The sequence below is a fragment of the Columba livia genome, chromosome 5 (genome assembly GCF_036013475.1).
Source record: "Columba livia isolate bColLiv1 breed racing homer chromosome 5, bColLiv1.pat.W.v2, whole genome shotgun sequence".
Classification (NCBI taxonomy): Eukaryota; Metazoa; Chordata; class Aves; order Columbiformes; family Columbidae; genus Columba; species Columba livia.
This window is the reverse complement of record NC_088606.1, coordinates 19,898,197-19,970,285: the sequence shown is the minus strand read 5'-3', so window position 1 is coordinate 19,970,285 and position 72,089 is coordinate 19,898,197.

Sequence of the window (72,089 nt, the reverse complement as noted above, 5' to 3'; positions counted from 1 at the left end):
CTAACTATGGCACTTCATTAGAAATGTCTTTACATAATCTACCACAAGAAAGGATGTGTAGGTGTTCCAAAGTTAACTGTGAATGCCAGCAGCTAAATTATAGGCAGAGTAATAAGAGCAATATGGACACGAAAAGATGGACGAGAGAACACACTAATCTTGATCCCACTCTCTGACCAAGTAATTTAAGTTACACTGAGTAAATCTGTTAGGCATCAAAGGTTCAAGTGCAAGTGATGATGCACAGCTCCATGTATTCATCAACACAGGTGCAACAACCCCCAGAGCTACCAGTGCCTTGTTGGAATTAGTTCATAAAGGAACAGCTGGAACCAAGCAAGACAGAGACAACTTTAGTGAGCAGAAGAAAGTCTTTGGAAAGTCACTCACAGTACAGTCTCTTTCGGTTAAAATCATGTCTATAATTAGCCACTCTGAATTCCTGCTGACAATAAGCTCTCCTTGTTCTGTGTGTAGTAGCAATACATTTCAAGCCCATACTGCTAGAAAAAGACAGACCACGGGCTATTCATAAGTTCACCACCTTCTGGTTGGCTTATCAAAACATAAAGCAGATATCTAAAACCCATCTCTTTTGCACTACAGATGGCATTTAGAGCTTTAGGCCATGCTTTCACTCTAAAACAGCAAAAATAAGACAAACATGCAGTAAATGTCAGCTACACTTCTTAACACACAGTTGAAACACACTTAACATACTAAATACTACCAGATAATATGTTTGATATAAAACAACAAATTCCATTCAAGATACTACCAATGCAGAGATATAAAATATTCTTACCTAGAGCTGTCTGAATCTAAATTATGCTACTGAATCCATTTTTCAAGCAGCTGTGACAGCAAATGAACTATGATTTATTATAGCTCTTTAACATAATCTCTAGAATCTAACGTGACTGAAATGGGTTCTGTGGCATAACTTGTACTACATTTAGAAGACACTGGATGTTTAAAATAAAGTTTACAGCATGGATAAACTATTATTTCTGGTTCTACTCACTCCACACTTAAAATATAAAGCTTAGTTGGTATTCTATTTAGTGTGTTTCTTTTGCCCTTCCTGCTAATAAGCTTTCTGCAACAGTGGGTATCATGTACACAGAACTAATACAGAGTGCATGACAGATCTCACCTACAAAACAAATCTGCAGTGCAAACAAAAGTAAAAAGTCCTTCTCTATTCATTCTATAAAGGAGAAAGTATTCACTAGCTGAATAAATACTGGAAAGGTATTTGCATTAACAAAAAATGGAAATATTTATCCCTGTATTTTCTCGTTGTACTATTAAACACCCTCAGAATTCCTGGTCTCATTGTGGTGTACTTAAAAAAGGACCAGTGCAAATCTGTTGATCTGCACCCCACCATGAATGCAAGGCTAATTTCCAGGAGGAGAGAAAGGACTATTTTGAGAAACATTTTCATCTGACAGAAGATAAAAACAGGATAGGGAGGAGGAAAAGGGATGAAGGGACTTCATTACACTGAGAACAGGATGCCACTTCCATTGGAACATATGTGACTGAAATCCTATTATCCACAAGTACGCAGTTCGAAGGAAAATACATACAATGTTTGGAGGCAATATTTCATGCACACCAGTAAAAGCAGACAAAAATAATTTAAAAATTTAAAGAATGCAGAAAACATGAGAAGCACTTGTCTCTCTAGCAAGCAGGGGGAATCTGTTCATGAAAACAAAATAGTAAGCAACATCATTCATACTGTAAAGGAAACAGAGATCTTGAAGTACCTTTGCAGATAAGGTTGAATATCATCTAGCCTGACCTCTGCTCAAGCACAGAGCAGAGTTAATTGCTCTTTGAACTGAACACTACTCTTTTTTTCTTTTTTTTTTTTTTTTTAATTATGGAAATTCATGTTTTCAACAGGTAACTAACCTACCCATCCTCCACATTATTTCCAGACTGAATTTGTCCAAGTTCTAGCCCTAGTACTTATGATTTAAGCTGTTATGAAGAACTTTGATATTGATTTTCTCTTTGTTATGTAACTAACTCTGTCACTACTGCTGCCACAGTATCATATTACTCTTAATGACAGCCCTAAACTTGAGTAAATGAATAGGTGAGAGAACAGACAGTTACCAAACCCTATTAAAAGTCACATACCTTCCACCACATCGATAACTAGAGAAGCACAGTCAGGGAGGGACGTTTTAAGCGCTGTAAGAGCTTGTGGATAATTTAGATACCTTTCCCCCTCTAAAGTGACTATCATCGTATCTAAACTCAGCAGTTGTCAGTACTATGCAACAGAAATTAATCTCAAATATGTGACTAACACTTCATATTTCCCAGCCTGGCCAAAAAAGAGCACTATGCATCTCTGACTATAAGTCAGTCTAGAGCTTAGGCATATACTACAGAAGTTATCATCTGATTCTGTTTTATCACATCAGCAGGAGAGAGATCATACACATAGTACATAGATATTTGAACAGTAGAGAGCAGCCAAAGGTCTGGTGGAAATAAGCCCAAAACTTCCTTCTGAAGGAATTAACGATTAAGAAAATGGGACAACAGGGGGTGGGTGAGAGAGGGTCAGAGAGATGAATAAAAAAAATGAGGAAGAGAAATCATTTCCACCAGAAATATTTCCAAGAATGTAGTTATACTTGGGATATTAAAAGGAAGCAGATTTTATTAGATCCACTTTTCCACAAATCCAGCATGTAGAATTACAGTTGCACAAGAACTACACGATCAGGCTTGCTACAATCACCTAATAGCTTCTCAGCTTGACCATAAGGAATGTGAGGAATTATTTTAATTTTCTTTTCACTTCTACTCACCTGTTTCCATAAACTTTGTAATAACTGTTCCCAGTTATTTAGGATATTCAAAGACAGATTTGTGTAAGAATACATTGGTAAACAGCAAATGCCATTTCCTAATGGTATTGTAACATTTTCCAGTACCTAGCAACCAAGTGTTCTTCCTTGAGACTTTGAAAGGTTAATATTATATGTTATGTTTGGCTTAACAGGAAATGCTGAAAAAATTAAGATATCTTATCTAAAGAAGGGTTTCTAGTGGTTGACACTTGCCAGGAAGAGTCCCAAACAAGCTGCGTGGTAGTCGAAGATATGCCTGAAACCTGACTACATGGAGGAGACAGGTAACAATATTATACTAGATGTCTTAATATCATACTAAGGCACTAGCAGTAACCTGCTAGGAAGAAAGAAATAACCATGCTCAGAGTCATATAGAGAGAGTCTATAAAACAACAGTAATAACAACAACAATACTGATACCAAAAACGCTGTTCTCTTAGAAATAAATCTTGCATTTTATCTTGGACCATGAATACATTGAGCAAAATTTCTACAAACTCACAGCTTACTGTCATAATAGACTGGAACATCAATAGACCGTAAAGGCAGGTGGTCAACAAGATGATAACTATTTTACCTCCCTTTGGTTCTCAGATATTATTCGTAGTAGAGGTCTCAGCAAAAAGATTAGCACAATTAAAAACTGAAAAAAAAAAAAAAATTACAGTTGCACATTTTTCTACCCCAGATGCAAAGATTACTGTCATACAATTCTTTAGCTCAAAGAAAGTGTGACTGATGAGGAGGAAGGTGAATTTTACAGCTCAGTATGAGACATACTGAACAACATATGAAGAAATGATGTTGTACTACTAATAAGAGATTTAAATGGGTTATGTACAATGTCTAGAGAACTGTTGAGTTGTTACTCAATATCTGCAATAGTGCATGAAAAGATGAAAAAGTATCAAGTGACTGGAAAAAAGGGCTTAATCGTCAAACTGCCAGAGCGCGCAGTTCTGCCAGATTGTAATAAGCAAATTATTGGGACTTGCTGACTTAAAAATGTCTAGTTTTGTAGCTCTTACTTAATGCCCTTAATTACTGTTGGAAAGGAAAGCATATTACATCATCTAGTTCCTTCCCCCTTTTCTCCAAATACAAATATTTATTGAACACGTCTGCCTTTTTTGTGTTTGCATGATCAGTTCAACTGTTGCCATCCAGCAACATACTGATAAAATTGTCAGGATTTATCTTTTTCTTCATATATTTAATCCTCTTATTTTTCTTAATTCTGCTGACTATAAATTTCACCTTCTCTTATCGGTTCTCTGCAATTTCCAGGTTTTTATTTACATTATTAAATTCCTTTTTGATCCATTTGTTATACACATTTATTATTCATAACAGTGTTCGAATCCCCTCAGAGTCACTTTCTAATCAGTGTGACTCACTCTGCAGTGGCTTTTTGGGCATTTAATAAAGTGAACATTTCCCATGTTCAGTTGCATTTGTTTTCTGATTTGTTGCAACTGACCCTGCTAGGGCACGAAGACAGAGGAATTTCATATCTGGTCCATTTGTACACAAATAAAATCAAATCAAGTTCTTTTGCACTAAAGCTACCCAAGGATTCTAAGAGTGTGATCAATTCTATTATATGTCAAGAAGAAAGCCTCAAGCTTTTCATATATCTTTGAGTTAAGAAAGAGTTTTATTCTGTTATGTCATGATGCAACACTGGTTTGAGAAAATCATAATCTGCAATTTAATGAATTCAAACATTTGAGGGTTGACAGGATGGTCCATCTGCACTAATTGAGATGAAATTCAATCACCATAATTTAGGTGAGATATCACAGAGTACTTTGGGACACATGGAAGAGAAAACCAGACTATAGAAAGTAAGCAAGCAGCCAAGCTTTTCATTGTCCACATTCTTCCTGATCCCTAGGTACAGTTTCAAGTCCAGTGAAGCAGGGGCATTTTAATGTTAAATCCAATTAGACATGGCCATTTACAGAAACCAAAGTTTTATGTACCCCACAGGGGGACAGCTTTACTAAGCTGCCTCCTGTAACTTCTCACAGGAACACTACAGCACTGTCCTCTGGGCCGGTGTTTTAATAACACTGCCTTGCTGAGTCTTGCAGGATTATTGGTCTAATAGATTACAGTTATGACCAAGCCCTGAGACATACCTACCTCTGACAGACATTGTAGGTCTAACTTAGCCACATCTTTTTCCTCATTTCATGCACTTCCCCCAGATAATATGCTCCTCTCCATTGCTACACTAAATCAAGCTTTTGTTACTGTTACTATTGCTTCTTTCACGTACCTGTATCACACAACATTTGGAGATACCTTAGTGTCATGTTCAGAAAACAAGGGAAAATTCTGACCATCTAAAAACCTTGTATTAAAAAACTGATACTGATTGCAGCATAAAGATAGATCCTATAGAAAAGGTGTAAATCTTCCCAGATATGCAGAATGGTGACAGAGGAAGAATATTACCTTATTTCGGGTTATATGTATGTAAGCACACACACACTCACAGGCACACCTCCTGACCAGTTCTGCTGATACTCTTCTACAGTAGAGATATTTAAATTAGTAGTTTTGACTGTAGAGTAGCTAGGCTGATTTGGTTTAACTGTTTTTATTTTAGTAGAGAAGTCATCCAAAATTAGTGCAACATGTAAAAGATTTCACAGCCTGATTTAAAAATACTTCTGCACTGAATTACTAAATACATTACCGATTATAGCACTGATAGGAGATATGGCTGGAAAATGTTAGGTGTACTATTAGTAAACTTTTAACTGCAAACCTAACAAAAACTCAAAGAAGTTCAAACCTGAAACAAGGCTTTACTATTTCAAAACATCCTTTTAGATATCATTCCAGGGGCTGCACCAATTTCTATACCACACTTTCAGGAAAGTATCTTGACAGCATAGAGCCAGGGAAGGACAGGAGCAACTGAGAGATTTCATTTTCCTATGGAACATTAAATGACACAAAATGACACCTTATAACTAAACTTACCTACATAAAGCTATACCTTATGCAATTGCCTTCAGCTCTGGATAGAAGAATAATTTACGTTTGTTTGTCTTCAGTATGACCAGAATACTATTTTCTTTCTTTAGTAGGATACCTAAAAAAAAAATCTTTCACTTATTTCAGAAGTTTTCGTTTCCCGTCTCAAAACTCCTTATATCACAGAGCCACACAACGTCGTACTATTTTTTTGTGTGGTGTTTTTTTTGTTTTGTTTTGCTTTATTTTTCCTTAGCATTTCTCAAGATCTATTTTACCACATACCTATATATGTATCATGTAAATATTAATTTAAAAACTTGACATAAATTTTCTTTGATATTATTCACATAAATAATTATATTAATTCTTAACACAGAATTCAACTTGTTCCCTGCATGGTGTTTGTAATTGAGTATCAGTGCTTCAGGCAACACAAACAGAGATGGAGACAGTAATAAGACTTACTACACATCCGTTAGCAGACATTTCATTGTCTACTACAACTCATGACTTCATAATAGCATATCTGCACTTTCCCTTGTAAAATTTCAGCCACAGATTTAAAATTTTCAGACTTATATTTCTCCTTCCTTGAATGTTGTGTCTTTTCAAACACTTGTGTTTTACCTCATTCACATACCCAAATTGTATGCAATGAGAGTTAAAAATGAAAAAAAAAATCCCAGTGCTTCCAATATTTTGATGTAACAAGTAATGACAAAACATTAATTCCCAAAAGCACAATTACTACATCACTCATCTTTAAAAAGAAGGCTTGTAAGCACTTCCAAAATATCTAGATCCATGATAATTCTTCCAAGTATTCTTAAAGATCTGATCATACACCCATAAACTTAACCATAGCTGCTTCTACCACCATGTATCAGCACCAGTTTCTCATTTTGACCAGGTCATTATCCAGCATTTGAGGAGAAGGAAGATGTTCCAAACTTTGTATGTAAATATAATTGTCAAAGTTTAATACTTGAAACTAATACATTCAGTGTTTGGTGAAATTATACTCTTAAATCCTAAAATAATAAATACTGTCAAAATCTAAATATACCAATAAGATTTAAAATCCCACAGACTTCAAAGCTGTTATAAAACCACCACATTTTTCTGTAAGCAACAAAATTCGTTACGTGTTGTTTCCAAAACTCTTGTGGCTGATAGATTCTGGTGTTCAAGAAAACATAAATTCCAAATGAAGCCGTGCCCAACACAGGGCATACAACGATAGACTGCTTGGCATCTCATAATACCTCCTTCTCCACTGGCAAATTTTTAGTGTCTTCCTCCTCTACCTGGCTGTCTGTTTTACAAGCCTTGTATGCACACATAATTCTTTTTCTGAGACACCTACTTCTGCCAGCTTCTGTTGAAACTATTCAGTGGGTTCAAAAATGTTTGAAAGTGTAACATTAGTAACTCAAGAGAAATATATGTGCCTGTTCATATTAACATACGCAGAAAATTTAATCACTTAAGGTCGTATATCCATGGAAAAATGACCTAAAAAAAAGCAGCAAAGAGTTAAACAATTCAAAACTCCTACATACTAGGGGAAAATCGAGTTTACTGAAAGTCCAAGCTTTATGCTCTTTGAGATACTTGTTATAAAAAATAAAATATAGACTTCCATGTTTTGTACAGTTTCTTGAGCTAACTCAGTTACTGGTAGCAGCATAATTACGGAAGTATGGAGTTCACAGTTCACCATCCATTAAATTACCCTTCTTCCTACAGCTGAATTAGCTCATTTAAATCTAACTCAGATGACCTCAGTATCAGTATGAACTGAGACAACTCTTTAGCTGTTGATGAAGAAACAGGGTAAATTAGCCAAAGTAGCCCAGGATTTTGGTCACTCAAAGTCTGCATGTTTTTCTAAATAAACAGTACAAAATCCTCCTGCAATGACCTCTACTTCTCAGAAGTTTCTAAAAGGTTACAGAAAAAATACTTCCAAAGATGGCCAGTAGCTGTGACTTACTCCGCAGCATCAGATGTAGAAGTATGACTGTGAGGCACCCACAGCTTCTCTGGGCAGCCTGTTCCAGTACCTCACCACCATCATGGGGAAGAATTTCTTCCTAATATCTAATCCAAATCTACCCTCTCTCAGTATAAAGCCATTACCCCTTGTACTGTCATTACATGCCCTTGTAGAAAGTCCCTTTCCAGCTTTCTTGTAGAGCCACCTTTAGATACTGAAAGGCTGCTATAAACTCTCCCCAGTGCCTTCTCTCCTTCAGGCTAAACAACCCAAATGCCCCCAGCCTGTCCTCATAGGAGAGGTGCTCCAGCCCCCTGATCATCTTCATGGCCCTTGTCTGGACTCACTCCAACAGGTCCATGTCCTTCTCATGGTTATTGAAACACATGCCATAACACCTGCTCACCTAGCCCACAACCATCTATTTGTATTTCTGGCAAATCTACCCTGCCCAATTTTACCCATCCAGATGACATAGACTATAAACACAGGATATGCTGAGTTCCTACATGAGGGCAATAAGGTTAGCCAGTGTGAATTAGTACATTATTTTCACAAAATGCTGTAGAAGACACTACCATTAGCTACAAATGTTTATGGTTTCTGTTTAGGACTCATTCCGAAGTTTGAAGAACATTAACATTGAAGACATCAAGAAAGAGTTTATCAAACCATATGCACTGACAATCACCAATGCATCACATTTGAAAGGAAAATGTTCTTCTTCCCCAACACATTCAGCCAAAGCATATGTTCTAGGACATTTTTGACAAAATATCTAGAGTTCTGATGTAGAAACGCTAGTAATTATTTTCACTGTCACTCTGAGTTCCGAAATAACTTCTCTAGAGATAAAATATTAATGAAATATTCCCAAGCCTGCTTCTTCCATCAACATATATTAAACAAGTTAATTAAAATAAACACATAGTACTGAAATAAGTCACACTGTGAATTCATAATGAACAACACAGGAGTAATCTAATAAATGTTTATTATTTAAACCACTTAGTAAAGATAATGATGTAACAATCAAAGCTCTGCATACTCAGGTTCTAGGACTAACAGCTTGCAGGAGCTAATATTATGGTCTGGAGCTATCAACAGGTTAACAAGGAGATGACTGCTCTCCACCTCTCCTTTGAAAATGGAACAATAAAAATGTGGCATTTGAAACGGGATAAACAATGGATAGCACTAAGGATACTCGTCATATTCTATTTATAGAAAGTCACCACTACATTTCTCTATAGTAACCTGACATATTTCAGAATTGTTATGTAGTTACAATGTCTAAAAGAAAGAAATCAGACAATTTTCATTTCTACAGCTTTGTTTCTTTGCATTTCATCTGGAATAGTAATACAGTTGTTAGCTTTGTTTCTTTGCATTTCATCTGGAATAGTAATACAGTTGTTAGCTTTGTTTCTTTGCATTTCATCTGGAATAGTAATATAGTTGTTATTACTGTCCTGGAAGAGGAGACAGCAACAGAACCCAGCGAGGATATCAGACAAGATAGAGAAAAAGGAAATCCAGCAGTTTCAGAAGATAGGAATTGACAGCTCTGAGGCTACAGAGTTTTGAAAGAGATTGAAACAGTACTGCAGTGGAGAAAAGGTCTAGCATGACACTTCATAGTTAGGGTTCGGATTCAAGGGGGGAGATGGGGAGGGGGGTTGTTTCAATATTATGTATAATTATTTTTCTATGTATATGCACATAGCATGAAGTTTCACTTAAACATGGTTACACAATTATTTATAGCTACCTTAAACCTCTTCAGAGCAAAGCATATTAAATAGGCAGACATATTAGAGCTAAACAGACTCAAAATTTTGAATGTACAATTTGATGCAGGCAAAAGAGAACTGCTTTTCAGTCATGTACCATCCAAAACCTGAAGCACCCTAAACCCCTCTTCCTGAATAAAAACAACACACTTTTTATAGTTTTATCATTAATAGTCCTAAATTAAGCTCCTAAGACTCCATAAATCAGAGGAGAAACATCTTGTCTCTTCTTTCAAAGATGTTGCGGTTAAGGTCCATTAAAGTCACCAAGATTCACTAGAAAAAGAGATTTGCCAGACCAAGAGTCACCAGAAAAAGCAGAAGGTAGCATTATTGACACTGCTGGAAAATGGAAAGGTGCCACTGCCAGCAGTACAGCCATCAAAAGGATTGTAATCTTCATGCAGATTCTCATAAAGATTCTGATATATGTTCCATTTTAGTAGGTGTATTACAATCTTCTCTTCAAAAACGTGTCTGATAATATTCTGTTCATTGAACCATTTTCTCCACAGTGGTTCCTGTACTCCAGTGCTTGAAAGTATAAATGGAGATTACATACCACTCACATGAAAACAACATTTACATTTAATTGAAATAATTTCTTTGTTCCAATAGGAAAATATTAAGGATATGAATTGTTCCAACTAATTATGGCTGTCTGGATGTTAAGTATCTTCCTGTGCACTTTCAAGTTTGGTATCACTTCATCATCTAGCAACTTAATCCTGTTTCCATGGCAAAAAACAAAAGGTCGGTTGCAAGGTAGATTGGTCATGCTTAACTTCATTTAAAATATCTGAAAAATGCTACAGAAAATACTAACGGGGATTTAGCGAAGCTATGGAAATAGAAAGCAAACATGAAATAAAAATGTTGGTCAACTGACAAACCGCACACCTTCATTTAACAAAAACTGGAAAAAAAAAGAAAAGTCAGCACTGAGTTCACAGTGTTTTATGAAGCTTTTTTCTGTGTGTGTTTCTCAGTACTTCCTGAGGGGGATACAGAATGTGCTCTGTTGCTGTCATCGGTCATTATTTTGTTACCCATGACAATAACTAACATATTCTGAAAATATCTGGAGTGGCACAAATGACAGGCTATGTACTGCTGACTAACCAGAGTGCTTCCATTCATAAATTACACCAAATAAAATTTTGTTGTAATTTCAAAGTCTCTACTCCAACCTGATTCAAGAGAATCTTGTTAAGCTCAATAAAACATTTAAACAACTAAGTATTCCTATGTGACCCATCACAGACAGAAACTTATCTAGAGACAGGGAAAGGAAAAGTAGAGTTTTCTGCTCAACAGCAAAAGAGCATCAGAGTCAGCTAGTGGAAGTCTGCATGTAACCAAAACATTAGACTTCCAAAAACTGCAGATGCTGAGAATTAATGGACTAGCCCAAGACAGAAGTCAATATTACTCTGTTGGCTAACATAAAACAAGCAATACGTGACAGAGAGTTATCATCAAATAGTTTTGGTTGGAAGGGACCGTCAAAGGTCATCTAGTCCAATTCACCTGCAATGAGCATGAAAGTCTTTTACTAGATCAGGTTGCTCAGAGCCCCGTCCAGCCTGGCCTTCAACATTTCCAGGGATGGGGCATCTACCAGCCCCCAGGCAACCTGTTCCAGCACTTTACCATCCTCATTGTAAAAAATTTCTTCTTCCCGTCTAGTCTGAATCTCCCCTCTTATAGTTTAATATCATTACCACTTGTCCTGTCGTAACATGCCCTTCTAAAAACCCTGTCCCCATCTTTCTTATAGCCCTCTTTCAAGTATTGAAAGACCACAACAAGGTCTCCCTGGAGCTTCTCTTCTCCAGGCTGAACAACCCCAACTCTCTCAGCCTGTCCTCAGAGCGGAGCTGTTCCACCCCTCTGATCATCTCAGCAGCCCTCCTCTGCACCCTCTCCAACAGGTCCCTGTCTTTCCTGTGCTGAGGGCTCCAGCGCTGGATGCAGCACTCCAGGTCAGGTCTCACCAGAGCAGAGCAAAGGGGCAGAGTGACCTCCCTTGACCTGCTGGCCATGCTCCTTTTGATGCAGCCCAAGATATGATTTGCTTTCTGGACTGCAAGTGCACATTGCTGGCTCACATCCAACCTTTCATCCACCAGCACCCCTAAGTCCTTCTCCGCAGGGCTGCTCTCAATCCCTTCATCCTCCAGCCTGTATTGATATCAGGGGTTGCCCTGATTCAGGTGCAGGACCTTGCACTTGGTTTTGTTGAACCTCATGAGGTAAGGAGTTCAAAACTTAAAAGTTCAGGTTAGGTCAAGCTATATAATCCAGTAGTCTCTTCCAAAACCATTCAGATTCACAAGCTTTACTGAACATTTGGGAACTGGTTTTATCTGAAAACTGTAATGCTTCATACATCTATATACTTAATTTTCATTAGCAAAGGAAGTACAAGCCTCTCTGAGCACATCATAAAAATGACAGAATTTTGCCCTTTGGTGGTATCTGAGGTAGCTGTTCCCCTGATCTACCAGGTGTCCTCAAAACAAAACAAAACAAAAAAAATTACAGTCTCTGTCTTCCAGTCTTGCAGTTAGAGTCATCTGTTGTTGGGCTTTCTGTTTCCCTTCCCACTCCGAACTGCTTATCTATGACTGCTCCTTTTTTGTTTAACATCCCTTCTCTGCAAGGATTTACAGTATGCTTCATCTCTTAGCTCAGTATCTGCTGTTTTCCCCAGATCTTCAACCACTAATGAACAAGACTACTAACAGGAAGCTCATCCTACTAACCTCTCTAAGCTCCAGCACTAAAGCCCTGTCTTAAGACATGCTACTATTTCTTGCTACACCAACATACCCATCATCACCTTTCTCCAAATAGCTCTTCTACAGCCAGCTGTGAAAGGAAGCATCTACTAAGCCCACAACTTCTCTGATTTTTCTGCTCCCTAAAATCTACACACCAAATCAACCTCTCCACCACAGATTTATTTACTCCTCACATCTGCTGCAGCTGGCAGCAATAATGGGATACAGCTGACCTTGTAGTTAGTATAAGGGCAGACTGCCTTTCAACCCTATCCAGAGTTCTGGATGTTTGATTTCTGTGGCTTCCTCTGCTGGTTCTCAGAGCACTAACAGTGGCATGAAATCTGCTAGATCATTTTGTTAGTCTGTTTAACTATCACTATGTTTTTGAAAAATTTGTAAAATTCCTTGGTAGTCCAGCTAGTGTGGAAGTCTGAATAATCAGTTTATCACAGTCTCACACATGCTGCTTTTGACCTTTTACTGCCTTGATTGTTCCTGCTTGTGTTTCAGATTGAAAGAAGGACTCTTTTTTTTCCCAGCTTTATCTGTTTGTATAATAATAGACATAACCTATGTCCACAGACCTTGCCCTTTTCTGAATAAACAAATGCTAAGGGGTTCAACTTCACAAAAATCTTAGTGAGAGCTTTAAAGGAGTGAACAATATACACATTAGCAAGTACTTTTTAAATGCTAAAATTGTACTAAAATGAAGATAACTAATTAACAGAAGGTGAATAAGGGGAGTTTTTAGAGTTCCATAAACAGAGTGATATTCCCCCTACTACATCTGAAAACAAACAAGAGAAAATGCAAAAAGGAATTAATTTAGCCTTCATTGTTCAAACAATATCTTTGATTATACACTGAATTGTGCTTACAGCCTGGAAAGACATATATCGTAAGTTAACTGAACTACAAGCAAATTTCACAAAGGTATTTTTTGAGATGTAGTAGGCAAATCAATATAAAATCCTGCATATGTATTAATCATTCCATGGCACACTCTGGATGTGTAAGATACCGCCTAGTAGTTAGCATATATTCTACATTTTTCAGGCACATACAGTCATGTCCCACTACATATTACACAATGTTACACAGCATGAGCTCAGTAAGGTATCGTGATTCTCCATGAATAAATGGCAAAATAAATGCTACTAATAGCCTTTATTTCATTCTATAAATGATAGTATTAACATCCCCTTGTATCACCACATTGTCTTTTAACAGCTGCACTGCAGGAAATCCAAGCCCTAGTACCATACATATATGTACATATCACTGCTACCAGTATGTCCAATTAATTGTCGATTATCTTAAACATTACCTTGTAATCAGTTTAGAGGAATAATAATTAAAAAATTGAGATGTTGTCACATTCTTTCTGAAGTGGTTGAAGTTATGCATATGTAATATAATACTGAAGCATAATTAAAAGTGTCTTTAAAGTTAATATGTTGAAAAATAATTGCTCATCTGAAAGAAAGCTGGATATTAAGAAGAGTGAAATGAGAGGTAAAATATCCTTCTGATCAGGAATAACAATTCATCTCTGAAAAGCAAAGGAAATACACATCTGAAAAGTAAAGTTCTTTCTTTCACATAATCTTAGAGTTGGGATTAAGTGACTTTGATTTGTTAGCCAAACACAAAGGCAATCCTGCACATGACTGCAGCAGAAAAACTACCGAAAGAATATACCAAACTGCCATCAACATTCTCAGGACAAGAACCAAATCAACAGTTTCAAATATATATCTCTGCTATATATATGTATATGCATACATGTTTGTATAAAATGTGTGTGCATATACAACTATTAATTCTAGAAATGGATGAACACAACTTCAGGCATTGCATGTCTGTTTGGAAGATCAGATCTTATTTGTATATAATCTATACTTTGAAAGCTATTGCTAGTCTACTCTGCTGTCCTGAATAATGTTTTCTGTCACCAGGAGTCTTCAATTTTCAACCCTGAACAGAATAAGATACAGTATTATCTCAGATCTAACAAGTAACCGTTCAGGTTAAGTACTGACATCCTAATGATAACCCTGGTATGGGCAGGGGATGTCAGGACCCAAAAGTATGACAGTAATCTGAGAAATACCGTTATTAAAGACAATACTCTGCAGAAAATATCAACAGAAAAAAAAACAAACAAATCTAGAAGCACAACAATTTAAAGCCCATTCCACAATAAATTGACTCTGGTTCCACTAAAAGAGACTACTTCACCATTTGACTATATGTAACAAATTAGCTGTATCAAGTCACACATCAATTAATATATTTAGAGAGCAACATCATATTATCTTAGCTAACTGATATCTGATCACATTGCCATATTTTTCCTTTGTGCTAAAACATGTTGGGATACATCAAAAATACCTACATTTTCAAGGGTCTGTAATTTTTACTTAATTACATAACAGCTAGCTTTGCTGTCTATACCTACTGTGAACAGTCAGTTACTGTTTCTCATAGCAACCAAGTTGTATTTAATAATGTACCAGAATGACTTATTAGACCTAAATTAAAAAGCTATATTTGATACAAGGAGTAGCACATAATAATAACAGTGGGTGATTAAATTAGTCAGCTTGGTACAAAAAAGACTTGAATCACAGGATCTGACATATCAGAGGAAAAAAAAATTATTTCACCTAGTGCATCTACCTACAGATACATAATTTATCTCAGGATACATTTCAAAGTTTTTGTCTAGCCTAATTTTAAATGTCTTCAATAATAATACTTTCATTGATTTCTACAAAGGTTAGAAAATCTTTTTAAGAGAAAGTTTACTTGAAATGATGTTTCAGTGAACTAACCTAAGAAGTTCTTTGTGTTCCCATTGGTAATATTTAGGAACTAATAGAGAGTAAAGTTCTCATTGTATCGATCCCAAGTTTTGTCCTGTTTTTCATATATACAAATATTGGTTAAGATAAAACATATAAATGACACATAGATTTTGGCTCCAAATGACTAATGAGGATGTTGAAATTGCCAGCAGATGAGTATCTGTCTTAGAAACAAGCTCCACTCCTTTAGTTTGTTTCTCCCCAAAGAGGCCATAATCCAAAGACCTTAACTTGTGATTAAAAAAATGATATACAATAAACACAACAGTCCAGGTAGTGTTATTTTAAAGAAAAAAAAAAAAAAATAGACTTTTAAACAAGGGAGCTGTGAGGAAAAAAAAGAGGTCAGAACCAGTCTCACAGGCACAGTCAAAAAATCTCTAGCCAAAAGCTCTCATTAGAAAAGAGATAAATCTTAGGTCTGAAAACTGACTTTGCCAAATGTTGTTGTTTTAGTCAGACTCTTTTATCTACAGTTCAAGAGATCTCTTTTGACAAAGATCTAAATCCTTGAAAGAACATAAGTAGCTGAAATTACAAAGATGCCTAAGTCATTAAAATATGCAAACTTCGTAAACATCACTTAACACCTTAAAGGTGTTCTTTGGAATACAAGCTTTGCTGGAATGTTCCCTGGATTCCCTTCCATTTTCAGACCTCATCTCATGCTAAATCCCAAAAGTTTCCATGTTCCCTGACTGGCCTGACTTGATAGCTTCCTAAAATACTATCTGGCGCACAGTACAGTTTAGACATCTAATTCAGGGTTCTGGATGTCACTCTGAGAACCAGATGAACTTAAGCATAACCAAGCATCACAAATTACATTTCTTTGTGCATTAATTCCTTTACTACAGCTAATGCTGAAGTCTCACCCTAGCTGATGGCCAAAGGACAAGGAGATAGGCTCTCTTACTCCACATCGACAAGACGACTGGTAATTACATTCTCATGGCCAGGAATCCTGCCCTCAGATAGAATTACTCAAGACATTTGTGGAGAGCGGCTAATAACAATAAAGTGACTGACAAACACATTTGGTCCACCCGGATCTTTAACAGATGATAAAGTGCAGTGCAGAAAGAAAACATAAAAATTGTATAACCCAGGTTCAGTCTGCAAAGATAAAAATTATAAAAAGATTCGTCCTCTCCCTCAGCAAAAACTTTCTGCTTGTACTTGAGAAAATCTAAACTGAAAGACAATAAATCTGAAACAAAATCAATATAACCTTATAGTGTGATTTATAATGAGACACTTTTCAAAGGAAACTGGCACTTTAAAAGCCAGGCTGTTCTCTCTGATGAAAGATTTTCACCATGGAAATGGCTGGCTAAGAACTGGCAGGTTTACAGGGTAGGCAGCAACTGTACATTAGGTCAAAGCAAAACTTAATCCAAAATTACTTTCTCAGATGGTTATATAGCCTATTTGAAACAGGTTTTTTGGGCTTACTTATCAAGGGAATTCTTGTCCATAAAACGGAACTAGAGATCTTACCTTAAGCAAATACTTATCTTACTACCTGTCTAAAGAGTTTCTTGAACACAAATGTCATTGTAGTGTAAATATTAACAACAGGATATTCCATTTGATTATTTGATTGTTCAAACAAATGGAGAAAAAAAAATCATTGTATTTAAGTAGGGTAATTCTTGCAAAAATCTTTGTGAGATTGTAGTAAATTATGCAGAGGGTTAAGATTCCATTACGATTTTTGGTTTTCAGACTTTTTTTTCTCCTAAGGATAAAAATATCCCAAATATCTGCTATAATTAACAGGTGGCTCTTTATAGCAAAAACACTGAAACAGAAGTGGCAACAGCTGGGAAGGAGGATATCAAAATCAAGAATATTAAGATGAAGCATCATTTGTTTTTATAAAGAGATGTTTATTTTGTGATAATTGATGCAATTAATAGCAGCATATGCTAAAGTGTCCATAGAATCAGTAATTAATGTAACACTAATTTCAATGTTTTTTAAAATGCATTTGCAATGTTACACACATTCAGAACTGCCATCAAACACAAATCAACTTAGTTAATACATCAGCAGCCTCAATCATATTTTTCTATTACATAAACGTTACCAGTACCTCAGCTAAGGTCTGATTTTAATAGTAATAACAAATGCAAGTGCTTTGTGCTTCTAATTGAACAGTTTAAGCATACAAAATGTTGATCACAGGGACTGAGTAGTGATTATTTAACTTAAGAACAGCTCTGAACTGACATCATTAATGTTCATCTACCTTAATTTATGCTTGTAACAATATAGCTGTTTTCAGCAAAATTTAAATTAAAGAAAACTAGATTTAAATATGAAAGTAAAAATCATTGCGTGAAAAATTATACTGTACTGAGATATAAACGGCATGTCCCCGCTGAAATAATTGGAGCCTTTAAAGTTTAACTCTACAGCTCTCAGGTAGTAGAGTGAGAATAATTAAACCTGTAACCATCTAAAAGTAATTAAGACTTCGACCTTCTACAATGCATCTATTAAATGGTCTCAGTGGTCTTTCCAAACATTAGTGAATGAACTGAAACACACTGTGAGGTAGAGTAGGTTAATAAGGATTTGTTCCCATCATACAGATGAGAAAACTCAGGCATAAATGCAGTGCAGGGTGGTCTGAAATATAATACCTTGATAAGTGGCTACAAGTGGCTACAAGGCAGTGTAACTTCCAGTGCCTTGACATTTATTGGGTGTGCAAAATACACATAACCCATACCAACTTGATATTCTATGGAAGCTGAAATCAGATCCTGCTGTAAACAAAGGTAATTCTCAGGAGAGATATTTGCACTCAATCTGGACTAATGTCAATGAATTATGTAGCACATTGATTTGGGGCTTTTTGAGCAAAAGACTCCTGTCAGCCTTCACCACTCCTCTGGCCTGTAATGTATCCTCAAATGCAAACTCTGCGCAGAAAAGAAATTGAAAATAACGCTTACTAGAAAACAGTCAAGCTGCAGGCTATGCGCTATGGCCTTAAATATCAAGAACAGTCCAAAATCAGGAGTCGTGTTTATAGGGTAAGCTCATCTGTGTGTGGTGCGGATCTCTTCCCTATAGACAGTTTCCCCCCTGCCTCCCCAAAGTCACAAATCTCCCTCTTTCTCCATCTTGTCACATGGGGTCATCTGCTAAGAGGAATCATAATACTGCTGCCTGCAAATAGAAGATAAAAGTAGCTGGAACATGCCCTAGAGAATGAGAATAATTGCCCTTAATACACCCCCCAAAATTATTAAACAGGCCAGACTGATTAGATTGCCTACAAGGCACCTGCATGTTGGAGAAGTGTTTGGCAGACAGGGCAGGTTGGTCTATGACCACAGTAGAGTCCACGCTCTCCAGGAGGGGCAACTAGAACCAGTGGTTTCATTCTTTTGAGAAGCCCCCCTGTTCATACAATCAACAAGGGTTTTTCATCAAACCCAGAATGATAGTCAATTTATCCAAATTGGTTTTTCACAGAAATTTCTTCTGTTTTGCCCAGGTTTTATCTAACCAGATCTGGCAAGCAGATATTAATTGAAAAGCAGAACCAGCAATGAAACTCGTGCTTCCTCATTTTCAGGCCTATATCCAGGTTCACAGATCATACTTTTTTCTTCTCTGAGCAGGTCTATGCTCTGCAGATTTTAATTAGTTTCTGGAACTCTCTCAACAGAAAGTGCCTATTTATATTTGGCACCTTGATTACAAGAGTCATGCCCTGGACACACAGTGCATAAGCAAGACCATCTTCAGTGACATCCTGTCTACCAGCAGATATGCTGAGTTCAATTCTCAATACTGCAATCAAGCTGCTATTTAAGTAGAGAATACTTAATGCCTTCTACAGTAGAGGACCACTGAACGTTCTTAACATGGCAGAACAAGTGCAGATCAAGTCTTCAGAGCTTCCACATGCAGGCATCAAGTCATGGAGTTTTATCCATTTTGAGAAGTAGATAGAGTAGAAAAAGAGAAGCTTGAGTTGCTCTCTGGCCAGTCTGATAGGGTTGAGGCAGCTCATGAATCCCAAATCATTTCATTCTAAGAAGGAGCAGCTACTGCCTAAGACTGCAGCTGGGGAGCCATTTTCTGATGTAGAGCTGTAATAACTCACACTAAATGCTTTCTTACTCCCAGGGAGGCAACAGACACAGAGAATGATGCCTTTTTTCCCAGCAAGACGTTTTTATCATGGAAAAGATCTTTTTTTAAACTTCTTGTAGGTGATGAGGGCTTCTGATTCTGAAGCTTCAATGACTCAGGAATTTAAACTGGGAGAAGTTAATAAATTCCTTTCATGTCTGACACAAACTACATTTCTACTCTGGATTTTTTTTTTTTTTTGAGAAGAGTGGTAATTTTTAAAATTTCTTGTTATCTTGCATGAGTTGAAGTAAAAGGAAACCCCAGCTATACAGCTACATAGCAACTACCAGAAGCTTCTAGTTCAGAAATAATTCAAACAGCCAGCAGGCATGGTATGAATAATATCCTGACAGCTCTTTTTTGCTTTCATGGTCATTCAGTATATTGGAGCTTTTAGACATATGGACAGAATTGCATATGCTTAAGATCCTGAGCTAGGAAATGCAACTTGGCCTCTAAATTCAGCAATAAACCATACTGGCTCTGTTAGAATAAAGACAAAGCAAGTTGTTCAATACAGTCAGTTAAGTGAAAGAATCACACTAAAAATGTGAAAGAATGATTTTCAAATTGTATTAATTTCTTCAGGGTTCAGTTCTTTGTGTTTTTGACTGTGTACTTTTTCAAAAGTGCACAACATAGTACAAAATCCTACAGCATGAAATTCATGTTGCAAATTAAAATTCATGCAGTGTTTGAATGAGAAATACATTAGCAATGGACTTATCTGTATAAATATTTAACATTTTCATGTTCTCTTGAAAACTAAATGTCAATGAAATAATAACTTTCCTTAAATTGCCCAAATTACAGCATTAGATAGGAAAAAATGTCAATTCTATGGTAGTTTATGGAAAAAGTATGGTGGTTACTTATTATTGTTACTATGGTTCCATTTTAATATGAAGTTCACCTGAACAAATATAAATGTTTCAATAGAAATCACTGAAAGACCGTTCCTCATATTTATTCACAGGAAGCAGCTAGACATTTCAGACACACTGTGGGATGCCTTGTGACAGTGGTCTGTAAGCAATCTGCAAATTGTCTGGGGCAGGTGAGGCCCCTGATGGATAAAGGAGCAATCAACAAGATCTGGCACTTCCTTCAGATCCCTCTTTAGGAATTTGAAAGCAAGGCCTTAAGCTCCTAAGAGGGACACGTGTGAAAGCACCATCCTTGCTGTCCCTGTGCCATCGTGGTTTCATTGGCACTCTGTGTTGCTATCTGTACTCTGCAGATGACAGGAGATAGACCATGCCGCTATGCATACCAATGACTACCGTGGTCATGAATATGGGATACCTAGACAACTGACCAATATGTCTTTATTACATAAAGTATGTGTGTGAGCGCAGGTGTGGAAACAGAGATGGACATGAATGAATTCTCCTCAGAATATTAGCTGAATATACTTCCTATTTGACACAATGTAGGCCTTTCCAAAAGCAATCTTATAGGAAAATACGCAGAACTGCCTGCCTGTCTCTGCCATCTCCCTGGAACATGCTCAAGAGTATAGTGATCTTTCACACAGACCCTACAGGTTTGTTCATAGTTCAACAGAATTTACCCAGAGACAAGATAAAACCCATTTAAGTAGTCCTTCATGTTCAAGAAGAAGCCTGTGGGACAGTCTCTGCCATGTACCTTACTTCTGCAGGTTTTGGAAAGTTCATTTCAAATATGGGTGTCTCTGAGAGCTGCCTTTGAAGAGGCTCTTTCTTCTAACATACTGCTGTAATTTACACATTGAACAATCATCTGCAAATCTAAACTGGATTCCAGGTCAAAGGGTCATAATCTCCAGAGCTTTCTGATAGCCAAGAGCATACTTCAACTATAAAGAGAAAGATACGCATTTGGAAGCTATCAAACCCTGAAGCCTAAGCAAGCATCTATCCTTGTGTAGCACAAAAGCCTTTGTGACTGTGACTCACTTCAGAACCCTAGTCATTTCATGAATGTTTGAACACCAAGCAGGGGACATGAGAAGTTAAAGACTTTAACACATGGACACACTGATAGATTAACAGGACCTATCAACCTGGAGAGGTCTCCAGTTTTCAGAACAAGGAGTAAAGCATCTGTTGGCTTGAGTCAGGAATAGTCTTTATCAAAGGAAGAATTCAGTGTGGGAGCACTATCGTGTATTATAAAGATAATAAAGATATATAGAAAATATGTGAAGGAAATTAATCATAAGACATTTCTTCCAGGATTTAAGCATAATGATAACCTGCAGCAGGGTTTTAGCTTTTGGTGCGTATACCTCAGTATCTGCTGCTAGTTTGCCCCAAGAATGAGTATTTAACAACCAAACTACCACAGCCTATGCAAATTCTACACACTGATGTGACTCCTATATGGCTCTCAATTTTACATGTACTGAGAACAATATCTCTTCTAAGATGTGAGGTGAACCATTATTGTACTTCCCTGTGAAAAAAGCTTTTCTTCACATATATCAAACTGTCAATCTTCCTTTCTTTAAATAGAATCCAGCTTTTCGGTGGATAAAAATGACTACAGGGAGAAATACAGACGTTAAGACTTCAAACTATTAGGCCTAGACACCAATCCATGAAGATGCGATTGAAAGATTAGGGTCATAAAATATGATCACAGTACCTTCAACAGCCTCCTTTTGTATGAAGATGGTTCAGTAGCTTCTTTTGTAATTATAGTTTCCTTGACTCAAAACGGTGTCTTGCTGAAAGCTGTAAGTAACTGAAAACCTTTATAAAATACTTTAAAAAAATAAAAAGAGCTGTCCCCTACAACTGTGAGCTGTTTATTGGAATTTACATCTTTCAGGTATGAAGTTAGACATCTATTAATGATTTTATAAATAAGTAATTGATATTCAACAATATGGCAATTTTTTAAAATTTCTTTGTGATGGAATTTCAGTTTAACACATGGGCTGACTCCATGTTTCTCGTTCTTAGTCTTGCAAATCTTGATTGTGTTATGTTCTGATAATTAAAATAATAATAATAATAATAATAATAATAGAAATTATCTCCAAACAGCCCAAGGTGCATATCAGGGAGACAGGGATCTCCATAAGCCTGAGAACATTGCACCATTTGACATTTGTATCATGTCAAAGAAAGTTTGTAGATTTTGCAGTATCTATTGTAATCCTACCAGAAATGACAACATCAACCCTTTTCTGAGGATAAGAATGAGTGCTTTTTGCTTTCTCTCATTAAATCCTTAGCTTTCTAAGGAAACATGTAATTATTTGTTAGTGTTTTGCCTTTGTTTTTATTATAGCAATTTGCCAGTTTTGACAGGAAGTATTTTGGTTTATGTCTTCACTTTTACACAGGTGCTAACTTCTAGTTAGAGTAGATACTTTACTGATTTTCTCATTCTTAATGATGGTTTCGAATGTGAGGACACTCACAGTTAGTAAGTGCAGCAGTTCACCTGCAACATACTGAAAAACAGAGACACATCAAGAGCTGCAGTACCTCTTCAGTTACTGTCATAGATGAGAATCAAACTGGGCTTTTTGGTATTCATTCTTCCAAAAGAAAAACCCCTTTTTCAGCAATACTGATAACTAAGACTCTTCCTCAGTATACAGCTAATATTTTGTCATGGATCTCTCTTCCTATTGCAATGTCACACACTGTCACTTGCAGCAGGTCTTCTCCATTGTTATCTATTTCAGCCCAGACAACCGTCTCCAGGTTAAACTACATTCATGAAGTCTCCTTATAATCCTGAAAGATAGGCAGCTAAACCTAAGACAGAAAGTTGTTGCTTTCCATGTCTCATGACTGCCAAACCACCTCTAATATGCACAGATGCATTTTCCACTTGCACATCAGGAAATACTTTTTTACTGTACAGGTGACCAGGCACAGGTTAGCACAGATTACCTAGAACGGTTGTGGAGTCTACCTCTTTAGGATATTTAAAAGCCACCTGGACATGTACCTTGACAACAGAGCCTAGGTGCCCCTGCTTGAGCAGGTGGTTGGACCAGGTGACCTCCAGAGGTCCCATCTGACCTCAGCCGTTCTGTGATTCTGTATGATTCTGCAGTTAGCAATCTTTTCAGTTCATTCTTTCTAAATTGTTTGCATCACATGGAAGTATTGTTCTCCTTCATGTGCACTGCACAGCAGTCTGGAAATGGTGCATCTGAGTGTGGCCCAAGGAGAAACTCCCAGACTAGCTAAATCTTTTCTGTGGCTGAATTAAACCACAAATATACTTATGCAAATTACTGGGCATATTTATTTTAGAGCCAAGACTCTCCTGGATTTAACACTCCAGGAGCCTGTCTAGATAGTTAATCTAAAGCCAACAGAAAAACTCTATTTGACTTCAGGAAGCTTTGAAGCAGCTTTTTGATCAACTCAGACACAGAACCTTCAGAAAATTTGGGCATGAATTAGACATTGCTCTGAAATTCCTGCAAACATGACAATTAGTTAGGCAAGTCAACTGGCTTTTGAAAAAACCTAGTCACCTGCATATAGTATACGTGTATTGTCAACTTACACAAGTTTGTTTATGGTAGGTGTATAAGGACAGGTGAGACATGAAGGCAAAGGGTGTTCCTTATACATCTCTCTTTAATAGTGCCTAATCTTCCTCTTTTTCAGAGAGTATATTTTCTTGTCTTTTTTTTTTTCACCGAAACACCCACACTAACCCTCGTCTTTTACACAGATTGGTCCATTATTATCCACAAGCACTTGATTGTTTGACTTTCTGCTTTGACAGCTACTTATTAGGCATTTCAAAGTTTGCCATGAGCTGCTGCCACTGATGCTGTGTTGTTGTTTTTTCCTTACGTTAAGCCTCTGTGTTTCTCAGTTTGGCAGCCATTGCTGCACAATATTTAAACTGAACTCATTAGGTGTGCTGGGTGGGATGGGTGAGATGGGGGCAGGTTTTGGTGACAACTGTGGTCTGGAGTTCACTATCACTGCTTGGGGGAATAGCTTCTTGGAAACAGGCTGCAAATCAGTGTTGCTATGTGGAGAAATACTGCCTTGTGTACCCCTTCCCTTGTATATACTTTCATTATTATTACTGTTATTGTGCTTTATTTTCTTTCCTTTTTGCTGTTTCATTGAACTGTTCTTATTCCAACCCATGAGTTTTTCCTTTTGTTTCCTGATTCTTCTCCCCATCCCACCGGGGGCAGGGGAGAGATGAGCAAGCACAACGTGGGTCTAGTTGCTGGCTAGGGGCAAGCTGGGACTCAACCCTCTTCTCTACTCCTCCAGGCTTGGCAACCAAAGCAAAGAGCAAGGAAAGAGAATAACTCAGGTGAAGCAAGAAGCAATTTAATGTAATTTCTAATTTCTTTAACATCTTTATTTCTGCCTTACTCCCACACATACTGTATAAAACTCTGCTGCCCCAGGATCCATTTCCTTCATCTGAAAGCAGTGTCAAACAAAAACCATGATGACCATCAAATCAATTTTTTGTTAAATAACACATCTAACAAAGGGAAAGTTAAAGAAAACCACTATTAAAAGGCACAGTCTCTTGACTAATCTACAGAAGCAACAGAGACCCTGAGTGAAAATTTCTGTCTTAAAGAGGTTATTTTAGCAGAAAATCAGAACCATCAGGATGTTTTGCTCATTTTTCCAAATTTTGTCAAATAGCTCAAACGGAGAAAACAAAATTCAAGACAATAAAATATTTTCCTATCAAGTTTGTTAAGTATTTTCTGTATTTCAGTTTGAACTATACTTTTAACATTTCTTTCAAATCATTACTCAAAAAAAAAAAAAACCCTACAAGGAAATCTATACCAGGAAAACAGTGCTGAAATCCAAATGACAGCTCTCACTGGGGGATGAAGATAAGACTTCATTCAACACAAAGTAATACTTCTGTGTCTTCTAAATTCATCAGTGAAGAAAACTGTTAACTTGCCCTCAGATGTTCTTAACTAGAGTACCAGCAAACGACATTTCTCATGGTTAAACATGAAGTAACTTTGAAAACAAACAGACAACAACAAAGAAGCACATCATGCAATGAGCTGGATATATAAAGGATGAAGACTAATTAGTTGTTCAGCATACTTGTCAGGTTTTTTTTATCATCAAGTGGCCAAGAGGAATCTCTGAAGCAAGTATATTATATTTAAGTTAAAAAGATTCCCTCTGTCATAGGTATGACAGTGCAGCAGAGTGAAAACCCTGCACTTGCTGGATTTATATTTAAGTAGAGATGTTAGGGTTTAATTGAATACATAAACTCAGGAATAAACAGTCATTTTGGAGATGTTAACAAAATATATTTTTTTATACTGGTGACCCATTTATAAAAACTAAACAAGGGGACTTTGTGCAATAACCATTTTGGCGATTCAGAAGTTTCTCATTGTCTTCAATAATGCCTAATGCATTCTTGTTCTGGCTCCAGCTATTCACTCAGTTTACACATAATTACAGGACCCATTTAAGCAGTGTAGACTGACCTTCTTCTCTCTTGACAATTCGTTTCACCCATGCTTTCTAAACACTGTAGAGAACTTTGGTAGAATTTGGCAGTTACTGGTGCTTATCAGAATGCAAAACACAGATCAAAATCCAAAATCAATGTTGCCATGAGTATATTAATCTGTTGGTAGCATAAGACTCAAGTCTGACAGTAACAGAGAGATCACTGATGGCAAAAGAAAGTGCCATCAGTGTACTTTCTCCATCATACTTAATGAACAGAGCCCTGAATCCAGAACTAATTTCACTGAGTTAGGCACCAAACAACTTCATCAGCTTTGAAAAAATCCTGTGGATTTTCTTCCCAGGTGCATCTTCTGGCACCCAAATACTTTAGTAATTCAGTTCTTTGGAGCAAATAAACCAAATTTTATAGGTTTTTGCCTGGCTAAAGACAAATAGCATATTGAGACCTTCTCCATAGTAATGTTGCCTGGGATATTTTTGGTTTTTTGGGGATTTTTTTAAGATGTGAAGCTTAGCTAGTTACTGACTAATGCACAAAGTCACAAAGTTCTCTAACACTTTAGTTTCCATGGAAGATCATACTTTTTCATTTTGTCTATGTTTGGAAAAAGCAAAGACTATTTTTGTCACAGCTCAATATCTCTTCAGCAAGTAAACTCCAATCTTTTAAAAATTCTCATATCTTACAAAAATGTTTTTTGTTTACTGGTACAAAGTATAGAAATTTTTCAATGCAAGCAAATGACTGGCTGTTTTATTTAAGAGTTACAAGAGATAAAGTATTGTCAAATACATCTGACAGTTGTATTAATAAATCATGCTTCTTTTTCCTTTCAAAAGCAGAAATGATCTCTGCAACACTGTATGAATCATTCTTTTGTTTCTTACCATGACTCTAGATAAAAGACGCTAAATTCAAACTTTCTGTGTTTCAAGGTAGCAAACTGCAGAGTTCAAAATCAAATCCATTTTGACCCTTTTCTTCACAACAGGCCTAATGAGGGATACAGTTACTATCTATCACTATGCAGTGATATATAATACTGGTCTTCTAGTAATAACAGTAATTCAATGATATCGGCTATGAAACAATGCAAGAGCTGGTGGGGGTTTTGCTTTTGTTTTGTTTTGTTTTGTTGTTTTTTTCACCCAGCCTAGTGCAATACTGACCTGGAAAACTTCTTTCAGTCCTGTATTTCTATAAGAAGGTATCTCAGCACCTCCAGGGTATGAGATGCTCAAAAATCAAATCAGGCTTCATATTTTCAGCTTTGTGTTCTGTCAACATGCAGTCCTCAACAGAAAGTCCAAACTCCAAGATCTATTTTTACGCTTCAGTGGCAGGCATAGTTCACTCAGATAGGTGCTGCATATAATACAGCTGTTTCTCTAAGCCGTTAATATACAGTGCCATTGTCTGTGTCAGACACACTGCAGGTGAATGTAACACAATTTCCACACAGGTGACAAACAATTAATGATCAGGGGCATGCTTTACAATGCTTCCAACAGTTTTTTCAGTATTCAGTCAAACTCTTTGTGAAAACAGCCAGAGTGCCATGAAAATCCAGTAATAGTTCTTTATCAAAATTCCAACCACACTAACAACAAAAAATGTGTAAGTTCACACTACCTAACCAAAGATTCTACTAATATCCCCTGGAAAAGGACAACTTGCCAGAGAAACAGTAATAATTTTCGTTTTGAGGAGTAATTCTAAATAGCTTTTAGAATTACTTAAGAAAATACTCTGTTTTGGGGAAATGGCTTTCTATTTATAGTAAATGCAGATGATCCGCTCTGTCACATAATTTCTCACTCCATCTCACAGTAAAAACTCTTTATATTCATAGTATGTTCTTAGTGCAAGGCTGAAATCCTTGCCTTCGATCATGGTTTTATTTCTTTGGAGAAAAGTACCATTTTCTTCGAGATTATTTTCTGTCTCAGGAAAAATAATACTAAGTCAAATAGAAACAAAATCATTAAGTACCTGCATGCATCAAAAGGGCTTTGTGTAATATCTGAGTAAAGATCGTTTTGTTGTTTTGGTTTGGTTTGTTTTCAGGATCATGTTACAGAAAACATGGTGCTTCAGGTCAGCTGTGAACCTGGAGAAAAATATGATAGGCTCTCGGTTTTTTAATACTTATGTTTTATCAAGTATTAATATTTCCCTAATGCTGTTTTCCCAGGTTATGAGATATGAAGAAGAAAATCTATGAGGTAACTCAGTTGTAGAGGTTCAGTTAATTTGTGGGTTTTTACAGTTTTGTCGTTTTGGTTGTTTATTTGGTTTGGTTTGGCTTGTTTGTTTTTTGGTTTTTGTTTTTTTATTGTGGGAACTGAATGGTCTAGTAGTTTTCTGGGTTAACAATACTTATACTAATGATTACTTGTTAAATTTATTCTGGACTGGCAGAGCAAGGGTAGTTTTCTACTACTTTGGGTTTGACTTCCCCTTTTAAATCATTATTTCCTTTAGTAAGAGGGAATGATCGTACAGCTCTAAAACCAGATAATGCTACACTTTGGATTTTCATTCTTTCCAGACCACCTGCACACTACTATGAAGACCTAATGGAATTCTTATGCAAAGGAGAAAACTTCCTGGGCCGTGTAAAAGTGGTTCACTGCAGATACCCACAAAAGCGTGCATTTATTTTCAGAAAGGTAATGTTATTTTTTCAGGCAATTTTTTTAAATGAAAGAGAACAAATACTATAATTCAGCAAGATTATTGTACTTCATCAGGAAGGAAAGGTACAACTAGCTTTCTTCTTTTAGACTTCCAGCCTAGTGGTTGCTCTATCACAAAAATAAGTTCGTCTTCTCTTTCAGAGTCATCTTTATTCATTTTTCTACCTCTTGTTGACTTTATTACATCACTGAAAGACACATTTTGTTACTCCAAACTGTTTATTGTTAAGTTTACTCCTTTTGCGGTGTGTTGACCCCAGCCAGTAACTAGGCACCCAGCCAGCCACTTGTTTTCTTGACCTGTACAGTGGGACAGGAGAAAGAATAGGAAGAGCAAAGGTGAGAAAAACTTGTGGGTCCAGTTAAAGACGGTTTAACATGTGAAGGAAAGAGAAAACAAAACAAAAAACAAACAACAAACAAAAAGGCAACAAAACAACAACAACAAACGTTATGCAAAGGCAATCACTCCGCACATCCCATGAACAGAACCATGCCCAGAATGTCTCTGAGCAGTGATTATTTCATTAAAACCACACCCTCAGTTTTTACTGATTAGCGTGACGTTATGCAGTATGGAACATCCGTTTGGTCAGTTGAGGTCAGCTGTCCCAGCTGTGTCCCCTCACAACCTCTTGCCCACCCCCAGCCTGCCTGCTGTGGGGGTCAGAGTGAGAAACAGAGAAGGTTTTGATGCCATGTAAGCACTGCTCAGCAATAGCTAAAACATTGGTTTGTTATCAACACTGCTTTAACCACAAATTTAAAACACAGCACCATACAGTCTCTATGAAGAAAATTAACTCTGTCCCAGCCAGACCCAGTACCCCTTTGTAGCAGGACAGAAAAAGGCAGATACACAGTCCCATGCTACCCCTCTTTTAGAACTTAGAATTATTAATGACACAAAGTCAAGAACAAACACAAATTCTGTCTATGTTATTTTTACTTATGGGGGCTATGAGTCTTAAGCTGTGAATTTGATACAGTTATTGCTTATACTTGCCCATGACAAAGGAAGGAAAAAATTGTTTCCAGCTCTCAGTTTGAGAACCACAACTATTCATCTGAATCTTGGGCAATAACTAATACATTTACACTATCCAATACTTACCATTTTATTTCACTCACCACAGTAGAAAAGATATGCATTTAATTGAATTTCCTTTCTCAAAAGAGAATTATTCTCTACAATGGATTTTTGCCTCATTTCCCCTGTTTTTAAGTGGCTTCACCTTGGAGCTTTTATCAGTTTCTTTCAGAAAAAGAAATGTTTTAGACATACTTGGGTAAAAAAAAAAAAAAAAAAAAAAAAGGAAAAAATATTAGGGTTACTTTCTAAAATTCTTTTCTCCAATTACTCATAGTCATCCAGTTCCACATGTCACTGGCAGTTATTCTACCTGATTCTGTTTATTCTACATAAATAATGTGGAATATAGATTGTCTTTTCACTAATTCAGACAGCTGACCAAGAGGCAGTATTACTGCTGTCCAGAAACCAGATCTCCTTCCATTTTTACAGGGTTTCCAACAGTACTATATACTATATCAGTACACATAAAACGTATTTTCACTGCTGATTTATTCTCCTTTTTAATAATGAATTTTGATTAATGAAATAGATTAAAAGATTGTTATCAATTTTAGGAACTTGGCTGCAGATATACAGAATTTAAAGCCAGCCTTCTCCAGCAGGAAATCTGTCATTCTTCCTTAGTCTAAGCTCCTCTGCATAACATGCTCTGGGGAATAACAATCTCCAACCTTATTTGCTCTATATCACAAGCAGCCAGATGCCCCTCAAGGATCCTATACTTAGATTCTGCTACAAAGTTTTGCTTTGTGGAGATGCTCTTTTAAATGAGCTGTGATGTATTACATTCTTGAGGAGAAAAGGAAATTTGCTTGGTTCTTTCTGTGGTTCTTTCAGCTGAAGTCACAGAAGAAACCACAGAAGAGTCTTTAATGGATTCAAAGCTGTGTTTATAATGTGGAAAACAACTGTCACTGTGGGCTTGGATGTCGTCCAGGAGTTTAAAGCTGAACGTTAAGCGTACTGAAGAGTAAAATGTTGTCACAGGCCTTGGCAAGATGGGCTCCAACAATGGCAAAAGCAAATTGTGATCAACTGATAAAACCCAACATGTGGAAGGCAAAGTTGTTCAACTGGCAATTAGAAGTTCATATGCTACTCTAATTAAATTAGTAACATTTTCTTCAGTATTTTTAAGACAGCTGTTTTGTGATACTAAAAAATGAGCAGAAGCTTTAATATTTAATTTCACTTGCAATGGTTGCTACTAATGAAAATGTCTTACAGTTACCCTCCTGCTAGGAAACACGGATGTAAATGCAAAACCTATATTTACCACTTACCTGAGGTGAACAAGTATATATTAGGAAAACCAAGATGTTCTTAGGAAGCCCAGTTTTAACATAAGCACTCACAAATCACTTCACAAACTTGCTATTTTGCTTTCTGATGAAATTAAGTCAAATGTGTATATGTCAACCTTTTATCCTTCCAATATCTGAAAAGATTTTATAGCATTGAAATTAGGAGATGTATACTGCTTTTTTTTTTTTTTTTTTTTTTTTTTCTTGTTACTTTATAGGCAGAGAACAGAACTGGGAAGGGAAAACACAGATTTCAATCAATTTTCACTGGAGCTGTGGCAATATATACCTCCACCTGAAATGACCTTCATGGTTTTGAATGATGAATTTAATTATTAAAAGGTGGCGTCTTTGATTTTCTGTCGATTAACACTGAAAGTCTGAAGCTCCTCAAAGTAAATGTTGCAAGTCATTTATCAACACTAGCAATGTGGGAGTGTTTACATTTTTAGATCTGTGCTGCAGGAGTACCTTGGACACTTAAGGAGACTATTCACATACAGTTAAGAGGTTGCTTCTTATTCTATAGTCAATTAAGTGAGACAGACTTCAGAGAGTAACTCAGAGAAGTTGATTTGGCTCTCTGAGTCATCCTGATATTAAGGATAATTTTCCTGTTGTCATAGATCATTTAAGACATTACAAAACATCACGTTATATCAACCTTTCAAGTTTGCTTTGAGCAAGCTTACAGTGGTCTTGTTGAAAAGGCACACACTGTGCTGATGAAGTAACCACTTAGACTGAGATCCCAGGGGAAAAAAAAAAAAAAAGGTCAGGGTTTTTTTCAACTAAATGACCCATCTGAAGGTTAGAAGCCTACCCAGGGCTACAGAAGACCTGCTGTCTTGCTTACATAAAGAGAGATTCTTTTCTCTCAAAATTTTGCCTTACTGTACTTAATGTCAGTTTGATTCTACAATCCTGCTTGTCAGCAGATTCATTTTAGGAAGCTTTTTACTATTTAGGATCATAATAAATGTTGTAAGTATCAATATCGCAGAGGCTGATGCTGAACCATACACTTACATGGAAGCTAACAGTGTTAAAACCAATGACTCAGTGATTAAGTCGTCTCCTGGGACTGAAAAAAATCCTAAAGTGTAGTTCCTGTTCACCTCATGTTCTTTGTGCCCTTATCTTCTTTAGTTGCACTTAGTAAGCTATTAGCTCCAATACTTTTTAATAAGAAGTGTATTGTAAAAGATAATTTTTGAAGATGTTATATTTCTAAATATTGTACTGGGTGAAGGTTTTTTTCTCTGGATGGCATCATGGCATACAGAAAATTGTACAATACCACAGATGACAGTTTCCTGCTCCAATCTTCCTACCAAATTGGATGAAACTGACAACTCTGAGAAAACAACATCTGTGACTTTGGAGGCTGAGGAAGGTATTGGCTAGTGGAAGTATTTTGGAGTGTGCAAGATTTATTTTTCTCTGAGAAATTAGATTAGTTTTAGTTTGTCTTCATCGGTGTAACTAAGAACAGTACAAGCATTAAATAACAAACTCAGGTACCACAGCCATATTCCAAATTTGCCAAGGCCTAAACATAGGATGACAAAGATTTTTGGCATAGATCCAAACAGAGGAACAAAAAATATTCTACTAGGCAACTGAAATGAATACAAGAGGATTTTATTGAGGATAAATAAACTCTTCCCATAATCTCAGCCTCATGATTTCTTACAAGAAGAGCCAGTCAGTCAGTCGCATAGTACCAACAATTTGCAAGGGAGGTAGATAACTTCATAGTTAAAAGGCCATACCTGTTCTTCAAAAAAAGAACCTCCCAGCTCATAAGGGATTTGGAGTTTACCCAAAATGTCTCTAATGTGTTTATATTCACCCAAATATTTTTGGTTTTTAAAGAATGGACCCACACTATGTGCACACTCTGCGGCCCTTATTAATAAGACTATGCTTTTGTCTTTTGAAAATTGTCACTAGAATTGATGAAGACAAGTAAAAAAAAAGTTGAAGAGAAAATTCCTCCAATATCAGACATAGTCAGTTCTTTCCCCCTGCAAAAGGCAGAAAACTAGTCCATTTTAAAACAATGTAGAATGAGGCAAATTCTGGCCTGTGATAAAGGTAGTTAATATTTTAATATTTATTATGTTATGTTATGTTATGTTATGTTATGTTATGTTATGTTATGTTATGTTATGTTATGTTATGTTATATTAATTATAATAATTGCAGAATGGCCTTAGCAACTAATTCCCAGTGCCAAACAAACTTAATGATAATCCCAGAAGTTTAACAGGGATTTTTTTGCTGCCACTTGTTTTCTCTTGAACACAGATACCTATTGAAAGTTTAAATATGCAGTCTAGCAAATATGCAATCTACCTCCCTGCATATAGACAGCATATCTTGTGCAGATGTCCTACTAGGCATATGCAGAGGTTTCATACATCCAGGTCCTATCAAAGGCATTGAACTTTTTTTAGGCACCTGAATAATTTTTAAACTATGGTGAATATAATTATTTTAAAATTCAAACTTTGCATTTTGCTTAATTTTCTTCTGATGGTATGTGTACACTTAACATCAGAGGTATTGATCATCCTATCAGGAAACCTGGCTGAAATACGTCAGAGGATACATGTTACCACAACATTCTTCTTGTAGCAATTGACTTCCAGTTATTCTTTTGCAAAGACACAAGGCACAGAACTGCTCTGTTTTACATCCCCCATCTCCCAGAAACAAAACAGTACATCCAGGCAGATTTCAGGGTGTCATGAAGGCACTCCAAAGTCAGTTTCAGACAAACAATAAGTTCCAAAACAGACTTTATTCTAGCCGGAAAAGTGTAGCCAATAAACCAACTAGGAACAGGGTTTATACAATTATTTAGCACTCTGACAACATAAAATCAGGTTCTGATATTAGTTGAGGAAATTGTTGGGGAACGACAATATAAGAATAATGGGAATCCACAACGTGCATGCATACACTCACGAGAAACAAAAAATGGAGGCCTCTTGCTCCAGGGTACCCACAAGAAATAATTCCTCTCCTGGGTTAGGTGAGGGCTCACACTTGCCTGGGTTAGGCAAGGACTCATTCAAGGATATATCCAGTAAATAACCACTCACCTCAGTAGGAGTTGAGGCACTCTCAGTCCTGGGAAGTCTCCTTAGAACAGTGTCCCAGTCTAAGGGGAGGGCTCCAGTTCACAGACCTGCTGCTCCAAGAAGACCACTCCAAGGGGTTCTTTGTGGGGACCCCGTTTTATAGCTTGTTCAGATCTGGCTGTGGGCATTACAACATAGTCCAGACGTTTCTCAGCTACTCTGGGCACCTCCTTTGTTGAGGACCCTGTCAATCTACTGAGGGTCCCACCCCTCCTGCTCCCTCAGCTGGTGGAGGTGAAGTCACCTTGGTAGGGGAGGATGTGACTGTCAGCACCTTGGTGCCGCCCTAGATGTGTACTTGGGGGCAGGCACAATGGGGCACAGAAGGTGCTAAGGAGCCATCAACTGTCCTATTGAAGGCTCCAGATCTTAGGGGGATGTGCAACTGCCACACAGGGAAACAGCAGGATGCAAGACACTTCTGTCTACACTTCTGTCATCATACTACATGTAATACAACATGATCACTGCTATATTACAACTGAACTTGTTCTCCACACTGTATTTTAGCCATAGTTTTAGTTCAGACAAGCAAATCCATTGTTTAAATCCACACAATCCACAAATCTTGCAAAACGACCAACAAAAAAATAGGTCTGTTGGAACTGGAAAAGAAAATTTCATATTAACTGCCTGCATCTTAGATATTGCAATGATGGTAGCCAATTTAATACACACCAGTCTCATTGTTATCACAGCCAAAGTACCAGAAGCTATGATTTTTTGATAGTACAGCATGATTCCCAGTGAGACATATCTCAAAGAAAACCCTGAGTGCTGCAGGAAACATACGGTAGTTTATTACACAGTGCTCTTCTGCCAGAGGTTCCACTAAGCCAATATTCTCTGACAATGTTTAGGGAAACTATATTTTTTTCTAAATGCTGTATTTTAGGAAGCTGGGGGGTTTTGGTTTTGTTGCAATTTTTTTAAGCTCTCCGAACACACACTGTCATCATGTCCCATCCCCCTCTTTTATTTACTTTGATTCATTCAACCAATATGCACAATGAAAACCCTAATGTTTAAATAAAAATTTTTCATGTGAATTTCCAGAGCCAGGATATAGCAATAGTTTTAGTATGTCTGGATACAAGTAGGAGCTTGTAGGTGAGTTATCTGATCCAAACCAAGACTTAGACTTCTCCTTTTGCTAGATTATAAAGTGTTCTTTAGAAGATTTGGTTTGTTTTGTCCTGTTTACCTGCTGAAAACATGCATAGTCACTACTACTTTTCAGTGCTGCATGGAAAAAAGTTGCTTTCCAAATGTAATTTTCAGTTATTGAGTGACTTTTAGTTTCTACATAATCATTTGCATCTTCCTGTAAGAAGTGTTTAAAGAAGAGAGAGAGCTCAGCCCAATTCATTTCCAGAAAAATGGGCATAGCACTTACAATTTGCATTGTAATTACTTATGAAAAAAGAATGCAATTCATTCGGTTGCTGTAAATCATTTTTTCAGATATAATTGAAACGACCTCAGGTGGCAGGTTAAAATAGGACAGCTGATGGAAGTGAAAATCAGAACTTTTCATAAAAAGAAGTATTCAGTAAATTCTAGTGCATAAGAAAGCACAGATAAATTTTCTTACTCACAAATTGCAAATAAGCAAGATACAATTATACTACTTCTTTCCTACTCAGGAGCTAAGAATGAGAGGAACAAAGAAATTATAATTCTGAACTTATGTGGTCAAAATAGGTCAATTCTGAATATTCTGAAAATAATTTCAGAGTAAATTAATCCATGGTGTAACTTTTATAAAATTACATCAGCAATTAATCTGACCCCACTTCTTTACGAAATACTATGAAGAATGTTGTAGACACAGGACTGCTAATACAAAAAGAATTATCTTCCATGAAAAATTTACAATTTAACAGCACTGTAAGCCATTACTTATACCACTAATGCATATTTTTTAAAAGAAGGGATCTATTAAAATCACCAGACTTACTTACGTGAGAGGTATTTCATCATAGAATCATAGAATGGTTTGGGTTGGAAGAGACCTCTAAAGGTCATCTAGTTTAACCCCCCTGTAATGAGCAGTGACATCTTCAATGAGATTAGGTTGCTCAGAATGTCATCTAACCTGATCTTGAACGTTTCCAGGCATGGGGCATCTACCACCTCTCTGGAAAACTTGTTCCAGTGTTTTATCACCTTCATGGTAAAAAATCTCTTCCCTATATATAGTCTGAATCTCATCTCTTTTAGTTTAAAACCATTATCCCTTGTCCTATCACAACAGGCCCTGAGAAAAACTCTGTTCCCATCTTTCTTATAAGCCTTCCTTAAGTATCGAAAGGCTGTTATAAGGTGCCCAAGTGCCTTTACTTCCTTAGGCTAAACAATCCCAACTCCCTCAGCCTGTCGTTATGGGAGAAGTGCTCCATATCTCTGATCATTTTTGTGGCCCAACTAGAGCTACACTTATATAAATACATTAGCTACAAAAGAAGGGCTAAGCAGAATCTCTACCTTCTGGTGGATGCTGAGGGAAACATAGTGACAGAGGACAATGGAAAGCTGGAGTACTTAATGCCTTCGTTGCCTCAGCCTTTAATAGTAAGACCAGTTGTGCTCCAGGTACACAGCCCTCTGAGTCGGAAGGCAAGGGTGGGGAGCAAAATTAAACCCAAATAATTCAAGTGGGAATGGTTAGTGACCTGCTACACCATTTAGACACACACAAATCTATGGGGCCAGATGGGATCCATCCAAGGGTACTGAGGGAACTGGCAGAGGTGCTCACCAAACCACTTTTAATTATTTATCAGCAGTCCTGGCTAACTGGGGAGGTCCCACTTGACTGGAAGCTGGCAAATGTGAGACTCATCTATAAGAAGGGCTGGAAGGAGGATACGAGTCTGATCTCAGTGCCAGGGAAGGTCATGGAACAGATCCTCCTGAGTGCCATCACACGGCACATACAGGACAAACAAATGATCAGGCCAAGTCAGGCTGACCAACCTGATCTCCTTCTATGACAAGGTGACCCACTTAGTGGATGAGGGAAAGGCTGTGGATATTGTGTACCTAGACTTCAGTAAAGACTTTGACATGGTTTTTCACAGCATTCTCCTGTAGACAGTAGCAGCTCATGGCTCAGACGGGCATACTCTTCACTGGCCAAATAACTGGTTGGATGGTGGGACCCAAAGAGTTGTGGTGAATGGAGTCAAATCCAGTTGGCAGCCAGTCACGAGTGATGTTCCCCAGGACTCAGTATTGGGGCCAGTTCTGTTTAATATCTTTGTCAGTAATCTGGACAAGGGGATTGAGTGCATTCTCAGTAAGTTTGCAGATAACACCAAGTTCAGTGGGAGTGTTGATCTGCTTGAAGGAAGGAAGACTATTCAGAGGGATCTGGAACAACTTATCCTTGATGCCATCTCAAGGCATATCAAGGATAAGAGGGTCGTTAGGGGCAGTCAACATGGCTTCACCAAGGGGAAATCATGCTTGACCAACCTCATTACCTTTTATGAGGACATAACGAGGTGGATAGATGATGGCAGAGCAGTGCATGTGGTCTACCTTGACTTCAGTAAAGCATTTGACACAGTCTCCCACAGCATCCTCACAGCTAAACTGAGGGAGTGCGGTCTGGACGATCACGTAGTGAGGTGGACTGCAAACTGGCTGAAGGAAAGAAGCCAGAGAGTCATGGTCAATGGGGCAGAGTCCAGTTGGAGGCCTGTATCTAGTGGAGTGCCTCAAGGGTCAGTACTGGGACTGGTATTATTCAATATATTCATCAGTGATTTGGACGAGGGAATAGAGTGTACTATCAGCAAGTTTGCTGATGACACCAAGCTGGGAGGAGTGGCTGACACGCCAAAAGGCTGTGCTGCGATCCAGCATGACCTGGACAGGCTGGAGAGTTGGGCGGGGAAATATTTAAAGAAATATAACAAATGAAAGTGTAGAGTATTGCATCTGGGCAGGAACAACCCCAGGTTTCAGTATAAGTTGGGGAACGACCTGTTAGAGAGCAGCGTAGGAGAAAGGGACCTGGTAGTACCTGGTGGACAGCAGGATGATCAAGAGTCAGCACTGTGCCCTTGTGGCCGAGAACGCCAATGCCATTCTGGCGTGTATTAAAAGGGGGGTGGTTAGTAGGTCCAGAGAGGTTCCCCTTCCCCTCTACTCTGCCCTGGTGAAACCACACCTGGAATATTGTGTCCAGTTCTGGACCCCTCAGTTCAAGAAGGACTGGGAACTGCTGGAGAGAGTGCAACACAGGGCAACGAAGATGATTAAGGGAGTGGAACATCTCCCTTATGAGGAAAGGCTGAGGGAGCTGGGGTTCTTGAGTTTGGAGAAGAGGAGACTGAGGGGTAACCTTATTAATGTTTACAAATATATAAAGGATGAGTGTCAGGAGGATGGAGCCAGGCTCTTCTCGGTGACAACCAACAGTAGGACAAGGGGTAATGGGTTCAAACTGGAGCACAAGAGGTTCCACTTAAATTTGAGAAGAAACCTCAGTGAGGGTAACAAAACACTGGAACAGGCTGCCCAGGGTGGTTGAGGAGTCTCCTTCGCTGGAGACATTCAAAACCCACCTGGACACATTCCTGTGTAACCTCATCTAGGTGTTCCTGCTCCAGCAGAGGGATTGGACTAGACGGTCTTTCGAGGTCCCTTCCAATCCCTAACATTCTGTGATTCTGTGATTCTGTGATCTGGACTGGCTGGATCAATGGGCTAAGACCAATTGTATGAGGTACAACAGGCCAAGTGCCAGGGTCCTGCACTTGAGTCACAACAAGCCGATGCAACACTACAGGCTCGGGGAAGAGTGGCTGGAAAGCTGCCTGGAGGAAAAGGATGTAGGGGTGTTGGTCAACAGCTGGCTGAACGCAAGCCAGCAGTGTGCCTGGGTGGCCAAAAAGGCCAACAGCATCTTGACATGTATCTGGAATAATGTGGCCAGCAGAACTAGGGGAGTGATCATCCCACTATACTCGACTCTGGTGAGGCTGCACCTTGAATACGGTGTTCAGTTTTGGGCCCCTCACTAAAAGAAAGACAGTGAAGTGCTGGAGAGAATTCAGAGAAAGGCAACAAAGCTGGTGAAGGGTCTGGAGAACAAATCTTATGAGGAGTGGCTGAGGGAACTGGAGGACTAAGGGGAGACCTTATCCCTGTCTATAACTACCTGAAAGGAGGTTGTATCAAGGTGGGTGTCGGTCTCTTCTCCCGAGTAGCAAGTGATAGGACAAGAGGAAATGGATTTCGATTGGATATTAGGAAAAATTTATTCACAGAAAAGGTTGTCAGGCGTTAGAACAGACAAGCAGGGGAGTCACCATCTCTGGAGGTGTTCCAAAGACATGTAAGTGAGGTTCTTAGGGATATGGTTTAGTGCCAGAGTAAGGTTAATATTTGGACTTGATGATCCTGAAGGTCTCTTCCAACCAAAATGATTCTATGATTATCAGCTCATGACCAGTTTTTATTCCACCAATATGCCCAAGCCCTTCTCCACAGGGCTGCTCTCCATCCCTTCATCTCCCAGCCTCTATTGATACCGGGGGTTGCCCAGATTCATGTGAAGGACCTTGCACTTTGCCTTGTTAAACCTTTGAGGTTCACATGGGCCCACATCTCAAGTTTGCCCAGGTCCCTCTGGATGGCACCCGATTCCTCAGGCATATCAGCTGCACCATTCAGCTTGGTGTTGTCTGCAAATTTGCTGAGGGTGGCACTCATTCCCACTGTCTATTTGATTGACGAAGACACTAAACAGTACTGGTCCAAGTGTGGACCCCTGAGGGACATCACTTGTCACTGACCTCTGTCCAGACACTGAACCATTGACCACTACTCTCTGGATTCTAATCTGAGAAACAACGGACTGCTAAAGACAAGCTTTAGAAATGCCATTTTTGGCTTCCTAGGAAAAAAGTTTTTGTGATACTGGTGAGTCAGTGTAGCAAAGGCTTTTGGAGCTATCACTTGAAACAGCGTGGTTAGACCCTTTTAAACAGCTTTTAACATGTCTTAGAGATTTACAGAAGGGCTTGCTGGAATTTTATTTTATGGGCTCAGAAAGAATATGTTAGTTTCAAAACTGATGGGACACAAAGAACAAGAAATATGGGTTGAATATGAATCTGAAACAAAAACTGTTTATGGGCAACCTCTGTATTACAAGCTGTTTACAATGTGCCAAAGAAAACATACACATGAAAACCATAATCCATAGGAAAGAGACAGAGGAGAGGGAGGAAAGAAGGCATCGTAGACAAGCAGAGATTTAGGGATTTTTTTAGCTTTCCTTGGAAAACTATTTGTTCAGAAGCTGCCTGCACCCCAGCAGCCTTTCATAGTGCTCACAGAAGGTGTTTCATCTTCACAACTCTGCTAGCCTTTTTATTTTCTTCCCCTACGGTACTAATTTTCTGGTTTGTCATCAGTTCAATGTCATTCATTACCAAGGATACTCTCTCCACGGGCGCATTAGTGCCTAGGAAAGAAATGCCAATGCAAATCTGGAGAATGCTCAGAGAGTGTGAAAACTAAAAAGGGATTTCTTTCATTAGGTAAAAATCTCTCAATGTCCCTCCTGTACAAATGTCTTCTACTGTCCTGCCAGTCAGTCTTATAGCTTCATTTTACCCTTTATTAGAAGATCTAAGCTTTTATGTTTCATTTATAACACTTTCCCTAGTAATTAAAATAATTGAGATTTTTCTCTCCTTCACATTATGGAATGTATAAAAAAGTACCATTCTTCTGAACACATCTTTTAAAGGACTGTGGTCATGAATACAGCCATAGTTCAGGGGCTTCTTCTCTGTGGACTGTGGGGCTTATTTCTAATATTGGTATTAATCCTAAAACACAGGAACTCTCCTAAAGGCTTCATGTACTGAAAAGAGCTAATTTTCTGAATGTAACTCCCTTAGTAATCAGAGACATTTATAACAGAATCCTGGCAAGGTTTTTTTCTCTTGTTGATGCATGGAAGTAAAACCACGCACTTACTATGTGGATCTCCAATAGATATAGTACAACATGAGTGAAGCAAAGCCTCAGTCTGTATCTCAGAGACATACTGGCTAGATACTTGAAGATGACACAAGGCAACCCAGAGAGAATGTGCACTGTTTAAAAAAAAAAAAAAAGGCATCCTTTCATCCTTTCCCAGTTTTCTGCCTTCTCATTCAGACGGGATAATTCACTGACTGGAACTTGACAATGCTCAACTGTGAACTTTGTATGCCAGCAAACACAGGAAAAATCCATTATTTTGATAGACTACTAAGAAAGGGGAAAAGTGTCCTTCCTCTCTTCTTCATGAGGATCCTGATTGGAAGGCATTATCCCATTTGCCTTGAATCTTCCCAAGTATCTGCAATAAACAAGGAGTAAAGTAGCAAATTCCACTTGCATACATAAAAGCCCACATAAATGACACAAGTTAGTAATTAAATGTGCAGACAATTTATATTTGTGAAGAGCGCAGCAGAATAGCAGAGGCTCAGGTTGTGTGAGAAAATCTGGAAAAAATAATCAGAAATTGTTTCCTATTACTTCTTTCTAGAACATTTACTCATCAAAGTAACAGCTGGCCAGTAGGACAATTGTCTGTTTGGAATATGAAAGGCAGAAATCTGGGCACAGTTCTACAACAAAGCTGGTAAGGAGTCCCTGGGGAGAGCATCTTCTTAGCAAGACAAAGATAACAGCTGAACTCTTAAAGATACATAGCTGTTTTTATTTATCTTAAACAAGAGTGGGGAAGAAAGTTTGTGGTATCAGTGCTCTCAGGAGTTTTCTGTTCTGTTCAGGCTTATCTCTCACATTCATCATCCCAGCCTGGCCCACACAAATCCTTTCCGCTTTCTGTTATTCTTGCTGAGAGAGCACAAGTACAAGTTTCATTAACACACTTTCCCAAATGCTATTAGCAACCAGTTGGTCACATTCCAAATAGGAAAAGGGTAGTGGGACAGTCATCGGTTATAAAGAAAAGGGTTTAAAACCAAATTTTTCTCTTTTCCTCTCGTGTACCAAGATAAGACAGTTCTTCTCACATTGAAGAGCTCTCCTCTTCCACAGGAAGTCTGTGTGATTCAGTAAACAGTATGTAATTTCTACTGACAGAATCTACAATAGTGGCAGATGAATAATGTAAATAGTTACAGTTGTGACTTGATGTGGCCAGCAGCTGACATTGCTAAAATTTGTTGAGCTTGGGAGGAAGCTGTTTGAGTGTCTCAAGTTATATAAACAAACATTACTACTGGAATTTATAGTTGTGGGTTTTTTTTTACTTTGGGGAGTTTGGTTTCTCGGTTGTTTTTTATGTGTGTATTGTCAAAAACAGAAGGAAGACACTCTTTTCTGATCTTAATATAGATGATATAGTCAAAGCAAACCATGCCATTTTAGAGACTTGTTCTATTCCCAGTTCTGTCTCTTTGCTGTTGGGAAGAACACCACTTGCCTATGACTAAGTTTCTTCATTTGTAAAATAAGGATAACAATGACCAATCTCTTTTATTAATACAAACCTGGAACCTATGGCTAAAAAGTTATATAAAATAAAGATTCATCATTTCTTTGCAGGTTTCCTCCTGAACTAGAAGATTAATTCTGCCGAAAATATGTCTTAGGTATCAAAATTAAAATCTACAATAACTACATGGATGATATACAGGGCTAAAATGAGAGCTACTTATCTTTATTTGCAACAAGTACAGACCCAAATATAAAGCCCAGAGTCAAGAAAACATCACAATTTAAGTGTACTCTGGATTTCTGTGGTTGTTCTCTGTTTTTCAGTTTCACTGCGCTGGTCAGAAAATTGTTATTAAAACATAGAAGAAATGCTTGAGATCTGGATTTTATAGGTGCTTTAAACTGCAGAAAACTTCCCAGTCAATGAGATAGTAAGCTCTATGTTTTTTTCTATTTTAAAATAGCACTGCTTGGGAGTTTAAAAAGGTAAAAAGAAAAACTATTTCTAGTTGTAATTAAACAGATAATAAGCAAGGAATCCTGATTCTTCCATATGAAATTCAACTTGGATATTTCCAGGGTGAGAAAAATGACAGCTGAAGTTGTAAGAACACAGAAAGGCCTGTATAGGTTTGGACTGAATATTCACCTCCTCCAGCATCTCATATGTAGCTGTGGCAAACAGCAGGTGCTTAAGAAAGACAGCTTTCCATGCAGAAATATTTCTACAATACAGTTTGTGAGCCTTCAAGCTTTGGGCGAAAGTGGTTTTTTTGTCTCCATGACAAATCATCACACCTGAAAAAGACATGGCTATATATTAGTTATTGTGACAAACTTAAAGACCTCAATATTCCTCCTCTTTGAACCCAAACTTCACCTTTCTCTTACACTCCAGTAATCCTTTTCTTCTACAGATGATTCCTTTTTTTTTTCTGTTCAACATGATCTTGTACTACAATATCATGCTTCGTAATTTGTTAGACAAAGAAAAGCTGCTCAACACTCCTTTCAATGTCTTTCAAGTCCACTTTATTTTGGCCAAGGATGAGCATGCTGGAGAACACTTGCTCGCTAGACACACAGCCTTTTCCATTTACCAGTCCTTCCCTAGTCTGGGATCTTGACAAAACAGTTGACAGATCATTTGTTTTCTTCCCTAAGTCTAGCCAGGCTCCATATGAAAATAACATTTTAACAAAATACCAAAACATTAGTTTGATGGTTCCTCATCAGCTTATTTCAACTCCCCCCACTAGTCATCCTCAGCATCATGTTAAATCTGGAGGATTGCCATTCTTGGACTGTGCATGCTGCCTGCCATCTGAACCACAAACATCAAATAAACACACAAAAGAGCTGCTTCTGTGCCACTGCTAGATGAGGCAAATCTGTGCCCTGACATAAAAGCACTGAGATGTCTCACACACAATACAGATCAGTGAGGACCATCTGGTTGGTTTCATTTACAGCCAGACACCAAAATGAGGAAAGTTGACACACTACAAGAAAGAATTTTCCTATTTTGGAATTACTGTAACATGCTGGAATGTATAATGTGTCAATGGTTTGCTTAATACTCAGCTGTAAACAATCGAAGCGAATAGACGGGGTTGTAAAACTACTAATAGACTCCAAATCTAAAGAGACAAAGCTCCTCAGTGGGAAGGGTTATGCAGCTGAATCTACAGAACTACAAATTCAGAGTTTTAGAAAATAGATAAACTGATATTTGGTTCATAGCTAGCCTTACTAGAAGACCTCAGATGGCACTGATGATGATAATGGGCTCATGGGAAGTGAAAACTAGGAACAGTATATAAGAGCTTTCCTATTTGGAAGTGGTTTGAATTCTATCAGTGCATAACAGATCACTTCTGGTGCAACTGTATTCTCACCCACATTTTCTGCAACAGCTTCAGGAAAAATAGCTGAAGACAATCAGTGACCCCTATTCAAAAGAGTAATTATATGTCAACTAGATGTATGAAGACTAATGTCAAAACGCAACCAAGTTTAAAGAAATAATATTGTGACATATGAGATACTCGATTCATGGAACACATCAGCCTACAGAAGCTCAAGAAGAGGATGTTTTTTAATTCCTCCAAAGACAGAGTGTGAAGTTAGGCTAAGGGCAGGCATATTTCTGTTCCTAAGTAATCAAGACTGAAATCCAACAAGCACCACAGAAGTATCACATTAAAAAAAGTGTGGTGGCATCTACACTTCAGAAAGTGGATTATTCAAACAAGAAAGCTGGCCCCCCAAAAATACCTCAAAAAATGTAAAAACAACACAGATGCTACTTCAAGGAAGGAAAGCAAAATCACAGAACAGACAAATATTACAGAATCACAGAGTGGTTGGGGTTGGAAGAGACCTCTGGACATTATCTATTCCAACCCACCTGCTAAAGCAGTTTCATCTAGAGTAGATCACACACAAATGTGTCCAGGCAGGTTTTGAATGTCTCCAGAGAAGGAGACTCCACAACCTCTCTGGGCAGCCTGTCCCAGTGCTCTGTCACTCTAAAAGTAAAGAATTTTCTACTCATGTTCAGATGGAACCTCCTATGCTTCAGTCTGTGCCCTTTGCCCCTCATTCTGTCGCTGAGTACCACTGAAAAGAGTCTGGTCCCATCCTCTTGACACCACCCTTGAGCTGTTTATAAGCATTTATAAGATCCCCTCTCAGCCTTCTCTTCTCCAGGCTGAATAGACCCAGCGCTCTCCATGTTTCCTCATAAGAAAGAGGCTTCAGACCCCTCATCATCTTTGTAGCTCTCTGCTGGACTTTCTTCAGTAATTCCTTGTCTAGCTCGGTAAGTGAGAATAGCAAGATTAAAAAGCTATTTCTAATCAGTGTTATCTTTTTGAATCCAGAAATACAAACCTATGAAGGACATAGACTGTGGCACATAGATCTGGAAGAGCATCTTTTCTCCTTTAAAATTTCCAATAGTAATTTGAACTCATTTTTCTTTGACAAGTATTCCAAAGTATGCAACAGCCATATTAATATTATTAATTATGAGTGTTTTCAGAGTCAAATCTTAGTCTTGTTAGAGACAGTGGGACCATATAGTTTTTTTTCACTCTTCTGTCAATTATACACTTCTATAAAGTTGCTGAATGTGGGACACAGCATGAATGTGCTATTTTTCCTAAGATCAGGGTCCAAGCTGCTGCCCTCATTCACAATAGCATTCGCGTTAGACGTCTTTGATCATTCTTTTCTATGTAAGGAGAAGAACTGCAGAATCAAGTTTCAATTTGATTTTTCAAAATGGTGACATAATGCACAAGTGGGTATTTATTTCAATAATCTTTTCCACTTAGTGTAATCCTACTAGATTTAGTTCATCCCTAGTGTAGCTATACTGACATTAACATTCTGACTCTAGTGAAATTGCACCAGAAATTAATTCAGTATATTAACTGCAACAGGGCTAGACAGAACATAAATCAGAGCAGGATATACCTGTCACTTAGAATTGTATTCTGTTTATGATAACACTATATGGAAATGTAAAACCTCCAGTCAGCAGATGGCATTTTAATATGTCTATATTGTACAGATATTTGCTGTACAGTTCATAAAATGTGAAATTTTGTGTTGTAGAATCCGGTGACACACAATGCACTTCACTGAGTACCTCATATCAGAGATAGTCTGATTATAGCTTTTCCTATAGGAAAATATTATTAAAACAGCACCAGAAGCTGTACTTGTTTTTGTACATAAATGTACTCAATGGCTAAACACATATACATGAACATATGTGAGTACGTCTTACCTATAGCTTTTTGTGCTCACTGAACATACTGAGGCTGTTGAAGTATAATTAAATTTGTTTCCCCACAAACCTTCTTTTTATTGGTGGAATCTGCTCATTTTAATTAATGTTCAACATTTATTACCTTACCTTGTGCACTCCACATGCCTCTGGTATCAATTTTATTGTGTCTCATGAAAAGCTCCCTGAGGTGGGACACTAATCTTCATGTGACTGTGCATAGGATGAGCACCAGAAAACATATCAAGCCACACATAAATTAAGATGATGCTACAGCTTTCCCATTTAAGGTGTTATGGGTCATATATTCAGTGCCATCCAACAAAGTTTATAATTATCAGCTTGCTCATAATATGAGCAGTAGGTAGTTGTCAGTGTTCTTGAGAGGTCACTTTCAGGGTTTTGATTTCACATTAATTAAAAAAATCATGCTTCAAATAAAGCTGAGGAAGAGAACTAGCTATAGTAGTTCCATTTATTGTCTTGCCTTTGTTCTTTTGAATCACAGAATTTACCTAAGAGGTCCTTCAACTTCAATGGAAGTTGCAACAGCTTTTACCTGAAAGCTTTTACCTTTTTTTTTTCTTTTTTTCCCAGAAATTAAGTCAGATTCAAGGAATATATATGTAGTCTGCACTTACAGTAAGAACTGAAGCAAGATTTTCAGTTTAGTTTATTTAACCTTATCTCTAGTCTGCCATGAAATATATATATGTGTTACACATATGAGAACAGGATTAGCAATAGAGTTAACTTTGAAACAGCCAACAGTTATTAAGATTAGTTCCCTAAGATAGAAGGCTTGTTTTCTCAAAATGCTTTATTGACACCAGTAAGACATCTGTTGTGTTTCAAAGTGTAGAATATCAGGACACTCACTCTGAATTTTTGTGACGGCTTTAACAGCACAGGCTTAAGCATAATTTTCAAAAAGCTATCATTGCTCATTTTTATAGGTAATAATATGTCTGCAGTTACAGTGAGGTCTCCTAAAGGCTGCAAGGACAGACAATTATATCTACATTACATAAAGTTAATTCAAAACACTCATATGCTAGATATTTATTAACTGTATGAATATAGCACTTAGAAAACAGATTTAGTTGTGCTAGATGCTCTGTAAACTGAGGGGTAAAACACCTTTACAGTAATTTCATTAACATGATGCATCCTATTAAAATGGATTACTTAGCTATTAGTCACTGTAATAAAAATTAGTGCAATGGTCTGATTTTGAGAAACAATCTCATATTTTTCTATTATGCATTCAAGTGACATTATTTGCATATATTATCTCAGAATCCAGTACTTGGGTGATTCATTTAAATACATACACGTGTAGGACATGCTGCAAGAAAGCAGAGAGCTATATATTTTGTGGAGACCTTGGAGGATAATTGATAGGGCACTGATGTCTTTATTATTGAACATAATCATTGGCCCTAATGCATTCACTCTTAATTTAAGTTGCTTTGCTACATGATATTTCTAGTTGGTTATTGTTAACTGCAATGACATGTAACTAAAACAAAGCACTTAGGTCTTCTACAATTGTAGTTAAAATAATGAGACAAATGCCCATCCAGACATATATACACAGTGCCCCTGCAGATGCTCTCCCCCTCAAAAACATACCTACATTTTAGCAACCCAATGGCAAACATGATGACCAAAGGAAGATTTACAACATGGATCATACGGAAAATTCCACATGTCCCCCAAACTTATGTTTTTTTAAAACACAAATCAGTAGACTAACTATAAAATATAAGGGGTTTGGTGCATACGTAAAGCTAATGTCCAGATTAAATAAAGGGGCAGGAGTTTCAAAATTCCACGGGCAATTAAAAAAAAAAAAAAAAACTATGGAGATTTCAGCCCTGTCTAGTGCAGGTTGCAATCTTGTTTGCAAACTAGGCCTTGTGAGAAAAGCTATCTATTCTGTAAACCCAAGTTTCATATGAAGAAAATGTCGGTCAAGCATAAAACACAGCAGCAGATCAGCCAAGGTAAATCGCAGAGATCAACGACAAGTACAGTTTTCATTGATCCAAGCTGGGGGCCCATGTCATTCCTGTGGAAGTGACTGGTAAACTTTCCTCTGTTTGGGTGCCAGCGAGCAGACTACTTGACAATCAGATGCCACCCAAATTGCAACTGCAAATTTTTACCCATGCTGAAGTTATTAATATCTCCTGGGGAAACTGTTTCTCCTTTCATAGTGTTGCAATAGCACAACTGTAAAGCTTTAAGTTTTACATACATACAGAAGAGATACACTTTATATCCCCTCACCATCTTTCTGCAATCTGACACACTAAACATTTCTGCACTCGCTAACACATACCTGGGGGAAATGGTGTTTGATGGAACATATACAAAACCAAAGTATTTTCCCAACTCTGACCAAAGCTTTCTCAATCTCTGAAAAACAATGGATCAAACATTAGCTTTACAATTCCATGTTCTGGCAGGCAGACGACACAGATGTCTCCAAAACACTGTAAAAGACACCTTTTCCTCTAAAAGATGTCTAGCTAGATTAAACAGAGGCTTTAAGTTCCTGGAAGCTGTTGGCGTTTTCTCCCCCCAGTGAGCTGTCTCTGGCACCTCATCTTTTAGAGGATCGAGTCCTGCCAGCTTTGTTTAACAAACACAGGAGTTCTTTGTAACAAAGATCAAATAAGCATCTGGCTTTGGGAAAAATAATCATGCCCATCACCATGATTCAACTAATGAGTGCTGAGCTACACTCACAACATGAAGGACACGTCTACTAACAATGTTTTTCCTGGATGAACTGGAATTCTCAAATCTTTCCACAGACTCTTCTAGGGTATTAACAAAGACACAGCTTCATGCACAACTGATCAGTTCTTGTCCTTTCTCCAGTTGTTTCCTGAACAGCACCAGCCTAAGAGCAGCAATGCTTTATCAGGAAAATATTTTTAGGAATGTGTCTCTTACCACACCTGTAGCTTTTTAATAAACAAACAAAAAAAATAATTAGCACTGACCTTCAGCAAGTAATAGAGAGAGTGAGCAGCAGGTTAAAGTAATTTTACATTTGCTAGGTGTCTATTTAGTCAGAATGAATTCATATTGAATGAGAGAGTACCTGGGTGCAAGAGAGGCTTTCTATGTCCAAACTGGTCCTGAGGCATGCTCACCAGGTACCCCACTCTTCTTCAGAATTCCATACATAAATCAGTATAAAGTGACAGTATAAACACTTCATATGAACATGTGAAACTTCTCCCTTTTTAAGGTTTTGACATGTCGCTTTCCTTAGGCAAAGTTCTCAGCCTATATCTAGTTTTGTTTCTACAGAAGTGTACTGGAATTGATGTCCCTTTCAACAAATGTTTTACATCATTGAACTGAGTCTTGTTAAGATGTCTAGAGGATCTCTTAAACTCTTCACTGAGCTAAAAGAATAGCATGGTATGCACTAAAGTTAGTCAAGTGTTATCCTGGAAAGTGACTGGTCTTTGCAGAACTGCAAGGGTAGTTTATGCATTGGGAAAAATAGTTCCATTCTCTGAGTGGCATGTTAAGGGCTGCCATCTTGGTTTCTCCATTAGGAACTGTGCTTTTTTAAAAGTGAAAATTGCCTTGTCGGTTTCTATTATTTCTGCTGAGACCAAAAGTAAAGGTTCCTATTTAACATACACTCCTGCTAGGTGTGGGGCACCTTCTGAAAAAGTGCTGGACATCCACAATTTGTCAGGAAATTAATACAGTAAAACTTTTGTGCTCCAAACACTGTCAAGACCTGATGTTCCTCAAGACTTCACTAGGCAAATTTCCTATTAATTTTTAATAACAGTGTGAATAAAATCAAAGTTTTATCTTCCACCAGTGAAGCTGATGGAAATTTTGGCATCAGCTTTGTTAGAAAGGCTGTTAGGACAGAAAAGACATTCTAGAATATGAGCTTACATTGTGAGTTCTGTGGAGAATTTACAATTTTGAGAAGTAATTTGCAACAAACTTTAGTTAGATCTAAATAAAATATCAGTATGGAATGCCTCTTTCCATTTTCATATCATTTTATGCTGCTTACTGGTGACAAAACACTAATATACAGAAGACAGCAATGAAAACAGCAATGATCTCAGATGCAAGAGCAGAGATTAAGCATTCATGGGTTATGATCCTAATAATGTCTCAAAATCCCACAGAAGATTTTTTCAGAGAAATTTCTCTGCCTCTGAGTAACAGGGCCGTGGTAATAAGAGACCAGTTTTCTACCAGGGTGTTATCATCTCCTTGTTACCAACACCCATAAAGTGAACTGGATGTTGTACTGCAGTGAAATCTGAGGAGAAGGTGTACATAGGACAGATTCCCCGGGCTGCCTAATAGAATGATCCTTTTCTAAAAATATTACAGGCTTCCCAGCTAACAGTCTTGCTGCAGCAAGACTTCCCTGGGCACCTCTCCCCTGCAATCCATGTTCTTCCTTCTAGATTTCAACATTTGCTTGCTAAGGCTAAAAATGCACTCTTAATTCAGGCTACAAAGCAACTACAGTATCTTGAAATCAAATCTGTTAGGCATCACTGGAGTTAGAAAAGGAAGATTTGCTGAGATTTTGTCAGAGGCTTGATTAACTTATAATAAACCAATGTTTTTGAAACTCTTCATCCTGAAGTTGCAACACTCGGATGGAAAAATTAATATAATCTGGATGTAGTATTTCAATCAAATACCTTTCCACAAACACCTGTCTTTCAGATTATCAATTGGAAACATTCACCAGATTTTGCAAAACGTACTGTAAAGCAGTAAAGACAATACAACAGGGGCTCAGCCCAACAGTGCTTCAGATTTAATCTAGGGTCAGTTATGAAACCAAGCAACCAGATCACTGCCAATTAAAGCTGCTTGAAAAAACTAGTTACAGTCATTTTGACAGCCCTTCATCTGAAAAGAGTGGTCAGCACAATTTAGTCTCACCAAACCCCTGAAATATATTGTGGTCATTTTGCACATGGATAAAGAGAGGTCCGTATAGCAAACACGACAAAATCACACAGAAAGCACATAGGGAGCTGAACAGACAAGCAAATGGCCTTGATCCCCAGGTCTGTTCTACATCCCAGGTAAGTCATCTTTCTATACACTTATTAAAATTTTTCAGTCAAGAGCTACATTAACACCAAGAAGTTAATACATATCAAAGTAGTAGGCCTAAAAATTCCAGAGATATCAGTAAATAAATAGACTAATCTGAAGAGGATTTTAGTATCTTTTTCAATATGTTGTGATCATACTCTTTAAATAAATATAGGCAGAAGTATTCTTTAAGAAAGGATTAACCTCCCAAATCTATGTAACTGAGAATCTGAATCATTCACCATGGAAAGAGAGTTTTGACAGAGTCCCAAGCTTCCATTACAAGGGGGTTTATGCAGATATTTTCATATACTTGGCTCTTATCTTTCTGTGGCGGTTTCACGCAAGGCAACACGCAGAAACACAGCTCAGCTTTCATTTTCCACCTCATCCCTTAATCCTCCTGAATTCTATTGTGCTTATCACTTCATCAGGAACCCAGAGAGGCTGATTGGGCCAGAGAAAATGTATTTATGGTCTTCTTGAAGAAGCAGTGCTCTGTATATGAATAATAAATCAACAGGCAAGCTTTGTTGAAAATAGGAAGTTTGTGAGCCATTTAATATTATCTTAATAGACCAGCCCTTGCTTTCTGTTCAAAGCATGCACTGTGACTTTTCCCAGTTGGCCAAGCCCTGAACTGCGTTTTCCCTGTTCAGAGAACATGCAATGTTTCCCAAAGCTACACGACATGAGACAACAATATTCCTTTCATTATTTTGTTTTGCTGAAACTTTGTGCTATGGACTAAACGATTAAACAGAAATCAGTGTGCTGCCTCTCATAATGATATTTTCCATACCCATTAACTATCAAATTTGTTGCTATAAAAGCCTTACCATACACAGATGGCAGTGAGCAGTGAATTACTGGCAGTGTGGCACCAACACCACCCCTAATTACTGCCCTCTAGTAAGTCATAGCAAAAATCCTACAGTCCTCACCTATGCAGTAACAGCATAATTGACTGTTTCAAAAGGCACAGAATTAGATCCTAGATGTGCCTATTAGTTAAAACCTGAAGATTTTCTTTTCCTTATGTACTTTCCTTTTCTCTTTTCTCCATTGTTCTGTAGGACACTCTGATAATTGAGTTTGAAATATTTTCATAACACAGTTCTTCTACAAAAAGCATTTATTTTTCTCAGCCATTTTGTTCTCTCTTTTGTTTTCTGGAGACTTCCATTTCTTCAAGCTTTTTTTGGTTTTCTTTTAAAATGTCTGAACAATAAAGACGTTCTGATACATATTGTGATATCCATAGATACTCATTAGATTTTAGCACTGGCTTATTAGGGTGCTAGATTAAATAAGACCTTGGAAGTCCATCTCATCTCTAGCCTTCCACAGTACTACAAATGGAAGATTCAACTGATGGGTAGATCTAATGTAGGATTAAATTAAAAGTATCTGACTTTTATCTGAAGGACTAAATCCAAGCTATTTGTTAACCAGAGGATACAGAGAGGGGAGGAAGATAAAAAAAAAAAAAAAAAAAAAAAAAAAAGAGAGCTTTTCATAGGAAAGATGTGAACTCGCACATTTACACAAGTTAAATGCTATCTGATACATATCTGGTAATTTGCTCCAGAATGATAAGGATGATTTGTACCTGTTCACTGCTCAGTCCTTATTTGATTATGAATGAACAAAGCATTCAAATCCAAGCTACTATGTGATCTTCCTTCAGTGCAATCATTTTAGCTTTTTTTGTAGTGTGGAATTTGTCTATTTCTGTTGAGGTTTTTTCAGTAAGCAAACCTCTAGACCAGTGTTTCCCAAATTGTTTACCCTGTGGTTACCATTCCTGGCCTTACTCCTTTCCAGCTGCTTATCAAGCTGGTTTTGGAACTGGAAACACACACTACTACTACAGTTCTCCCGACATTATTAGCCCTATTAACAAGCATAGATTTCAGCACAGTGCCTTTCCAGAAATAACACTACACACTAACTTACACTATGTAGATACAGTAGCTCAGTGAGACCCATGTAAGGGATTTCCAGTATAATACTTTTATATAGAAATAAATAGTATGTTCTTGTTCCTTCTTGGACCCACCCTTTAATCTCATACCCATTTTTTATACAAAGCACAGAACAACTTTGGAAATCCTTCCTTTATCAGCCAGTGAGTCTGAATCAGCCAGCCTTTCCCTAAAGTCTCTTGCAGATGGGCACTGCAGCATCATCTGCTGATGCTGCTGGCTGTGGCAGCTCTTCAGAGTACCCCATCCTAGCACTGCGGCATTTTCAGGAGTGCACAAATACCAACATAATTCTGCACAACTAGAAATATGCTTCAAAAAAAGAGTGTGCTGTGTTCAGTAAGATCCAGAGTCCAAGCAAATTTACACTAACAAAATTAATTATCAGCTACAATACCGAACTTGGACATGTTTTTTGCTGTGGGGTCTAACGCAATTTGCAGGAAACCAACAAAATAAAAATATCTCCTACATCTAGAAAAGTAAAGGAAGGCTAGTAGAACTCTGACAGGGAACATCTTACCTTGTTTAGTACATAATTTGAAATTTATTTTTGACAACAGAAACAAAACCTCATGAGAAAATGTGTAGAGCAGCTGACTGTTGATCTGTAAGGGTATTGGATAAAGTTATTATATTATTTTAACACCCACAAATTAGGCACTGCAGACCTTAACTTTTGAGTCCCACAGCCCACAGAAGGAATGTAGAATCCAGGGATGAGAATTATCTGTTTGAACATATAAGTTAACAAAGACCACATAAGTGAATCTCTCACTTTTCACTAGCATAGGTGTTTAGGCAGGATCTAGAAGATGAGCTCAATCCTTATACCTGAAATATAAAAAACAAGTCTGTCAAAACCAACTGTATCAACTTAGTTTCAAGAAAGGATTTGATGCTGGTGGATTCTGCAGCAGCTGTTAATGTCTCTCTAGTCTAGAGAAGCTGAGGATTTTAGACAGACTCCCTCTCTACACTGGTTCCCAGTTTGACAGATCTATGTGCTTTCCACTACATAATTTAAATCCTGTTTATAGTGACTCTTAGCACTTCAGAAAAGTATGACTTGGCATTGTTGCTTCTTAGGGAGCCAGATGCTCAAAAGTTAGGTGCTGCAGTGCTTGACTTTTACATAGCCCATCTGTTTTACACATTTGGTTTTGCTTATTCCACAATGAAATGAAACCCCTAGATTTCTTAATCTTCAGCAGTAGTTTCCCCTAGAGATGAAATCCAAATGCTTCTAATCAAGCCTCTTAAAAAGTCATTTTTGCTTCAGCCCAAAGTAAGCAAATCAGCTTTAGTCAAAAGTATAAGTCACTAACTACACTTATCAAAGGGCTGGTAAGCACTTTGTCTCGTCAGATTCTCCTTACCCAGTTATCTGAAGGTCAGCATGGCATGTTTTTAAATGATCATACAAAACTGTCTGGAAAGACTTCCCATATTTAGGGATTCATATAGTTTACAAAACACTTTAATTACATGGAGTAGTTCTGTTTCCACACCTCCTATTCCACTAAATTGAAAGAAGCACTTTTGTATCCTAATAGTGCTCATAATTTTCAAAGCAGAAAATAAAACTGGTAGCCTACAGCTCCTTTAGCCATACAGTCATATAACCCAGCTTCCAACATCTGTTACATTCTTTACTTCTGCTTCTCTCTCTCACTTCACTTCCAACATGAATGCCATTTTAAAATTAATGCTGTTTCAAACTTAACTCCATTTAAATCAGTCGTTAAGAAGTCACTGACACTTTCACTTCCATAGCAGATAAATCATGCATAGACAATTTCAGAAAATTTAGAAATTTAGAAGGTGTGTTTTGCTTAGACATATATAAGCCCAGCTTCCACACTAGACTTATTTCCAGCTGTAAACACCTGAAAAATCACAGAGACTATGATGTATATTCTAAATGGACGTTGCTGAATCCCTGTCTTTGCAAAATGTTAATTCCACCTGGATGTCCTTCAGCAGAAATAATTCTTCTTTCATTTTCCTTTTTGGAACCGTAAAAACTATGTGGGATTCTTTGCAGGATAAGCAGTTAATTTGCAGACAAATTTTACCTGGAAACACATGGCTGTTTGTTACAACAAATGTATACTATCTGTTTCTAAAACTTCTAGAACAGCTAATAGTAAAAAACTATGGTTTTTTCTGTTCATAGAGCAATACAATAGTACGTTACAGTTCTGTACCAAGCAGTGGTATAAATTGGTAAAGTTCTGGACCATACAGTTGTACCATCTAAAGGGTTTTAATTTTATTTCCAGAGCATTACAAATAGTGGTATCTTGTGTTCAAAAAAAAGTATGAACAAGCAAGGACATTTCTGTCTAGTCATACAAGGAGAAATCAATCAATACCTTTTTAATGAATTAATCAATAACTTTTGGCCAATTGTATGAGGCCTTTAACAAGGCCAGACTCCAGATCCCGCACTTGGGTCACAACAACCCCAGGCAGTGCTACAGGCTCAGGGAAGAGTGCCTGGAAAGCTGCCTGGTGGAAAAAGACCTGGGGGTGTTAATCAACAGCCAGCTAAATATGAGCCAGCAGTGTTCCCAAATGGCCAAAAAGACCAACAGCATCCTGGCTTGTATCAGGAATAGTGTGGCCAACAGAAAAATGATCATGACACTGTACTCAGCACTGGTGAGGCCCCATCTTGAATCCTGTGTTCAGTTTTGGGCCCCTCATCATAAGAAGAACATAAAGGTACTAGAGAGAGTTCAGAGAAAGGTGACGAAGTAGCTGAGGGAACTGGGGCTATTTAGCCTGGAGAGAAGGGGAGACCTTATTGCTGTCTACAACTACCTGAAAGGAGGTTGTAGAATGAAGGGTGTTGGTCTCTTCTCCCAAGTAGCAAGTGGTAAGAAAAGAGGAAATGGCCTGAACTTGCACCAGGGGAGGTTCAGATTGGATATTGGGAAAAAATTCTTCATGGAAAGGGTTGTCAGGCATTGGAACAGGCTGCCCAGGGAAGTGGTGGAGTCACCATCCCTGGAGGTGTTTAAAAGGTGTTTAGATGCGGTTCTTCGGGACATGGTTTAGTGCTAGAGTTAGGTTATGGTTGGACTCTATGATCTTGAAGGTCTCTTACAACCTAAATGATTCTGTGATTTTTGATTCTATGAATCTATGATTTTCTCTTCTGTTAAGCCCTCAATGGCTTAAAACTGTCACCTGAGATCACCTGAGGCATATATGAGAAAGTACAGTATATATTAATGCTAATATACAAAGCAATTTATGAATAAATTAAAGTTAATTTTAGCTTCCTAATAAACGTTGCTTGGGTACATCCATCAGCTTTCTACCCTTGCCTTGAGATCTACTTAGGCTGCAGATTATAAGCAGCAAGTATATTCCTCTTTTGTATTCCCAACTGAGACTTCAAAACAATTAAAATGCTGACAAGTTCTGAGAACCCTGACCAAAGGCTTTTGTAACAGGGAACACTTCTCCAATTTTTTCTTTTCCCATATAACTGTCAGCCTCTCTGCCCATACAGACACAATATGCTTACATTCATTTAGATTCCAGGACCTACATATCCAAAAATATATGGGTGTATCACATGGGGCAAGAATCAGGAAAGATTCCAGGCACATTCCAAAATCTCTACAAAGACAGGAACTCTCTGTAGCACCTATGACACTTAGTATACAAACACAGAGAGGTACTTTAGGCCAGCAGCCCAAAAAGCTCCAAAATTAATCAACAGAAGGTGTAATAATGGCTCACATCTCAATTACCACATCTTTTACAGAACTGATATACATGAATATTCTGCACTTAGTCTAATGCATAAGCAGCACTGGGAGGAACTCATCTGTACATCTTCCAGTGAATAAGCAAGTTTCAGTGCACAGGTTTTTGTGATTTATCTGCTCCAGTGATAATCCTTTGCCTGAGCTCCTTGTCACAGAGTGAGACACGTTCCAGAGAATGGATAGTGCTTTCTTACTTTGATTCTCAACCCAGTTTGGTAACCACATTATTCTCACATGTGGCAGATTTGAATTCACTGCCTGCTAAGGAAAATTTTGACCCTGCATTTCTCAAATTCTAGACTGTTAGTAGAATGTAGTGTTTATGGATATTATGACTTTTATGCAAATAAAAGTAGGACAAAGGGATATTCTGAACATAATCTAGAAAGAATGTATTTCTAATTCTCTTTTTTATTGTGACTCCATATTCAAAGGAGGCAGACAGACAGATAAACAACTCAGACAACTGCCTAGTTGTATTCCACAGTCCTTTGGAGGCACAGGGTAAGCACAGTGTTTGCCTCTTTACCTCCAATTGCCACAACCAATTTGCTAATCACTTCCAGGTAGACCACCACCAAAGTCAATTGAATTCAGTGGAGCTGACAGGTCACACTCCTTAATTCATGTTGTGAAGAGTCAGGATGTATCTCTGATCTTTCCAGTTCAAAGACTTTGAAAGGGACATTTTTTTCCAGATACATGATTCAAGTTGTGAAAAGAGAAGTAATTTAAACCATCCCATAGCAGCAATGAAATTGAATTGGAATGATATAATGCCTTACTGGACATGACTCTTTCATAAATAAAGAGAAATGAGTTTTCAGGGAAAGAAAAGTATAATGATGGACATGCATTAAAGAACACAACCATGTGAACCCAAAACTGAACAAAACCAGAAGTATGATTTTAATGCGTAGTCTAGCATCTGAGCTCTTGCTTGAAACAGGCAGAAAGCCATCTGGCACTAGACATAAGCCAGCACCATTTTCTTTCAGCTTCATCCAAGCATAAAGAATCCAGAATCACAACTGTCTTTTGTCACAGCAGCCCAGCCCAGCTGTGTGCCCCCACTAGACTTTCTCATGTTCGATGTACCTAACCCAGAAATCTTTCAGGCTAAAAAGTGAGATGCAAGCAAACAAACAAACAAAAAAAAAAAACAACAAAAAAAAAAAAAAAAGACAAAAAAAAAAAACACAAAAACCTTCTTACAAGAGCAGAATTGCAAGGCTCAGGAAGGTGCACATATGCTGATTTCCTTCAATATGTTATTTACAGGATTTAATTATTAAATCAATTGTTCTGATGTATGGTAGGCTCTGCCACAAAAGCAGAGAGGAAAATCTAAGGTAGAAAGTTTGGTTTGTTTTTTAAACAAGGCTGCCTCTGTTTAACTATTGATAGTGTTTTTACAAGCATAGCTCTGATTTCCCAGAATCTACCAGGTGTTTAACATATCCAACAAAATCAATGTTTAATGGTGGAAGCCTAAATATACATGCTATAAAACAAAAAGTAAAAAGAATTGCAGCATAGGCACTGTAGACACTGTGTGAAGTGATTAATGGGTTATGATTATGATTTTTCTTCCTTTCAGAATAACCTCTCCAGTATTTTCTGGCAAATCAATTGAAACAGAATTTTAAATTTTTCAACAATACTGAAAAACAAGAAGATAAAACAACCAACCAAAACCCAAAACACTACCACAGGAAACACCAGTTTATGTAAGATGTATTTAACTTGAACCAAAGTTTGTCTCACTTCTTTTTTGATGTTATCACATTTTAAAATGAAAGATTGTTTCAAATTCAAAATGAAAGGTTAAGGAATTTCATGGTAGAAAATTGTCAAAATGAAATAAGATTGCATTTCCAAAGCAAAATATCCTTTCAAGTATGTGAAGGCAAAATGTTTCAATGTTTTCAGAAATTTCATTTTTTTTCCCCTCCCAACTATTAATCAAATGTAACTGAAATTCAAAAAAAGGTTTTTTTGATAAAACTCATGTTTACTCATTGCCTCTGAATTGTAGTCCAAATCTGGTTACATAATTATTCGGGAAATGCACAACCGTAAACATACAAATTGATTATTTTAACATTTCTCATGGAATCATGTTAGTCTGTGAATGCACAAAATTTTGCCTATATATCATTTATCCAGTTAGCAGGTTTTGCAACTGCACACACCTGTTGCAGGCATGATTCAAGAGCATAAAGAAAACAATGCCAGTTGTGAAAGTTTTTTTCAGTGTTTTGCATGCATATCAAACAACAAAACAGGAACTGCTCCTTTATAACTGCAGGGAAACACACTGAAATTTGGCAAATTTAAATTGGAAATGAGCCATAATTAACTACTGAAACAATGCAACTTGTATGAAGGCCAGTTGTCTTCCTAAGAAAACAGACTAGAAATGTATATCGAGTTCAGAATGTTAGCAGCTATAAAGGTGTCAACATGACCTTCACTGAAACAAAGCATATGCATCCTCATTTCTCACATTTCTTTGACTTTGGTATTTCTCTAAAACCCATTAACAGGTGATTTTAAAAGGAATTAATTAAAACAATTTTCCCTGAAAGTGTTTTATCAGTCTTAAATGTAAATGAGTCAAGAATCATACTAGATTTTCTCAATATTATGAAATACAAAGTTTCTCTTTTGCTATTTTATTCAAATTGGTCAGTTTACAGAACTTTTACACGTGTAGAAAGCTAAAAAAATTGTTAAATACTTCAGTTATAATTCATTTAAAAATCCTATTATGTTTGGTTACACAAGACTGCACTTAATATACTTAAAGATGCAGTGCTCCTTAGCTGTGATATATTTATGTACTGTACATTAAAAAGTTTATAAAATAAGGCAGTATATTCTCAGTGTCAAACAGTTCTCAATGAAGACAATTATTCAGACCGTCTGTTTGTAATTAGGTATGAAATAATTTATGATCAGGAAGATAAGTGAGCTTTTTTTTTTTTTTCTTTAGAATACTGTATTTTCTTACAGAAAGGTTTCCAGAATATAGTCAGTGCTCATAAATTACTCACCTTAGATTTCAGGCAGATATAGTGCGGAATTAATAAACATATGGATTCAATCTTAATACTGTGGTTCAAAAACAATGAACAGGATGCATGCTACCAAGGGATCCTCCACAAACTGTTGAAAATAAATCCAGGGTTGACATTGATGGATCTGGCCCTGGGAATTGATAGAACTGATACCCTTAGAAAAGTGGTGAGGACAGAACCTCAAACGGTTCATCTTAGATAAGGATTCAAAGGTTGTATGCTTATCTGTTGTATAGACAGTTTTATCTGCTAGTCTGCAAACTGAACTGGAAACCTTACATGATCAGGCTCTCTTCTAAGATTTCTACTGAAGTTTCACACAAGGATACATGTCCTGCAAAAATAGCCTCTGTTATGGCATTATGAGTCTTTGGTGACAAAAAAAAAAAAAATATGCATAGAAACATACAGTTGAGCTTATTTGATCCAGATTTTTTCATATAACTTTTTATACACATTAGTGGAGTTTAGAACTCCTTATATGGCTTGAATATTGCAATACTATGGGCAGAATGGAAACTCAGCCCGTGGTTCTGGAAAATCAGTCTTCGTGGAAGGATGCTTTTCCTATTTTGCCTTTCTCTAGGTCCATGGGAAAACTTCGTCAAAGACTATCTTAGCTGAAACACCATCTCAGCTTCTGCTTCCCTGCAAAGCCTTGTAGATGATCCCAGCCAGAGGGCTTTGTGCAGCAGTAGTTGAAACCACACAAGTACAAATAATAAAAAAGTGGATCCTGAAAAGCTCCACATAAAAACGGACCACACAATTAAAATGTGGCATCAATCTCTTAAAATTTTCCAGAGGTGCTTGTTCTATATGTAGACTAAATCCCTTCCGATTTGACTCTAAAGAAGCTATTTGTTTTCCATGTACATACAAAGGATCTGGAATAATCACCATTGAAAATCTTTTCTTCCTACTCAAAAAATGACAATAAGTAAAGGTATTAAAGTCACTGTACTGGAAAAAAATGTCACCTCGACATTAAAATAAATCTCAGAAATTTCACCTAACACGTAAGCTTTTTCTCCTGTAAAATTACCAGTTTCAAAAAAGAGGGGCTGGTAATGAATGTGCTTCTTCAACCATGACAATAGTATTGCTACTTCATTCTCATAATGTTATGGGACCCCAGGCAGCTTCCAACTTCATCCTAGAATGATGGCATATTTCATGATTATGTCCAACTCTGGCAGATAAGAACATTTATATGCTAATAACAGCAATATGGGTAGCTCTAGAATCTCACCATAAGCAGTGAAGCTTTTGATCACAATAATCCTTATGGGCCTAATTTATCTAGTTAAAAAAAAAAGAGATCATAATACCTACATAGGTGTTCCAAAATGTATTTCCTTTACATCAACTCTTAGTGCCCCATAAAATATGAAATAAATGGGAAATTAGAGTATTTGGTACCTCAGAGGACTGGATTATTACGAGGTGGATTATGCATAACTCCTTTAAATCATGAGAGAAAATGAAAGTTACCTCATGCTGACTGGGTGGTGGTTGAGTAAATGGAGAACCAAAACCTACACCAGGAACCCACTAAATCATCTTTCCATTGGAAACATTAATTTACAGCCACAGTTGGAATTTACATAGGCTTTAAAAGAACAAAACTCTGCTTAACACTCACCATGCTTCCTGCAAAAGTTGTTTGGCTTGTTTATGCCAGTAACTATTAGGAGTATGCTTTTTTTATAGTTGACAGCATTGTGTAGCCAGGTGGTCTCACTGTTTCAATTATATGTTCAGTTAGGTCCCATCTGACACAGAAACTCACTTGTAATTCTGCCATCATGTTGAGGCCTAACTTCAAGAACACAATAGCATTTTAAGCTTCCTGCCACCAGGGCTGATGGACAGTAGCTTGCATTGGGGAAAATCTTCTTTTATAGGTAACAAACCCTTTTTCAGTAAACTTATGTGACATGCCACCTCTCTCCATTAAGTGCCTGGGGATGCTGTGTCCAGCACCCTTGGATAGTTAACAGTTTGAATTGCTCCCTGCTTTCTTTAACTCATGTTGCAGGAGTGCTTCTGTGCACTGTTAGTCAGGTGCTAACACCTATGATGTGAGGGATTTTTCACACAGCAGTATGAAAGGAACAAATATTTCAGGAACAAAAATCACTGTAGAATGGCTTTGAAATTCTTTTCAGACTTTCAATACACTTGATTCCAACTTTGCATTTTTTTTTCCAGTTTTCCAATTATTATGAGCATTATATATATCCTTTCTAACAGGCTCTTCTTCCACACTGGCCACTTCGAAGCAATGATTTTCTTTCAGATGTCAAAACTCTGCCAATGTGAAGTGTTACATTCCTTCTCATACATCAGGACTTAATTACTAAAATATACGCTTCATTCCAAGAACAGCACTTGACTCTCTCCATACCAAGAGCTGAATAAATGTCAGATACACAATGTTCATTAAAAAGTTTTCAAGTTAGGTGACAGATTCCTGTGAAATCTTCTTGATTATTCCTCCTTTTGCAGTAAATCCAACATTTCTAAAAAGTTTAGAAAAAACATTTAAACCTCTCCAAGTTGTTTTCATGAATGTATTTAAGCAGAGTGAGTAATCTGTTCTGACCACATAGCTGGCTCTGCTTTGAGCAACAGGTTGGACCACAGGTCTCTTGAGGTCCCTCCCAACTTGAATTATTCTGTGGTCCTACAATGATCATAACCCGCCTTCTAGACAAATATGACTTATATTCCACCTGATACAATCATTCATACAACCTATTAAACAGATTAATCCTACTGGAAGATGGCTAAGATTTAGGTTACTTTTGACATGCAAAAAGGAAGCAGTTTTGAAAGGCAAACACTGTGAAAGAGAAAAAAATTACTTTTGCTCTGAAACATTCATTCACAAACATGCTTTAAGAATTCATCACATAGTCTTCTGGATATGCTTCAAAAGTATTTTACAACCACATACAGAATAAAAGAAGAAAACAATACCCAAATGGTTTCTTTCTTTTAACACTTGAAGCAAATGAAGCCAAGCCTGTAATTATATTCCCAAAAAGTATGAGAGATGGCAAAAATTGATGGTTTACCTCTTGGACTATATAGGTACCAATTCCAGTCTCCTCTAGAAGGATAATGATAAACAATAGAGAAAGCTTATACCTTGAACAGAATCTTCTGAGGCAAAAGCCAGGCTTTTCCTAGACTTTCATCAGTTCAGTTTTCTCAGAGACCTGATTTGCCTCCATCTCTCTAAACACACACACAAAGCTAGATCCTGGGAGCTAGGTCATCCTTTCAGTTCTCCTCTTAAAGCTGTCCTGATTAGTCAATAAGTACTTCCACAGCACAAGAAACTCCACAACTGACTCTGAGTGGGAACAGCTGGCCAGATGTGGTGTTACTGTCCTTTTAACATTTGTAACCATTGATAGGCACAGGTGGACATTAGACCTTTCAAAGAGCCTGAAGGCTGGGTCAGACACCAAGCATAGCTCCAACCTAACACTGCAGTTCCTCACAGCGAAGGCAGAGCGCAGCATATGAGGCTGGGCAAATCTTGAGCCAGCACACGGCTGTCTTGCTAGTAGGACTTGCACCTGATGAATCCCACCAAAAATAAACTGAGACTAGCCTAAAATATCAAGCCACTATCCTCTAAGTCCAGCCTTTAAGTAAGGCTTTCAGCTACCATAGTGATTGTAACTTCATAAGCATTTGGAGAGAACAGAAAGGTAAGATTTACTATTTACTTCCCAGCTGAACAACAGCAGGAATAGCAGAGAGTGCTACACACAGCAGATGCTCCACAAGTCATTAATGTAGTTCTGAAAGATGCTCAGGTATCACAGTTATATAAGGACTACAGGCTTTTATATATGATAAGAAAGAACTCTTACAAGATGCCTTTGACAATTTTTCAATCCTTAAAATGGCTTAGAATTATAGAATTGTTTAGGTTGGAGAAGACCCATAAGATCACCAAGTCCAACCATTAATACAGCATAGCCAAGTCTGCCACCCAACTGTGTCCTTAAGCACCACATCTGCATGTCTTTCAAATACCTCCAGGGATGCTGACTCAATATGAGTGAGAATTTGAACTTTTGGTTGCTATCAAAGCAACACTTGAAGATTCACCCCACAGGGTCTTATATCATGCAACAACTATGTAATATACACAGAGGAACTCTGATTTTCTTTATTAAATAATTTTTTAGCGGTCAATGAGAATTTAAATAGCAATCCCCTTCCATTTAAATGCATAATTAGGAAACTTAATTTGTACCATTATTTTACATGAGCCTAAAATAATCATTATTTTTTTAAGGAGATAAAATTGTGAAAATAGCTAAAAAGCTCAGAATAATCCAGACTTAGTTTGCTTTTATCCTTTTTCCTCTGACAGGCGGGATTTCATTGGCAGTACTAGAAATAAACTGTGCTTGTCATAGTCCTCAGATGCCTTTGTTCTATTCTTCCTTTTTGATGTGTTTTATCCAATGTGAACATTTGTTGCAAATTCCCGGTTTGATTTAAATGATCTAGTGGCTGAATTTCAGTTTAACTGAAGGTGGAAGGATCAAGCTACTTTTAAGACATCAATGTACTTGCCTAAAAATTGTCCTTTCCCATTTATTTTCACATGTATAGCCTGCAATTTACTTTCATTAAAACCGTTCTGTGATTCAGCAGTAATATGTTGTGTTTCTGTTTCCACTGTATTTCCATTTTCAAAATACGAAAGTTACCCTGTGAGTTCTTTGTTTCCCAAGAACACGATGTCTCTGCCTTCCCACAGCTAACTTCCTCTGTCCAAGTAGGCTTTCCCGTACTACAGTTCCATACATAGCTCCATCTGTCCTATGTCCATTCCTCTGATATAGTGGAGGATATCTTGGGTGAAAGTTATCTGAGGACACCTCAAGCTGAAGGAGTACTTCAAAATGAGAGTTGATCAGATGCAATATGTCCTATATGCAGAAAAATATGGTAATGGGATAGAAGATTTACTCCCCTCACTGGAAAACTTCTATATAGAAGGATTTTTCAGCCTACGGATGCATCCAGAGAAGACTCACCTCAAAAGACACATGCTCTGACCACCCTGTCACAGAGCCAAGCAATGTGGCCAGAAAAGTCATCTTCAAAAGATTTTAAAGGCTACAGTTATGGAGTTGATTAATTATAGCTATTGTGCAGGCCACAGAAAACTGGAAGAGGAAGTCAGCAAAAAGTAGAGAAACAGAATGAGACAGAAGAACACATTTTTTTAAACAAATTTTTTGAGAAGTAAATCTGGCAACTTCAGGGTACCTGTTATTCAGGCGGACACATACAATGAATATATATTTCTTCTTCTTTTCTCCAAAATCATCGATCTTTCTTTCTTCATAACCAAATAAAAATAAATAAATAAATAAATTTCCAGCAGTTCTAAAGCATGAAAGCTTTAGCATAAAAGGTGTAAAATTTCCCACTTCCAAGCAAGTAAATGTGAAATGTTAGAGTAGAAACAGTTTCATAACATTATCTACAGTGGTCATTTCTGCTCCCATAATAAGGATTCTAAAGATAACACAGCAAATCCCAAATGATTTCTGCCTGTACAAATTTGCAATATTGCAAATTGAGCCATACAGAGCATACTGTCATGCTTCAGCTGCATTAATATCTCAGATTAACCCATTCTAATGACAGATATGCAAGACCTGACACTGTCTTTGCTCCAAGCAACGCTTAGGGAAAGGTTTGAATCCTTTCAGTTCTCGTTTTTTTTGCAGGTGATTCATTACTTTCAGGATCTTACTTGCATTGATGTTCAGAGCCAGAGAGCACAAAAACCTTTTCAAGATAAAACTTCCTTGGATGATAACACTTCAAGCCCAAGCGCTATGCCACTGGCAGAAATAAAATGTTTATCCCAAAGCCAGTTATTTATTTTATATTTTAAGAGATTGCAGCCCTTAAGAATCACAGCTCAGTGCTTATCCCCTCAGAAGCACACACTTGAATTAAGACAGGATGGAATCACCAAACTGCAGGGAAGAAAAGCCGTACTCTGCTTTGGTGTAAAACTGCTTCCAGGGACCTAAGTGGATATATAGCAGCTGACAGTTTGGCTTGTGTATTTTTAGGAAAAAAAAAAAAAAAAAATCAATGCTCTCAGACTCTGGTTCCAATCTCTGGTGACAGAGTGGCATTTGAGAATCTTTCTTTTTAAATATCTTGTAATTGCCATTGGTAATTATTAATATGCAAAAGAGAAATGAGAAATAAATCAACTGACTTGCTTATTCAAGCAAAACTTCACAGCCCAAATAGCACACAGATGACTAGGCATGTTCTTGTGGCTTTATGTCCCTGAGGCTGCAGATAGAAAGAATACTGCAGTTACACACAAAAAGGTTTCATTGTGGCTTAGGGTGAATCAACACCTTCATCTTATAAAACTCGTAGAAGCAGAAAGTGACCATAATTCTCATCACCCTACAAATCCTATATTTATATTCTAAGTAACATTCCTATTGTCTAGCCTTTCCTATTTATTCTCCCCACACAGCTTAAGCATCTGTCCAAATTCTCCTCAAGTGGTATTATTATTTCTTGCCTTGTTAAAGAAAATCTTTCCTCCCTTACAGGCACTTAGAACACTACTGCAAAGAGTGTTACTTCAGCCATGTCTCTTCTCTTTGCTCATTTCTCTGTTGATCCCCCTTATTCTTTCTCTTCACTGACATGGCCTCTCACAGCCCATTTATTCTCTAATTTCTTTTTCTTTTTGTGTATCAGCCCGTGAACCCCAACTCCTTTTCCTGGTATGTCATATGCACCTTTGTGCTTTGTTTCCCTTCTTTGACATTGCTCCTTGCAGGTGAGGCAGAAGCTACACACCTTTGCAGAAGACTACCTCAAATTCTGCCCTCACCACAAGTGAGGGGACACATTTGCCAGCCAAGCAGTGTTATTCAGTAGAGAATATTGCTCACACCATTTCAAGCAAACCAATAGAGCTTCGGACACCAAATTGTTTTGCTCCAGTGATCATAATGGACTACACAGAAATAGAGAGGTTTTGCTTCATGCAGGAAGCCAAAGGGGGCTTCTGGTGGTAGATTACTTGTATAGTGTAGCACACTGAGTGAGTCTGTCCCCACTGCTTACATTAGGGAAGGCATGTCTGATCACACTACTCCTTCAATTTACTCTTCATTGTCAAGCTGTGCAGTGACCTGTGTCTACCAGTATTTACACTGACCTGACTTTTCTAGCACAAAGGGTCCTTTGCACCACAGGGCCTTTTAGAGTGTCATTCAGTAAGTGAAGGAGTCCCTAGCTTGGGACTATCAAACAGATCATGACAGCATCCACAACCATTCTGAAAACACCCATTCTCTTCTCTTGTGCATCTTACATGTCTAAGCTAAGCTATGTAGGCCCTTGCTTCTCACAGAAATAAGAAATAACCTGCACTTGTTACATTTTAGTCTGTTAAAACATATAATAACTTCACCTATAAGCTAAAAAAAAATTGTAATAGAGAATCCCTACTTTATTAAAGCAAAAGTATTGACAACAACTGTTAGCCAATTATCTTGGAACTAAGTATTCAAGTAAAATTTGTATATACATTTGAATGTGTACAGAAGTGGCATTGTCCTGCTTCTTTTAACCAATACTGTGCTCCAGTATTACCTGAAGAGCAGTAGGCTTGTTGGAGTGTTTGGTATATAGTATCCCGTTTCAGGTCAAAGGAACCTGAGAAATAAACAATCTAGAGATGTATTTATTCCTTAAGTTGTAACTTGTCTTGATTGCAACTTCTGGTGCTATACCTTAACCACTGAAGAAACCAGTAACTTAAAAATCTTTTGTTTGTTACCTGAATTTGCTTTCTATATTTCATTCCTATACAATTCTAAAGACAGGTTGCTTAGTTTCATTTCTGTGAATAAATAACTTCCTTTTCAAATATTCCTGCAACATAGTTGTCCCTTAATGGAATGGTGCTGAAAGGTAATATTTTTTAAGTACTTTTCTACTCTTCTAGAATATAAACAATAAATTTAAAGTCATATTTCCTTAAATATGTCTATAAGACACACAGAAACTAAAAGAAAGAAAAAAAGAGAGAACTGAACTCCAAAACAGACAGCTGATGTTGTTATTCTAGTATATTTTGTGCTTCCACTCTCTAAGGCAGATTAGAACAAATTAAATTTTGCACTAGCTTTGCATAGCTGTGAGTGCTCCATTTGATTCTATGGGATTACATTAATTTAAACTATTTAGGTGCCACATGAATAGCACCAAACTAGTTGACTGCATTCTTGATTGAGTTACAGTATATTTGTATGGGTACATGTAGCCAGTGTTATTAATCTTATATTAAGGCTAAATAAATGTGCCCTTTTGATAGGAAATGGTGCCTATGATCTTTCGTTTGTATCATGCTATTAAAGATTTTTCTTAGGATACAATGCAATCTGGCTGAAGGCAAAAAATGAAAAGAATTTGCTGAGCACCAATGCTTCAATTAATTAACTTCTGTTTCTGTAAATAGCTGCAAGTGAAAGAATCAAACTGTTATGTTTTGTAGATGAATGATCAGCTAATACTCAAACTCATCTGTCATGGTCTAGTTTTGTACCTTGACAAGAAAAATGAAACTAGCATTTTCTGAATTCATAAGAAGTTTGGGTGGCGGTTTACATAAAATCCACATTTAATTACAGTCAAACCAGTGGAGAGACTGAATCCCTATTCATTTTGGCAGTAGAGTAAAGGGCTTATCATCTGTCCTCCACAGACATGAAAGATTAACACAAAGTATATACATGTTTTCACATCATCTAACTCTTAGATCAATCATGTTCTCAACTTAATGTAGTGGGCCAACATTTCTGTGGTCAGAATTTTTCATGAGGGACATGTTATTTTTCTAGGGTTTTAAACACTCACTCTGCTCACTCAGTTATTCTGCCGGGATATCCTTTGCCAAAAGAACGCTAGAAATAAAACAAATAATCTGTTAGTGTAATAAAACTCCTTCTTCTTCATCTTGTTTTCTTTAAGAAGAAGAAAAAATATTCCACGGCTTTAGACAACTATAGGTCAGTGGGAAGGAGGGGTCTTTGTATCAGGTTGTATTTCTTTCTTGTCTCCAGTGCTCACAATACTGTGTCAATATCATAACTATATTTCTGTGAAGCAGCTTTGCTGATCCCAGGTGCATGCATTCCTTACAGAGACATTACCCATAAGCAGTGCTATTTACAGATCCAGAGCATCCACAAAAGAATCGACAAATATTTGAGGGCTCAGGATAAGGCTGAAAGTCTCTTTTGTCATCAAATCATACAGTCACATGCATATAGAATTAATCATTTACACAGGTTTTGTGGCTATAACTATGTTCCTCTAATAGTACTTCTACCACCTCCCCTTTACAAAAACAATTTTATAAAGACAGATATCTTTATTTTACATATATAATCATGAATACATACATTCATATATAATATATATTGTGATATGTATAAATCACACACGTATATGTGTCTATATATATAAAAAGCACTATCACTGACACCAAAGTGCTTTTCAGTAAAATCTGTAGACTTTCAGGCAACAGGTCATCAAACTACTGTAAGCTTTGGATATTTTTTTTCTAAACAATCAGATATTACACTAGAAAACCATAGACATTTTTTTCAGTTGTTTTGGAAAAAACTTAGGCCACAGATCGTTAGTATGTATTTTACTGTAGCTCTCAGAAGTGCTGAATATGATCATATGCTTTACATTAGACAAGGGGTTCTTCTGCATATTTTCAGCTCCTTCAGGGTCTGCAAAGTAATATCTTTACTAACTCAACAGGTTAAAATGCCATTTTAACCATGAGATAACAGTTACATACATTAAAACGTGCAGAGTCATGTAGAAATTCTATAGTGCTGTTACAGGAAATACAAACAAGTCTGCCTGAATCTGTTTGTCTTTCTTCCATTCAAGCTTATGGGCATTCAAATGTTTAATCTAAAGACTAGTTGACTAAACCAACACCTTGCACAGGCCATTGAAAAGGAGAAGTCATGCAGGCAGGAGCAGCGCTCTTTTCCAAGGACTGCAGAGCCTCTTCTGTGATCCTGCTACTGGTTCAGCAGCCAATACTGTGGTGTAGTGCCAAGTACCACAAAATTCACAATCAAATTAAGGGAGCTGGAAACCTTGTCGAGGTCTTCAGTATTTTGCTTAATTAAAACTCCCATAATCCCCTTCTGTGACTATAGGTGAACTAGTTTTAATAGCAAAGGCCAATTATTCTGGTAATTATTCCATGTTCATCTTAAAAGGGCAATCTGCACTTATCCTATTTTAGTAAAGAAGGTCAATAAATGACAATTCATGCCCTTCAGTATCATAACAGCATGACTTTGCTAGTATTTTCGTATTCTAAACTTGGACTCATTTACAGATCTTAGAAGGACTGTTCAGGAGGGATTCACTAGGAAGGTTCAATCACATCAGAGATTAGAAATTCATCTGGTTTCCCTACCCTGCTTACCTCCACTTAAGCTAAAACATGTTCTTCTCCAGAATTCAAGCCCTTCATCACCTACTGCCCCCTTAAGAAAGGGCAAGAGTTTCCAGAGACAAGCATAAGATAACGGGCAGAAGAAGTTCGGAAAGTACTGTTCTCCATCTGTCCTATGGGCCCCTGCTCTTCTCACCTTTGTTCAGTTCAGACCCAGAAGCCCCTGGCACTGGAGGGGAAGAGGGTAAAGTCCCAGCTGCCTCCTCGGCTCTAGGCTTATCAACACTGACACAGTCTCAGTGTTGACTTTCAAACCATTTGCCAAAGAAAGGGCAACAGCCTCAGTAGGAAAGGTGGTCACATTAAGAGGTCATCTAGTACCTCCCTTACATCCCTGTCCCAAGGCAGGACCAACCATACCTAATTAATTCAATCATACAGCCAGCTCTTGTTTACTTCAGAATGCAGTAATTTCTATCTGTTCAAATTATAAAAGAAAACAATCAGGGGATAATAATGAGGGGCTTTTTCCCTATGATTAATTATATCTAAGATATACATTTATGTGTGTTTGCACATGCATGTATATATAATTTTTTATTTATATAGACATGGATATGTAATCGCTTTTCTTCTAACACTCAAACCACACTAAGCAGACCAGTGTTTGGTAGCCTTCTGAAATACAACCTTCTGGGCTTTTCTTTTACAACTAAGCAGATTCAGTAGCATCTGAATGTCTTACATCACTTGCATAGCTTTTGTCTCATCAGTGTCCAGCATCAAGGCAGTGGGGTTTTGAGGTGATATTTTCTTCCTCCATTCTGCTCAGTTCAGTCAAGGTAGGCTTGTTATCTTAACTTCCATTCTCTTTGTTCTTTCCAAAGTGTAACATCATCATATTTGGAACCATGACTACCTGAAATGAGCCTCATACACTGGGTTTTTAATTCATATCTGTTGACAACATATCTCCTCCTGAGCTTGCAGTTCCCTCATTCTTTCTCTGTTTCTCACCAGTTTCAAATAAACCAAGCCATTTGTCTTGTACTGACCTGACAGTTTCCCTCAAAGTACTTGCATCTTAT